This window comes from Dicentrarchus labrax, unplaced genomic scaffold, assembly GCF_905237075.1.
Source record: "Dicentrarchus labrax unplaced genomic scaffold, dlabrax2021, whole genome shotgun sequence".
Taxonomy (NCBI): domain Eukaryota; kingdom Metazoa; phylum Chordata; class Actinopteri; family Moronidae; genus Dicentrarchus; species Dicentrarchus labrax.
The window spans coordinates 10829523-10889140 of NW_026136719.1; the positions used below are offsets into that span (position 1 = coordinate 10829523).

A 59618-nucleotide genomic window follows, 5' to 3' on the forward strand; every position below is an offset into this window, starting at 1 on the left:
CTTAAACACCAATTGAGTGATTACAGCACTGTTATACGCATCATAAAGGCTTTTAAAAAAAATGTTATGTGACCTTATTAGACTTGAATACGAAGAAGGGGAAAAAAAGATCCCAACCCCACATAATAAAACACTACAGCTTTATAAATTCTATACAGTCCTATATGATTGCTCTCTGCTGCATTTAAATGTCTACACTGATAAAATTACTACCCCATCAGTTACCCTCAGACCCTCACATTTATGATCAATGAACTCAAATCATCTACAGAGGGCTGCTCTCACCACATAGAAAAGCAGTACTAGAGCAGCTGTGCATCACCCCAGAAATAAGCTCGGTGAAACATTAAAAAACACTTTCGAGTCATTTCAAAACAACAGATACAACAACTGTACTTTTTTTTTTTTCTTTCTTTCATTCAGGAATAAACCTTAAAAGACTACACTGAATAAAATCCAGGAGTTGTTATCCCCCCCCCTTACCCAGTCTGGATTACACATATCTATGGCCATTCAGTCGTGCCTCGACAACGTCGTGAACGCGCATGTCAGGTTCGCTGCAGAGATCCCGCTGCCTCGGCTCTCACGATTAATCGTAGGGGATGGTGTTGACAGCGAGAGGCGACGAGGACGGCCAGTTTGACATGTTTAAATAGATGACAGGGTCAGGTGAGATTACATTTTGTACGGGTCGAAGGCAGATTCCCCGCAGCCATACAGTCTGTGGCGGAAGACGACAGCACCGGGCCGAGGACAGCGACAACGTTACTGATGGAATTCCCAGTCGTTGCTAGATGGAGAAACCGAGAGGGTGGACTCGTTATTAATAATTAAAAAAAAAAAAAAAAAAAAACCCACCCATCTGCTGCTTTTAAAAATATAAAGGAAAATGCATCTGCATCAGGTGCTGACGGGGGCTGTAAATCCTGGAGATTGCTGCTATTCGGTGGGCAGCGTGAACGACATTCCTTTCACGGTGAGGTTTTATTTTGATATTTGCTCAAGATGACACCCATCGAGGCTAACGACTCACAGGCTAGCTGGATAGTTAGCCGGCTAGCGTTCACACTGGCTTCAAACCGGGCTGGCTAAGCAAGCTAAAGCGCTGGCTAGCCGGGTAAGTGTGCTAGCCAGTCTGCCGCACCGACAGAGACAAACACTCGAGTCGAGACTACTCGAGGAGGGGGCACCCTTTTTATCACAAGCTCCTCTTTTCATGTACCTTGACAGTCACACAGTTGCCGAGCTAATAACATCCTCTAGTAGACGCTCAGCGCTTAATGTCTGCAGTCATTCCCCCTTTTTTTTTTAGCCCTAACGTTATGTTATTTATCGCTCCGGGACGCTAGCCACTCAAATGACCTTTAGCTGCGTCTTGTTACGTTAGATCTACTGCAAGGGAATCCCTTTGCGCAGCCATAACATTATCGGCAAACATATTTGCACTGGGACATGCTCCGAGGAGATTTTGCAGCGCACACCACAGGTGACTACGCATGGGTGGGATTTGGGGGGGGGGGGGGGGTTGGTAAAATTGCGCACAGCCACAAGGGTGGGAAATAAAAGCGAGTGTGTGTGTGTGTGTTTTTTTGTTGTTGCCTGGTTGCAGGACGAGCTAAGCTACCATTTGGCGTTAAATCCTCCTCACGGATCATTAGCTCGCTGTCATCCTAGCATCAGCTGCGCTAGTCATGACGTAGAGAGCCTTATATGGATACATGAGCTAGAGGGCTGAATGACAGTGTGTTCAATAACTATATATATATATATGTGTGTCATTGGTTTGAGTTTTTAAAAAAAAGAAAAAGTGAAATAGAGTTCAGTTGCATTCGTATTATTATGTGTTTTTGCCCCTGTATCAGCTCATGTGGGGGAGCTTGATATCGGTCATTAAGACTTTGTGTGTGTTTGTACCTGATCAAACACTATGCATTGAACTAAATCATGTGTCTGTTGTTTATTGACCTCTTTGGCAACTTCCCAACATTTGTCTTTGTGCTTCAAGTTGACAGGATCCGAGAAGCCCAGTCAATATTCCATTTACTCCAGTGAGACACGCGAAGAACGTATAATATTACAGCCTCTGCTTTGATGGAAAATAGGGAACAAATTAGTTCATAACCCCAATAAATGTTGTGACACTTTTAGTGGAGAGTAAAATGTAGTAGGAAGCTAAAACGTCAAGTCAGCTCTTGTGTTTAGAACAGAAGATGAATGGTGATGAATTTATTGATTGCTAGATGATCTTTCATATGATCCCATAAGGCACACCCATCAAAAGCTTTTGCTATTGCTATTACTATGTTGTCTTTTAACTGATTGATTTAACACGGAGTTGTCATCTTGACAAGTTTTTGGATTTTAGGGGTTTTGATTCGTTTACCAAAAGCTGTTTATATCAAAAGCATTTTTTTAATGTTTTATGCAATTTATTATTATCTAAAATGACAGACATACATTCTCTAGAAGAGTATTTACATGAAGTTCAGGGTTTGTTGTCGACACAGATTGAAAGGTGAGATAATATGTTACTACTTTGTCATTACAGCAGAAGGGATACCGTTTGATTTTAAGATGGTCAAAGATAGAAACAGTTATGTGGTTATTTTTTCCTTGTAGCTACCATGTCCGTCACCAGGACCAGATTCATGTACTCCTTATGACCATTCACACCAAAAGCAGCATGACTGCATCAGTTAAATTCTGACAATGTGGGCTCACAGTAAATTCTTGAGCAGCTATGTTGCACGCCACCATTCCCTCATGCTGAGAACACAGTGAGCTTGTCTAATGGCTGCCAAATCTGGATATGGTCTGTTCCTGCTGCCTGTTACTGAGGTGGTGCTTTGTTGTTGTTTTTATTTTTTATTCTTTTCAGGAACACAGACACTCTCTCCTCTGCTCCCTCCGTTCTGATTTCCTCAGTCATTTACAGTATAATACACAAATTCAATGTCATGTTCATTTCTGTTAAACTATAAAGAGGAGTTGTCACCCTCTCCCCTTACACTGACCCCAGATCAGGGATGTTTGAGCATAAACAGGCGGGTTTGTACCTAGGGTCATATCTGCTCAACTACATAGGACAGAGCTTGTTAGGAGGCTAAAGCCTTGCACAGTGCCACAGGCTCCCAGTTTCTGTGCCTGGTGTTTTCTTTCTGTGTCTGTGAGGATATTTGAAGAACACTAGACATCATGTCCAATGCAGTTACACTCACGCTGACCCCTCAGGCTCCTAGGCCAGACCCTGACACAAACACACACACACACACACACACACACACACACACACACACACACACACCTAACCTACAGCAGCTACGAGTGCACTAGTTCAGATGAGCAAGCATGAGGCTCAAGCTTCATTGGATATGATAGGATCATTCCATCTACATGATGTTTGCTTTTGTGCTCCAGCGTGGCTTCTACAATAACGCCTGCTCGACTTTGTGCATTGGCACATTAACAGAGATTGAAAGTTATATGGAGTACCCTGTCTTTGCAAGTCCCAAACAATGGATGGTGGATATAGTTTTGCGTTAACTACACAACTATCAGTAGGAATGTGAGGGATGGCAATAAGTACAAATAGGTCTGTTCAGCACCAAAATAAAAGGGTTAGGGTTAGTTGCTAATGTTATATATTAATTACCATTGCATACATTTCTATTTTGAATGTTTGACTATTCAAAATGGTTAGTCTCTTGTCAGTTTAAATGATAAATCTGACAGATTTGTTTTTTCAGCTGTTTAGTTTAATTTGTCTGTTGATTACATTGGGAAAGACCATAAAAATGTCCTCTTGAGAAGTTGTTAAAATCATGATTAGAAAGACAATTTCAAGTGCTTTATGACCTGTGGTTGTAAATGTACATACAAACAGCCTAGTGGGTTTAATATGCAGATCGGCAGACTTGTGATCCACTAAAAATAGAATACACACGTGTAAACTACAAAGCACAGAGAGAGAGAGAGAGAGAGAGAGAGAGCGTGTGCATACCCCCTGCATATTCCTCCCAATTTTCTTATTTTATTCAGCATCTGAGTCTTGATCTATATCTGAATACAGATATAAAAATGTAATGTCAGACAGTAATGCTGACTGGCGGAAGGTGGACATGATTTTCTGAGATTACTTAAATCCTCTTTGGAAATATTCATGTTTCTGTGTATTGTACCAAATGTTGTTGGACTGCTATTAGTAGATGTTGCACGTGCCTTCTGAATTTGGTTGCTATTGCATAATGCATTCAGGTATGGAGTTATGGCAGTTAATGTAAAATGGGCCGTGCGTACAAAATGTTACAAACCTTTTACAGAACAATGGTAACTAAACACAAATGACAAACCATTTCTTTGTTCCTCAATTATGTACCAAAATTCAAAATAAAAGAAAATCTGTCAGAAATGGGTGTGGCCTATACCACACCAGTGAGTTAGGGCTAAAGTAAAAACTACTACTCTGTGTCTTACAGTTCAAGGATTACAAGCCAACAAACAACATTCTTGATACATGATGATATTATAGAGTTGTTTCCAGATCCAAGCCAAAAAACTGGTCTTTCTACTTGTTGTTGTTTTGTTTTCGTTTTGGATATCCTGCTTACTATATATAGACAAACAGGACATCATCACCTTTGTCTGTGTTTTGAGATCAATTAAGTTGCTGCAGTTGCAGCCAGTCTAACTGGACACATTTATTAAGTTGGATATGTTAGGACCAGCAGACTGGATGTGCCCACCGCTTCCCTACAGTCATTCTGTAGTGAATAACAAGGCTATATGATATGACTATAGACAGGGGGATCAAAGTACAGGTCTGTGCTAAAGGCTTCACAAGGGATAATGTCTAAATACACATTGACAGATAGACCAGGTTACTATAGGCCAGAATTGATTAATTCATGTTTTTAAATATTTGAAACTAAGGCTTTTGACTTCAGCTCAATGCCAGCTAGCACAGACATGAAAAAGATTCACATGGTAGCAGCTGTGGTTGTGGAGCATGCTCGCATGATTGCGTTAGGCAATGGGAATGAGTGGTATTAGATGGAAAGGCAGAAGTGATCTCTTACACTCTTCCTCTTATCTACTTTCATTAGCACAGCACATGACTGCATTCACAGCTTTCTTTTAAAACACATTTATCCTGAAAAGCAGCTAAATCCCTGCGTCATGGTGTTTGCCATTATTCAAATAATAGTTGCTTTTAACTAATAAAATGGGAATCGATTTCTGTAGACCAGCTCTCATCAGTAATATCAATGTGCTCTGTGAATCACCATGCTGTCTTTTATTAGGCTAGAAATAGAGTTTGCTGACTGAGCGTTTTAAAGCATGACACAGGGGTTTCCCAGAGTTGGGCTAAGGAAACCAGCCCAGGTGATTCAGAGACTTAAACTATTTTTCTTTTTTTTTAACATCAGACAGAACATATCTGATATATTAATATCCTTTTTGTCACATACTGAATCTCTGGCTGACTCAGGATTACTGAAATAATAGTGTGCTTCAAACAGCAGGCCAGCTAGAAACAGTAGCCGAATAAATATAGTTCACTTTCTGCAAAACAGTATAATTACATTTCACTTGTTTCTCTGCTCATCTTAGATGCAACTGCTTTGTCAATGTTAATGTGTTACAGAGAGGTAATATTTGTCCAAAGGCAGCAACATTCTTGATGACTGACAGAAAGGACACTTTGCTGCTTCAGGGTTGCACCAATTAAATCAGCAGATTTATAAGCCACAGATACTTGAGTGTAGATCCTTGTTCATTCATAGACAGGATTAGTGGCTTCCTAATGCTGTCTATTGCTGAATCAAATAAATATCCTGAGGAGGTGGATGATATGACCAAAATCTATCACTGTATATGTAATTTTATATCTCAGTAACAGTATATATCACAATATAGTAATTCTGTAAATTAAATTAAGGAATTGTTTAATATAGTACCATATTTCATCATTTTTTTTTCTTCTTTTATTTAGAAACTTTCAAACAGACAGAAACAACTCCTGCTCTGCATTTACAGTTTCACTCTTCCATGTTTTCTTGTCACTCTCTTCTTCGGTCCTGGCTGCTGCCCAAATCACTTTAACTTGCGAGGTTGCTGGATTTGCAAGATCACGCGAGCATTGCGAGATCATGTGAGAATCCAACCTGATTTGCTACATTGCTTGCCCAGAATATATAGCAGAGACACTAATGGATAGCTCCTGTGGTTGAAATGGTATTGCCAAATCTCTACTGGTGGACACATTTCTACCATTGCACGGCATATACTGGCAGAACGCCCATCCCTATATCCTGGAGAGCTAACTAAACATTGAATTGATTAGAACGGGCATCCAGCAGATGTTAATGTCTTTATTTTATTTGTTTGAAGGCCAGCCTGTGATTGAAAGTTACTTACTTGAAAGTTACTGCTTAAAAATGTTCACACTGTCTCTCCAGTATTATTGCTCCTCAATAGAAGAAACCAGTCAGATCTCCTAAAATCTATTGCTTATTAAAGACCAAAGTGTACCATTCTTATGGACATTATTGAGATGCAAGAGATGGGATATGTAAATTTCTCTTAATGACTGTTGAATATCTCATTCCCTATTCAAGGACCCAAAAAAACAACTGGTCTGTAATATAACACGGTTATATCTGTCAGTATCTTGTTGTTCTCTGTGTGTGTACGTGTAGATTTGTAGATGATGAAAGAAATACAGGACACACATAAGCCCAAACTAAAAAGACAAAACAATGATGATAGGTCATCCTCGGCAGTTACACGCATGCTTACCAGCCCTGGCTCAAGGTCCTACCAGGTCTCAAGACTCACACATTCTCGTGTGTGTGTGTGTGTGTGTGTGAGAGAGTGTGTGTGTGAGAGAAAGAGAGAGAGAGAGAGAGAGAGGACCTAGACAGTGCGTGACGGTGACCGCTTTTAATTCCAGCTGTAATGTGCAGGAGCAAATCCCGCAGTAATAGTAAAGCACAGACTGCGCCTCTCCCAATCTTCACTATAACTTCATCCCTGGCTGTCACTTTATATTATACCACTGGCTGTAATGTTGTCCTGTTGTGTGACCCAGTGGTTCCCAGCCTCTCCTCCTGTTCTCCTGAATAATGAAACACACAAGCCGTCATCCTGACTGTACTGCTGCTTCGAGGCCAGCTTGCCTGTCTCCCAGGTGCTGCTGCCGTTGCTGCCATTCTACACACGGCTCCTAACTGCCAGCAACCACCATTGTGTCAGCTTACTTGCTGAACCATAATCCAAATATTAACACAGGTCTGCCCATTGAGTGTGAGCAATAAGTATGCTCTGTGTGTCTACTTATTGCGCATGAGTAAGTGGGTGTTCATGTGTTTATAAAATGGACTCTAAAACTAACATAAGATGCTTTTTTTATGTTAGTTTTACTGTGTTGTCATGTGGTTTCTTTGCTTGCTTTACCACCACAACCTGCCAGTGCTATTGTGGTTTAAGGTAACTCCTGTTGTAATATCTCACCCTGCTAATGCAATATTCATATTAGTGGCACTGAGTGCTATGATGGTCTGCTTTTAGTTATTTATAGGACATTGTATTGTTAATCAAATTTAAATGCATTCATGTGGACATTCAAAGGAGTAAGAAACATACTGAATAGAGCTGGAAAGCAGCACACTGTATGAAGTATTATGTTTATTAATAAATGGGACTTAGTGTTTTCCAGACCTAAAAAAATTATGTATTTTAAAGTGATATTTACCATTTGAGTTTCAGTGCTTTGGTTTCATTTGTTTATTGTGTCTCGGTCTGATTTGCTTCCTCCTCCTGTGTCCACTTCTTTTTCAGGCCTATGGCTCAGGCTGTGATGTAGTGATCTTGGCTAGTGACTTTGAGTGTGTGCAGATTATCCCAGGAGCTCAGAATGGAAACATACAGGTGGGCTGTGTGGAGTGCTCCCACCAGCTTGGCAGGGTAAGTGTTGACTGCACACTCAGACAAACTCCCACACACAGTTTTCGTTTTTCCGTTTAGCCAGAAGACATTATCAGTTTTGCTGAGCATAAAGAAGTACGTTTAGCCCTGGGTTTGCTGCTATCTTGTCCTGCCCATGCTTTCTTCTCCTTGCTATCCTGCACCACTCCCCACCTACCCCTCTCCTGTGGGAATGGTTGTGCAGAATCACTGATGGGGTGAGTAATGTTGTGATGATGAACACAGCTCTTTATTTTTAGATCGCTGCATCCTACGGAAATACAGTCTGCATCTTTGAACCTCTTTCTACCAACCCAAACAAACGCCACAAGGTGAGCATGACTGTCAGTATTTAAGACATATATTGTGGTTTAAATTAGCATCTGGTGAGTTTAATTGCACTTGTGTGCCAATAACATTGCACGGTGTGTGTCGCTCTCCTACCACTAACAGCAACTTAACTATCAGTGGCAAAAGACAGGACAGTTCTTCCTTGATGCCATCACCTACAACCTGGCCTGGGACCCACAAGGTACGCCAATGCTGTCTTTGTTAAACTGATTCACCGACCCTCTGAGTAAATTAATCCACACTACGCACAGCTCATATTAGTACCCCCTGCGGTTTGTCTGGAACAACATGTGCATTATGTAAGAGTCACAGTGTGCATGTGGCTCTGTGTACTGTAGTCATAAGAGTGGGATGAGAGGTGTGTAACATAGTGCTTTTGTGTCCTCAGGGAACCGTATCCTAGCAGCAACTGAGCGGCTCCAGCTGTGGGCTCCACCACTGACAGATGCCCTGATAGAGGAGGAGGATGGCCAGATGACTGAGGACAAGCCCCACCCTGTCCTCAATGACTGGAACTGTGTCTGGCAGTGCAAGTAAGCTTTTGCTTATGCTGTAAAAACACCCATACATAATTGACATGGAGAAAAAAAACCCTTGCTGCTTTAAGGTTAAGTACACTATATCAACAGCAGAATCACAATCCAAAGATAATTTAGTATAAAACCAAGTACAGTTAAACAGAGAAACGGCTGCTTTTGAAGTAAATGGCCTCTTGTTGCTGGTATTGCTTGCTATTGGTGAAGCAAATACATACATTTCTTGACAGTTAGCAAACCAGTAAATTGATTAACTTTGACTGTCAAGTAAGCCCATGTATCTTCATTTTCTCTCAGTTCTTGTTCTGTTGTATTATGTCAACACATCATCTGACAGAAAGAGAAAGAAGTATTTTGGTGCTGTTTCATTTTCAGTGGGCAAAAATGAAAACAATCAATGCTCCAGGGAACAAAATTCACTTAAATTTTTAATCATAAACTGACAGTAAATTTGTCATGCTGTAAAGAGTTAGTCTCTGCCCCATGCAGACAAAATATTAACTTTAATTCTTCCTCTTAAAGGTTGTGGAATTACAACATTTTTACTAATAAAACCTTTATAGGCAGTTACTGATTATCCAAACTCATCTGCACACTATCTCACATGAAAGGTTTGCATGCACTGTACATCAGCCTCTTTCGAGTCTGTGGCCTGTGCTTAAAGCTGTGCAAACAGATATAGACATATAACACCATAATAGTAATTGTCATCTGATGACACATGGGCATACCCAAGAAAGCCACTAGAACAGGGAAGTGCAACTGAAATGACCAACGATAACTCAAAAGCATAGTAAGCATATATACACATTAACGGCTGACAGCAGAACCACTTGAGAGTTTACTATGGAGAAGTGAATATAGCTGATATTATTGTTTATGCTTGTGTTTCTCTCAGGACTGCCGCATCTGTACACGTTGCCAAGTGGTCTCCTGATGGGGAGTACTTTGCAACAGTTGGGAAGGTATACAATTTGTGTAAACATGTTCAAAAACAACAAATTGTTTTAAGGTCTGTGGTGATTTTCATATGTGATGTATGTTCATGCATGTGTTTGCATACGCAGGATGACTGTTTACTTAAGGTGTGGTATCCCACTACTGGCTGGCGTTCTGCAGTGGTGGTCCATGACCCCTCCGATAAAAAGCCTCCTCCTGTTCACTTCTCCTTTGTTTACCTGGCCCATCCTCGCTCTGTCACTGGTATGTCCTGGAGGAAGACCAGCAAGTTCATGCCCAAGTAAGAAAGAGCACACAATATCAGACAGTCATTGTGGCAGTGACATGTTTGATTTGACACTGTCTGAATATTGACTACATTATATACAACATTTATATATTTGCTGGGGTAAATTTGAAGGGTTCTAAGCAGTACAGAAAATTTGAAAAAAACTGATAGGTATTCATGTACCTAGCATGTTATACTTTGTTGGCAAGTTTACAGTTATTTCTCCTGATGCGTACCTGCAGGAACGTATTTTGAATAGGGGGTGCGGCAGTCACCTGTTTGGCTAGTAGAGCTAACACCAGGACTCTGTCAGACATGGAGGGTTGAGTTGTTGAGTGAAAAGAAGTTTGTGAGGAAAGACAAGCGGCCACAAGATTCTTCCCTCTGCTCTGTGGACTTACGCTTGTATTATTATGAAAAACAGCAATGTAAAAAGAAAGCAGACAGGCTGCCATCTTTTAAAACTCCCAGTGTTGTACCTGTGTGTATCCAAACCACCTCAGAGTGGCTGGCAGGGCCAGGGGGTACAAAAGGGGTGGAATCAGCAACAATACAAACAGGCCACAGTGTCCCACTGGTTACTGCGTACCTTCGAGAACCTCTGAGTGAGGGCCCGTCTCTGCTCTGCAGATGCACCTACAGACTGGTCTGAGTCTGGCATGAAAATAATGTATACTTCAGGCCCTTGGGGATGAGGACCCCTTGAGGTGGGCTGCTGCACCCCCAGCACCCCTACTATGTGCTGATTTCGAATCATATTTTCTCAAATGCAACACTGAAAAATAGATCTTCCCTGTATATCACTCAACATCCTTGCTAGTTGTTATGTATTAGGCCAGTTTGCACGCATCACACTTTTTCTGTGGTGGAAGCGGTCAGTGAAAGGGAATTCTCTGTTTGGTGAACTAACTCACGTTTACAACAGTTGTGAGCAGAACCATTGTGATCTGATGTGTTGGTTCCGTAGATAAACCTGCTATTTTTTGGTTCCAGCTAGGAACCAACTTTTTTGGTTCTGAACCAATTTATTTTTCTGAACGGTTTAAACCCGGAATGGTGCCGGTTCCCTGTTGGTGGAAAAGCATCTTGTCTGTGATTTCATCAATTTAATGCAGTTCTTTCTTATATCTCACTTTTGCCTTTCTTTCTTCCTTAAGAAAAATATCACAGGTTAATCAAAGAAAAGTTTACAGTGTCAGTTGTCAGTGTCAGTTTTATCAGACATATTCTCAGTTTGCATGCAGAGCATCCAACAAGACCATTTAAACAGTTTTGCTTGTGAATCTGTAGTGTTTCATTAGATTTACCACCACAGGACCGCTGTGGTTATTTCCTTTCATGCAGTGATAATCTAGAGACGTCAATTTCTATTCCTCCCACTTGCACTCCTAGCACTTTATCCAATTACTGATATTGTAAGACAGTTACATTCTCCTGTCCTTGTGTTCTAGGGGTTCGGTGTGCAATGTGTTGCTGACATCCTGCGAGGATGGTGTGTGTAGGTTGTGGTCAGAAACCCTTCTGCCAGAAGACAGCTTGCTTGGGGGACAGATCTCTGAGAACACACACTCCTTCAGCTCCAGCCTGCCAGGCTTGGCAGGCAATAAAGACAAGATCCAGCATGCTTTGGAGGTACACTTATTTATTCAGTCAGATCTGACCAGAAATAATTCATAAAAGTAAATATAAAATATGTACTATTTCTGATAAAGGAAAAACATAACCCTTTATTCTTGTGCTTTGCTTGATTAGTCAATCCACCACCTGAAGCATCTGCGCCGGGGCCGGCGACGGTCCTCTGCTCTGGTGGCACACAGTGAGCTTCTGCCCTCTCAGCTTGGCACACAGGATGCACACACTCACCGCCACATCGCTCATCATGCCAATGCCCTGTGTCACTTTCATATCTCAGCCAGTATTAACCCCAACACAGGTAGGTCTTTGTTGGAACTAGCTCAGTTGTGATTCTATATTTCTGATCCAGCAGAAATGACTTCTGTGACTGGAAATAAATGGAATCTACTCACTACTTTCATCCACATATCTCTTCTTCCTCCTGCCCCCCTCTTCCCTTTGTCAGATATCCCATCAGTACTGGCTGACTCTGCAGTGTTTAACCCTGACGATGGCACTGGTGGTGGAGGCTTTGTGGTTCACTGGCTCAACAATAAGGACCTCAGCTTCACTTCCTCCATGGACCTCTTCATGCTGCAACTCCGTAAGTTCTCTGAACAGCAGCTGGACCAGACTACAGAGGACCCCCTGGACCCCGAAGGCTCCCCTATGAAGTTTGACTTTGGTATGACCCACAACGAAATCCAACACACATTCTTTAAAACACATTCTTTACAACATCATGTTGTAAAACTACATTGTTTTCTGTCTTTCTAGACCTGGACGAGATGTCTGACAAAGCCTCCTCAGAGCACGGTGAAGAAGGTGAGCCAGGGGAGCAGGGAAGCACCAAGGCATCCTCCCCGGGATCAAGCTCCAGCATGCCTTTGCCCTCCATGTTGCTGGAGAGGAGGATGGAGACTCTGATCACAGAGTGGAACAAGAGCCCAGACATGCTATTCACCATCCACCCCACCGATGGATCTTTCCTGGTTTGGCATGTCAAGTACTTGGACGAATTCAACCAGGGCATCTTCAGACAGGTTCAGGTGAGCAGAAATTTAAGCATCCTACTTGTAACATTCTTCCAAATTAGTGACTCTTCTGCTTTAAATTCAGCTGTGAATCAATCACCTGCTCACTCATGCACTCACTCATACATACACAGTGGTAGTAGTGTAGCTGTAGCTAAACTCTGTCTAAAATGTAAGGTGACTCAGCACTCCCTCAGTCTTATGTAATTCTCCTAATATCCCTTTATTTTTTTTTCCGGAGGAGAGACACAGCACTCCTCTGTACATGTGGGCTATTATAACTTTGTCATGTCATGGTTCATAAAACTATTTCCTACAAATCTTGTGATACATATTTGAGTATCAGCAGATACTCAATATTAAATGGGGATTGGGGGCTAAAAAAACATTTTTACCATGGTATGGAATTGGTATTGAGAATCATGGAATTTCACTGCTATTGACTACTACATTTATGGTATCGTGACATCCCTACTGTAGAAAGTGGTAGTGTACAGTATGTGTGTAATATGCAATAAGCTGTGTATGTTCATGGTACAGTCGTGTGCATGGACAAGCAAGCCAAATAGCTCATTGTTAAGGTTGTTACCACTGATGAGTTAGAGGTGAATTGCTAAGTGGGTCTCTATAGGGCTGAAGAACTTGTGCTTGTGTTCCTAATATTTCCTTCAACTCTCCTACCAGGTGTCCTTCTCCTCCCGTATTCCAGTGGCATTTCCTACCGGTGATGCCAACTCACTAAGTAAAAACATCCTGATGTACGCCTGCACTTTAACTGAGGGCGAGAGTGCCGGGGCAGGGGAACAGGACAGGATGGTACAAAGTGTCTCCCACTCCGCTTCAGCCTCAGCCGGACTGGGTTCACCCGCTCTGGCCCCCTCTCCCAAGCCTCACCTCGGCATCAGTCCTGCTGTCATGATGGTCTCCAAGCATGTTGATGGATCTCTCAACCAGGTAAAAGATTGTTAGGAACAAATCTGAGTGCTTGGGATGCATGTTTCAGTCAACACATGCATGTTTCTATAAATGACGACTGCTGACCAAGTTGTTTCCAAAAGCTTATCTCACTCACTGCAACCCTTTCTATGATGGCATAACCAAATGAATGAATTGTATTGTATTTGTATGCTGTGTGTAATCAGCCTTCCCAGCCCTCACTTCATTGTTTTGCTTCCCTCTGTCTGCAGTGGGCAGTGACATTTGCGGAGCGCTCTGCCTTCTCCAACGTTTTGACTGTATCTCACAAGTTCCGGTACTGCGGCCACCGCTTCCATTTGAACGACCAAGCCTGCCACACAGTGCTGCCACTGCTGCTGACCTCCTCTCACCATAATGCTCTGCTCACTCCTCCCTCGGCCCCCGGCAGCCTGGAAGGAGAGCAGCCTCCTACCTTTCCCCTACCAAAGGGACTTCCCAGGTAAATAATGATAGGGAATGCAGAGAAAGAAAAGGGAGTAAACAAGAAAGAAATGTGGAGAATAAAGAATATGCAAGAAGCAAGCTAATGTGTTGTTGATGAGTTACTATTTCCATTAGCAGAAAGCAGCTTCGTAATGCAGCAACAAGGACCTTCCATGACCCCAATGCCATCTACAGTGAGCTGATCTTATGGAGGGTGGACCACATTGGACCCCTGTCCTGCACTGGAGGGGTCTCTGAACTGGCCCGTATCAACTCTCTGCACACCTCTGCCTTCAGCAATGTTGCTTGGCTACCTACACTAGTACCCAGCTCTGTACTTGGTAAACACACCATGTTTTTTTTAATGTGGTGGAAATTTTAACCTCAGTGATAAATGACAGTGCATAAACATTGTTGCATAAACATAATTATCAAGAACTTTTTTGTAAAAGTGGAAGTTTTGCTGTTGCTTAATCATCTAAGCTTCTGCTTTTACTTATAGTTCAAAATGATAGTATCACTGTTTGTCAGGACAAAACTGTGCTAGATGTATGCACAGTATACTCATACCATGATTTTCTTTCAGTGCAGTTTTGTATTTCAGATTTGCACTAAAAAGTGTATTATTTCATCCATGCCTCATTATTGCCTACCAAGATATAAGCATATTTTTGTGACAGTGCTTTGAAAGCAATATATATCCAATTAAGATCCAACCTGGATACTGTTCCCATCTCTCTGCTGCCTGAAGAAAGAACTTAAAACTTTCAAATTATTATTTTTAAGATGTGAGATATCAATTTATCATCCAACTTTTTATTACAACTACCAAATATTTTACAGATTTCTTTGGATCAATATGTGTTGTAGGTTAAATAGTAATGAATACATTCTTTGGCACTGCAGGGCTTTCCTACGAACTTTGTGTTTTGTCCCTCAGGAACTTACTGTAACAGTGCCAGCGCCTGCTTCGTGGCATCAGATGGTAAAAACCTGCGTCTCTATCAAGCTGTGGTGGATGCCAGAAAACTACTGGATGAGCTGTCAGATCCTGAAACGTCTGTGAGTGAACACTCGTAACTGCATATGAAAAAAAAATGTTATTGCTCATTCGGCTGTTATTATCTCTTTTTAGAGTGTCTGTTTCATGAATTTTATGTATTTGGGTCTATAGTGGGTCTTGGGACTGGGACTTTTTGTCACAAAGAACCAGCAGTCAAGTCCAACAAACATCACAAATCTGATGTAACCATATTGTTCACAGATATAAAGTTTTTGTTATAGGCCAGCTTTTCAACTAGCTTTTTTTATAATTTCCTTTTGATGCTGTCTTTATTCAATCAATGTTACCAAACTACATCTACAACGCATAGATCCCACATTTGTAGGAAACGTGGCAATGTTCCTCATAAACCTAATTCTTCTATTTCTTGTTTCATAACAGCCTACATTACCCTTTATGTCAGATCATAACATGCAATATGATTTCACCACACTATTGGTTTTAAATGCAGTACACTAAATGGATATCTCTGTTTAGAAACTGGTGGGCGAAGTGTTCAACATTGTCAGCCAGCAGTCCACTGCCAGACCCGGATGTATCATAGAGTTGGATGTCATTACAAACCAGGTTAGCAGCTGCTCTGTGTTCTCGACACCAACCTCCAGTCAGTGGTGGACAGAAATTCAGATCAAAATCCTAAAACCTTCCCATCAATAGACATAGTAACCTGTTTCCTGCTGTTTCCATGTGCAACCAGTGTGGCGCCAACACCCAGCTGTTGCATGTCTTCCAAGAGGACTTCATTCTAGGCTATAAGCCCCAGAAAGAACCAGAAGCATACACACCTGCCTTTCCATCTGGTGAAGGTATAGCACACTGTTAAATTAAAACTCTGTGTCAAATCTGATTAACATTAGAAGAAGATGAAAATGTAATTTTACTATATCCAGATTACCAGCCTGCCCCATTCTCAGAGAAGTTCTTCCTGGTGGTGATAGAAAAGGATCTCAACAGGAACTCTGTCCTGCAGATGTGGCACCTGCATCTCAAGTCTGTGCAGGCCTGTGTTGGTAAGTGTGGGGTACACACATCTGAGCAGTTATTGGCATAATTGGAGGTTTTCTGGATGCTTATGTATGAAGGTATAATATTTCATGGAGATTTTTTATCTCCATGAAACTCCCTCGTTTGAGGTGTAGGCCAGTTATGATTTTCCTGTGTCTCTGTTTCCAGATGAGCCAAGTCCAGATTATAGCTTCCAAAGCCAGCTAATGGTTCCCACTCAACTTGTGAATCTCGACTCGTCTCCGGAGACCTCTCCTGTCAGACCCCTGCCACGGTCAGCCTCTACAGCCAACTTACAATCAGCAAGCAAACTCATCCTCAGCTCCAAGCTGGTCTACAGCAAGCGGCTCGACCTACCCCACGGTGTGGAGGTTACCAGGGCCACTCCCTCTGCAGGTTAGGATGGTTGTCACACAAATGACTCACACCATCTTGTTGTTTCCAATTAAAAGGAAATTGTAAAATACCTTTTTTCAAGGTCCCAAATAAGTCTACATTTATTTTTGGGTATGCTTACAATTGGTTTAGAAATTAAATAAAAATTGTCCAAGAAGTACCTGGAAAATCTATTTGTCACATGTTAGAAAGCAAGAAATCTGGTTAATGCAAGAAATCACATAACATGTTGACATGTTTTGCAGTGACCAGCTTGAAATTTTCCAATTTTTCATACTGGGTCCCCTTCCTGCTAGGTCATCTGAGTTCCTCCTCCATCTACCCCGTGTGCCTGGCTCCATACCTGATTGTTACTACCTGCTCTGACTCTCGCGTGCGGTTCTGGCACTGTGCTGTAGAGTGTGATGATGGGTATAGTGAGGATGACCAGGACAACCAGGTGTACCGCTGGGAGCCCTGGGCCCTGATGAATGAAGAGGAAGACAACAACAGTGCTGTATGTGTGTCAGGACGGCCTGTAGCTGTGTCCTGCTCCTACATCGGCAGGCTGGCTGTGGCCTTTAAAAAGCCACGACAAGGACAGGTAGGAAATTGGAATTTGGCTTTGTAATGGTGTTTTCAGTGTATTGGACCAAAAACCTATACCGGTGTGGGAATTCATTTAAATGTGGAAAATTGTAATAAAAATATACATGCAGTGAGTAAACTTAATTTAGCTATAGCATGGGTCCTCCATAAATAGATAACAATTCCATATGAATACATATTTATATTTAAAGCGGATATCTGTGAAGTAAGACCTAGATTAGATAAATACATACATTATGCACATTATACTCTGCAATGCGTTTAAAATCTGTGGTTAAAAGTCATTAGTCATTAGTGGAAAAGGAACTGCTAAAACCTCACTGAGGACCTAATTCCATATGCTGTAGCTATTCTATATTTGAAGTATGTGGAGCTGAATGTCATTGAACTGAAACTGAGTTGAGGTGTATCATCAGTTGTCTGGCTTATGAGTCAGTGTACTTCAGGATGTGATACCGGATAGAGGTCTGTGCGGGCATCAATGAGGTATTTTTATTAGCCCAGCTCACTTTCTAATTCCTGGTTTACAGTATCTACATTATTTTCAGATTTGAAATATTCTACAAAATCGAACATTTTAAGAAAGCACTCCTCTTTTCCTCAGCTGCAGGGCTCTAGAGAGGACTTCTCCATGCATGTGTCCATCTATGAGTGTGAGTCTACTGGTGGCTCAGAGTGGGTTTTAGAGCAAACTCTTCACCTGGATGACTTCACAAGACCCTCATCAACCCTGGATCCAAGAGTCAGTGTGGACTCCAACCTCTTTGTATACAGCAGGTCAGGAGGTCACCTCTTGTGTGTTTGTATCATATTATGTCAGCCACTTTGTGTATGGGTATGGGTGTCTTACAAGTTACTAATTTTCTCTATGCCAGATCTGACCTGTACATGAGCAGAGACCATAGCTCCCCCAACATTAAGCACTACGTCCACCTGGACTGGCTGTCAAAGGAAGATGGATCTCACATCCTCACTGTAGGAGTCGGATCCAACATTCTTATGTACGGCCGAATCTCTGGAATGGTCAACGAGCAGACTAGTAGCAAAGAGGGAGTGGCTGTAATCACCCTTCCTCTCGGTGGCAGTATCAAACAGGGGATCCGCTCCCGCTGGATCCTGCTTCGGTCCGTGGACCTCCTGTCCTCCGTGGATGGCACACCTTCTCTCCCTGTCTCCCTATCCTGGGTCAGGGACGGCATCCTGGTAGTGGGCATGGACTGTGAAATGCATGTGTATGCACAGTGGCATCAGGACAAGAAGCCTGGTGAGGGAGAGGAGGGCAACCTATCGTCCGCAGACATTGCTGGGGGTCAAACCACAGGTCCGTCTTCAGTCTTTGAAGGGAGAGCCAGGTCTAAGAGTGTGTTTGAAGGGAGTGCTGCAGTGGACGAGGCGCTTCGTGCCCCAGCAGGACTTCAGGAAGGGGGACTTTTTGAGGCAGCTCACTCCCTGTCCCCAACTCTACCCCAGTACCATCCCACTCAGCTGCTGGAACTCATGGACCTGGGCAAGGTTCGCCGTGCCAAGGTGAGGCTGTAACAAGCATGCCCCAAAAAATGATTTAATGCAAACATTACATTGCTGTCTATGCTGTATTACTCATTGCTTTTCTATATATCAGGCCATCCTCGCTCACCTGGTGAAGTGTATTGCTGGGGAAGTTGCTGTTGTGAGGGATGTGGAGGCAGGTGAGGGTGGAGCCAGGAGACATCTATCCCGGACTATCAGCGTGACTGGCAGCACAGCAAAAGACACCATTGTGGCTGGCCGCGATGGGGGCAGGGACTACACAGAGATCAACTCCATCCCTCCCTTGCCTCTGTATAGCCTCATGTTGGCTGATCTAGACACCTCGTACAAGGGAGCAGAAGACGCAGCTAAGGGAAATAAGGTGGCTGACGGTGAGGGAGCAAAGAAGTCCACAGAGGACCAGTATTCTGATCTCTTCCAGGTAGGTGGAGTTATGAGAGCTCTGTCTGTGTTGTTAAAGGTGTAGTCCACGGATACCTTCTACTCCTTTCCTCCTGTGTGAACAGGTGCCAACAGTTACCACTGATGACTTTATGAACTTTGCCACCGACAAACCAGAGAAGAAGTCTCGAGTTATCAACCTCTCTCAATATGGACCTACCTACTTTGGACCAGAGCATGCTCAGGTATTGTTTTATATTTCAAAAGGATATCCCATTTAGAAAAAGGGAAATTGCAGTATTAAAGTAGGCTTTTTATGATAAAATAAATATATTTCGATTCCTCAGTTGGATTGGAATTAAGTGGTTAATAAAGAGGTAATAGTTAAGTAGTTAATTTTTGCAAATTCAAAGTAATAATAGGGTCATATTTAACAAAGCAACATCATCAATGCATGTCTTCCATTTCTGAGGCTCTCATTTCTCTTACTCATCACTTTCTTACTTTGTGTGTCCAGGTATTGTCTAGTCACCTCATGCACTCCAGCCTACCAGGACTGACCAGACTAGAGCAGATGTTCTTGGTGGCTTTGGCAGATACTGTTGCAACCACCAGTGCTGAGGTCACCAGCTCCACTGATCAACAGTACACAGGTCAGTATTTATGTTTGTGTATATAGGTTAGTCATTTGACATCTACCATAGATTATATAACATAGAATTAATGTAACCTATTGCATCCAGGTTTATTGGGGATAATGGGGACTTCTGTCTTCTTAAACAAGATTCTTCACCACATTAAAATACAATATTCCACACCACAGTAAACACAATTTTCCTTACTTTGTAACACAGCATTCAAATAAGTTTAACCATCTGCAATATATTTAGGTTACTTCTGATGCTTTATTCTCCTTACAGTTTTTTCTGTATTATACACCATAACAAAATATCATAGTTTGTGGACATCTTCTCCTTTTTATAGAGTCTACAAAACTGGTTGTATTAAAACATTTTAGTTTTTAGCTTTGACATTTTTAAGTGTGGATTTTTGTTTTTACATACATGTGACAGTCAGCTGTTGCAATCCAAGCTCGTATGTTGTAACCCTGATTGAAGTTCTTCCATGTACCCATTGAAGTGTCCTTGAGCAAGAGACTGACCAGCTCTAGGGTTTTTATTCTGTAGCTGTCCTTACGCTGTGATCTGTCCGGGCGAAGGACAACTGACGAGGGAAATTTTCCTTTGGGGATGAATAAAATATTGCTTTATTTTGTATAATGTACTTTGTATGTAAGACACAAGATGCACACATACCTGCAGAATAGGCTTCTTTTATAATTTGGCTTGTTAGCCTACCTCATTGTCTACCAGTCCATTAAGTGTGAGCCTTGGCAAGAAATAATATTTTATTAAAGTTGACCAAAGATTAGAGACATTAAACCTAAGCATACTTTTTCTTGATTGTGTGTTCCTCGATATAGTTAATCTCCAGCCATGATATCTTTATTAACATAAACAAACAATGCTTATACTGCTCTTATTTCACTGTATATAAACAGACACTGCACCTTTTACACTATCTTTGTATTTTTTCTCCAATTTTCTATCCTATTTATTTAGTCTTTTGAGAGGAAGACATTAGCAGGTTGTTCCAGGACTAAGTAAGCACAGAGGGGGTAAGAAGGTTCAAGGACAAGAGACATAGTCCCTGACAGCATGAACATGAACTCAAGTGATACTAGAGTTATAAAGGGCTTTGATATCTGGTTGCCATTTTAATAGAGTGGCCTTGGGCATAACAATGACAAAGCTGACAGATATCTGGTGTTGTGTTTGTGTAGGTGCTGAGGCTCTGGATGAGTGTGGACTGAGATACCTGCTGGCCATGCGTCTTCATACCTGTCTGCTCACCTCTCTGCCCCCACTCTACCGCATGCAGCTGCTTCACCAGGGTAAAACAGTCTGCTCATTATACTGTTGCTGTCACACATTTTTATATTTCACAATTTTTTTTTTAATGATAGTAGTATCACCATATTGTCATTTTGGTTTGGTCATTTTTATTGTGAGATGTAGATTTCTGTTGCCTTTAATCTTGAGAATGAACTTCAGACATCTTGTTCTCTTCCTTTACCTCTATCTATTTCTATGGCAGGCCTATCAACATGCCACTTTGCATGGGCCTTCCACTCAGAGGCAGAAGAAGAGCTGCTGAACATGATCCCAGCTATGCAGAGAGGCGACCCACAATGGTCTGAGCTCAGAGCTGTTGGAGTGGGTTGGTGGATACGCAACATCAACACTCTGCGGAAAATGGTGGAGAAGGTACCGGAACAAATTCAGATTTATATATAAAATTCACAAGATTTTTTTTTTAAATTGCCACCTGCTCCTGCAAGAACAATATGATTTCATTTCCTGTATTTTGTTGATTTATTGACAGTTTTTAACACAAGGACAGTTAAGGGTTAACACTGGCAGTTAACTAGAAAAGGATAAAGTCCGATATATATATATATATATATATATATATATATATATAAATAAAACAAAGTAGCCTAACAAATATATTAAAAATATATATATATATGTCTCGCCTCAGAGCAGCAAATACAACATTTGAACCAGCATGTCTCAACAAAACAAAGACATTATAAGGTTTAAAAATAGAGCAATTAGTTCATTTTTACACTTTCTGTAGTTCAGCGAAAGAGTATTGTATCTGGATACGTACTGTATTCTTTCTGTACTAACCAGCTGAAATGTTTTTCCTACAGGAACATTTATAATGATAAGCAGCTAGGATTATCATAAAGAGCAATTTCAAATCAAACAGTTAATGTATATACAATAGGTCTTTAACAGTAGTTAAATAAGGGGAATATTTGTAACGATTTGCAATGTTTTGATATTTTGATTGCTATGTTGTTTTTGAATTGCTGATTTAGTGACTATAACATGTTTGTGTAATCAGATAGGTAAAGCTGCTTTCCAAAGACACAACGACCCTTTAGATGCTGCTTTGTTCTACTTGGCCATGAAGAAGAAAGCTGTTCTGTGGGGGCTCTTCAGGTAGGACATTGTTTCTGAACATGAAACTAATTTCACTTAAGCTTCTCAAATAGCCTTTGTGGGATATACTGAGCTGTGTGGTTTTCTTCTGTAAGGTCTCAGCATGATGAGAAGATGACTCAGTTCTTCAAGAACAACTTCAGTGAAGACCGCTGGAGAAAGGCAGCTCTGAAAAATGCTTTCTCCTTGCTGGGAAAGCAGCGCTTTGAACAATCAGCTGCCTTCTTCCTACTGGCTGGATCACTCAAAGACGCCATAGAGGTATGAACAACGCACACAAATACACACTTTTTACACTCAACAGCACACAAAATACGCAGACATAGCTCATGGTGTTGAGTCTGCTCCAACACTCATTTTCATTTACGTCACAGTGGAAACTTGCTGTAGCCTTGTTTTATAGAAACAAAATAGAGTGTGAAGGTGTGTCTGTATGAGAGTTAAATCAGTACATCCTTAATAGTGTGGATCTCTGTTGCTGAGAGAGCTTGATATCCTGTAGCCTTTAAGTCACACGATTGAAGTCTAAATTACACTGATAAGATGCATAAAAAGCCTACACAGTTTTCCTTGGCCTGGGTTTTCATATCACACAGTCAAAATATACAGATAGCCAAAAATAGGAAATAGAAGCGCAAGCTTCAGCTCCATGTATTGGTTGCAGTGGAAATTACTACCTCAAAGTTCCCTACATTTCTGCACTTTAATGCTTACATTTTCTTACTTAAACTGCAGTTATAACCTCTCCTCTGGTGTTGTGTAGGTGTTGTTGGAAAAGATGGAGGATCTCCAGTTAGCCATGATTGTAGCAAGGCTGTATGAGGCTGATTTTGAGAATTCATCCACCTGCCAAGGCCTTCTTTATGAGAAGGTCCTGGGCTGTAACAGGGACGGAAGTGGTTACCACTGTTCCAGACTGCACCCTGACCCATTCCTTCGCAGCATAGCCTACTGGATCATGAAGGATTACACCCGAGCCCTGGACACACTGTTGGAGCGAATCCCTAAAGAGGATGATGAGAACCCTGGTGAGTTGGTTGTCAGTATTACACAGCAAGATCCACTAAAACATGCTCTGCTCATTATGTGCATTGTGTGCCATGCTTAAAGGTGTTTTCTCTTTCTTCTGCCTTTTCTTCATTCCTCTGTGTCAGATGTGACGGTGAAATCTTGCAACCCAGTGGTGTTTAGTTTCTATAACTACCTGAGAACACACCCTTTAATCATCCGTCGCCACTTTGCAAATCCAGAGGGCACAGCAACAACTGTGGGCCTCCCTGCTGAGAAGAGCAGCGCAGATGAGATTAACCTTATCGAACGCAAACTGTTCTTCACTACTGCTAATGCACACTTCAAGGTGGGCTCATCAATAATATGACCACTCACTCCAGTCCAATTCCTCTGATACAATTGGGACTTTTCATATACCTGTCTTAGTACAGCTGTTTTATGAGATGTTAATTACGTGTTTAGACATGGTTTTAATAGTATCTAAATCTAATCTAATCTAATCCTCTGTAGGTGGGCTGCCCAGTTCTGGCCCTAGAAGTGCTCTCCAAGATTCCCAAAGTTACCAAGAAAGCTGGCTCCTCATCTCTCAGCAAATCTTCATCCAAGGCCAATTTAAACTCAAGCCAACCCCTGGAAAATGGCACTCAGGGAGGTGTGGACTGGGGCATCCCAGCAGCCCCTACAAATGCCTGGGGAGGAAATGATAGTGCTGGTGGGTTAGATTGGAGCCAGCCTTTGGTCAAGTTGGAGGATGATGGCCTGAATCTGGACTGGGGAAATGACAAGGATGAGGATGAGGATGAGGATGATGATGATGATGGGCTGACAATGAAGAAACCAGAGGCTGAGACCAAAGCAGGTGGAGGCTCAGAGAGTGTTGGCTCCAAACTGCAGAGAGAGAACTCACAGGTAAGAATAAGAAATAATTACAAATACTGGAATGATTTTAGTATAGCACGATTATAAATGCTTGAAACATTAGCGATATCTCTATTTTAAATCTACCTTAAAATAATTTTTAAAAAAGTTAAAAGTTACTATTATATTACATGTTCCTAAACACAGAGAGTCATTTTAATGTCATGTAAGGAGAAATCCTGGCCTGGAACAGTTCCGATACTGAGTTAACTGGGATATAGGGACAATTACAATGATTCACATCCAGAAGTTCTGGATTCAGATTAAACTCATTGGGATTCAACACCTCAAGCAAAAGAAGCTGAACTGGCATGACAATCTTTGCCATGGATATGACCAATTCTGAGGTCCTGATCCTGTAATCCAGCTCAGAATATTTTTCTGAAAGGTTTTAAAGAGTAATGCCTCACTGTTAAATTAAAAAAATATATATCATAAATATAAGTTCAACAAGCCTGCAAAGTGTGGGCCTTTTTTCTTTAACTAACTCTCTCATATTTTTCAGGGTGAATCAGAGGTGGACGTGATAGCAGAGCAGCTGAAGTTCCGTGCTTGTCTGAAGATCCTGATGACAGAGCTGCGTACGCTGGCCACAGGCTTTGAGGTGGATGGAGGGAAGCTCCGCTTTCAGCTCTACAGTTGGCTGGAGAAGGAGATAGCAGCCATGCATAAGATCTGCAACTACAAGGTACGTTGATACAATTTTCTGTAGTGTATACAAACTTATAGTCACTTGTACAGCACTTGTGCCTTAATAAGTGTTTTTTTCCTGGTTGACCATGGTTATTCTGTTAACACAAAGGTGGAGGGGAAGGAGGAAGATTCAGAGGTTGAACGTTGGGGAGAACGTACAGCATCAGTGGACATATCAGAAGATGCCCTAGAGCATACAGAGGCCGGGGCCTACGAGCGACACCAGATGGAGCGCCGTCGTCTTCAGGCCAAGCAGCAGCACTCTGAGAGGCGCAAGGCGTGGCTGAGGAAGAACCAGGCCTTGCTGAGGGTGTTTTTGTCCTACTGTAGTCTTCATGGAGCCAAGGGAGGAGGAGTCACTTCTGTTCGCATGGAGCTTCTATTCCTTCTGCAGGAGAGCCAGCAGGTACACATTCACACTCATACACACATGTTGTATGTACGTCTACTGGATTAATGCATAATCTAATAAATTCAAATCTAAATCTTCTTGTCTCACTCTGTAGGAACTCACAGTTAAGCAGCTGCAGTCTCCTCTGCCTCTGCCAACCACACTGCCCCTACTTTCAGCTTGCATTGCCCCAACTAAGACAGTCATAGCTAATCCAGTTCTCCACCTCAGCAACCACATCCACGACATCCTCCACACCATAACCTTCATGGAGGCCCCGCCACATCCTGACTTCATGGATGATCGGGTCAGAACTCAAATAAGAATCTAACTTTATATAGACTAAATATAGTGTCAGTCACCTGAAGTTGTTTTGATGCTGAATAAGTAAAAATGTATCTCTCTTTTTAGGTGAATGCTCTGCACACACTAGCAGCATCTCTGTCTGCTTGCATCTATCAAGCACTGTGTGACAGCCATAGCTACAGGTAACTGTGCCCCTATAGTGCAATGCCACAGGTCCAACAGTCTCTGCAAGATTTTGTTTGCCTTCCTGAAAACAAAAATGTATCACAACACAAAACATGAATATGTTTTTGTGTGAACATGATATTGATAATTATCTTTGAATATGCATGTTTTGTATGGTTGTGACACATGGTTTTCCTTTATGTTGTTGGCTTTGCAGCAGCCAGACAGAGGCCAACCAATTTACAGGGATGGTGTACCAGGGCCTATTGCTCAGTGAGAGGAAACGACTGCGCACAGAAAGCATTGAAGAACACATAACTCCCAACTCCGCTCCTGCACAGTGGCCAGGTAACAACACCCATGCTTTTCCAACCACTGGCATTTTTGGGGCTTATCAGGGTCTTGCTATTCATTAACATCTTTGTTGTAATGCTCTTTGAGATTGAAGCTAAATTAGATAATATTCCAGAATCCTCACAGAATGCAAATGGATGTGAGCCTCAAATACATGATTGAGAGAGAATATGAAAAGGAGAGGAAGAGAAGAGCAAAGCAGGCAGTCTGTGTTTATGCAGAGAGGCAGATGGTGTTCTATAATAGGAGCTTCATGGCCTCTGGGAAGGAAACGGAAAGACAGAGACTGATCACGCCATCATGCAAATGTTTCATAAATGTGTTCTGTATTGTGCAGAGATAGTGTTTTTTTGCTGTGGAAGTTTTTTTTTTTTTTCTAAATTACAGTTTTACCTTTTATGAATATACCATGTTGTGTATATGTGTGTCCTCTCTCTTGCAGGTGTGTCATCCCTGATTTCTCTGTTGACGTCTGCCAGAGAGGAGGACCAGCCGAAGCTGAACGTGCTGCTGTGTGAAGCAGTCGTGTCTGTTTATCTTTCGCTGCTCATCCATGGCCTGGGCACCCACAGCAGCAATGAACTCTTCCGCCTGGCAGCACATCCCCTCAACAACCGCGTGTGGGCTGCCGTCTTTGGGGGAGGGGCCAAAGTCATTATTAAGCCAAAGAGGCCCGAGGCACCACCAGGTAGAATTATTCTTTTGTAGTTAATTACTTATACCTTTGTTTCCATCATCATCGTCATTGTTGTCTTTCTCCCTGGTCTTCATAATCTGTCCCTGTCTCTATACTCTTTTCTTACCGTTGTCCTCTTGTGCTCCGTCTGTTGACTTTCTACATCTTGACTTAAGTCTTACTTGAGGCAAGTCTCCATCCCTCAGGCTTGTCTACATAGTTACACAGACATACACCTAGTCCTGTCCTATTGATTCTCCCAAGATGCAGCTGCTGCTGCTGTGTAGTGTCTTGTGTGAGTGTGCCCTTTGCCCTGTGTCCCAGTGCCAGCTGATTTTGAGGCAGCCAGGCCAGAGGATTCTCAAGAGACAGGAAGACCTGAGCAGAGCAGCCTCACCCCAAACCCCACTCCCATCCCCACTGAAACCCAGCGCCCCAAACGACCCCCTCCTCTCGTTTCAAGGGGAGAGGGGTTGGGCACTGTGGCACCAGCTACTAAGGCCAGCCGTGAGTAACTGGGCTGGTGAATTGCAGTGCTGGTTTGCAGGATTGCAGTGCATGGTAATTGTACAGGTGTGCATTGTTGTAGTTGCTTGACTTACCACTCTCTCTCGTGCAGCTACTACTGAATGCCCATTACAAACAACAAAGCTCACAAGTGCTATGAAGACATAGTCATCTGTGTTTAATGTTATGATAAGTCATCAGCTGTGTGTGTGTGTGTGTGTGTGTGTGTGTGTGTGTGTGTGTTCTGCATTGCATGTACATGTTGTAACGTCCTCTATGCTCATCTCATTGTCTCATTCCTATTGTGCCACTGAATCAACAGCTGGGCCTAGCAATGAGTGTTCAGAGTCCAAGGCTGAGCAGCCCTCTCAAACTAAATCTGAGACAAAACCAGGTACACCTTAAGAAGTTATTAGGATATTGATATCCTACTGTAGAGCTGGAACTGCTTAACTAGTTCTGTTTTGTCCATTTTGTAGCATTAAATGTTTAAAAATGAACCAGATTTACTGTATAGTAGTTTGTAATAGAGGTAATGACTATCATAGACTGATAGTAGCTCTTGTATAGCTTTTTCTCTGCACCAGATGTTTATATTTGTTCCCTGAGTAGCTGTGCTGTATAAGTCTAAGTGTGTTGACTGAACTAGACACTCTTTATTTGTATTCATTAGTCCAAAGTAATCAGTGCTCATATTGTATTTGTGAGGGAGAAGATACGGGCTGGCATTTCGACTCTATCACTGTAGAGTCTGAGATAGCTCTCAGCAAAGCCAAAAGCCTTTTGAAGAGCTGCTTAGGGGGATCTTAAATGCCAGATGTTGATAGGAATTTGCCAAATGTTAAAACTGCCCTTTTGAGCGCCTCCGCAAACTTACATGCATGTCACAAACACACAGGCATTCGCAAATGTTACATATTGATGCCTCCCTATCATGTTCCTATTAACATTCATTTTTAAACTAGTTAAACATGTTTCACTCACCAATCTCATCATGTTTGCCTCCCTCAAGTGCTGTGGATACAAAAAAAATGCTTAGCACATGACTGCTCAACAAATTTGCCATCGTTGTTTGATGTGTTTTCTGTGTGTATTTTGTGCTACCCAACTATGTCAAGTATTTACTGATTGATTGATCTGTGTAGTGTCTGTGTGTCTAACTGCGCTGTCTACTCTGGTTTGTGTCCTGCCTTGTTTTGTCTGGTGCGATGCCAGAGATAGTCACCCAGGATAATGGTGCAGGTTTGTGCACAACCTAGTGTGTCTTGCCCTGTGCCTCCATCCTCAACGTTTGTATTTGTGCATTTGTTTCCCTCTTTTCCAAGTGTATCAGTTGTCTTTTGTGTGCTATGAAAAGTCATAGTCTTAGACTGGAATCACATTTTAGACATTTTAGATAGGATGAAAGAGTTCAAAATGTATAATTCAGCTCTATCGTGGTTACTGTGCTTTGTATGTAGATGTGTGGATGCAGTTCACTTCCCCCTGATAGATGTATTTGGCTTTAAAATAATGCAGAATACTGCAGTCTGCTACAGTCAATAATTGACCTCATCAGAGTTCACTGTGTTTAAAAAGATACCATCTCTTTGTTTTTCTCCTCCCCCAGTGGCTCCCCCCTCAGCCCCCAGCGGAGGATGTGGATCGATACAGACGTAGGTTCAACATGAGGATGCTTGTTCCTGGACGCCCTGTGAAGGAGACGCCAGCCGCCCCACCACCTGTGCCCACAGAGAGACCCGCATACAGGGAGAAGTTCATTCCCCCAGAGCTGAGCATGTGGGATTACTTTGTGGCCAAGGTAAGGCATTGAATTCTACATATGTGGAATCGACTAATGAGATCAATGATTCATGGTCCTTAGGTTATTAAAAACATGTTTCTTGTTCTCTCTCTTTATCTGCCTTTTCATTTTCTTTTTTTCTTCCATCATTATTTCCTCCCTCTCAGCCCTTCCTGCCGCTCTCAGATAGCAATGCTCTGTGTGACTCAGACGAAAGCGGCGCAGAGGATGATGAAGATGATGACGACGCTTTCCTTTCTGATACGCAGATGACGGAGCACTCTGACCCCAACTCCTACAGGTAGGTCTCACCCTCTTTTGTTTTTCTGCCAACTAATTTGAATCCTTTGCTTCAGTTTTAAAACATATTGCATATCTTTCTGTGTTGTACACAGCTGGGCTCTGATCCGGCTGGTAATGGTGAAACTGGCTCATCACAATGTCAAGAACTTCCTCCCTCTCACAGGCCTTGACTTCACAGGTACACACTCACATCATCATTGAACAGCTCCTTAAAACTAAATATACAGTAAGATTTGTTTTTTATAAAGATGCACTGAAATATTTTAGTGTAATTTGAGAATTTGTATAAATATACGTAAATAAACTATCCATTGGTGTTGCTGCTGCCTGCATACAGTATGTGTTTGTGTCACAGACCTTCCAGTCACCTCCCCTCTCAGCAACGCTGTGCTGAAGACTTTAGAGAATTGGGAGCAGCTCATGCTGGAGCGAATGAACAAATTTGACGGCCCACCTCCCAACTACATCAACACGTATCCTACTGACCTCAGCGCGGGAGGTGGCCCTGCCATACTCCGACACAAGGCCATGCTGGAGCCAGACAACACACCCTTCAAGTGAGCATTAAATCATATACAGTATACAAAAATGTAGGCACACTCTCACACACTAGTGCTGGGTAATTAAAAGCCCTGCAAAGATTGAATTAGATAGATACACAGTATTGCCTTGAGCAAGATACTGAACCCCAAATTGCTCCCGATGCTGTGCATCGGTGTGTGAATGTGTATGAATGCATTAGTTTCTGTTCGATGAGCTTTGCCATCACTGAGTGAATGTGTGTGAAAGGGTGAATGTGGCACATAGTGTAAAAGCGCTTTGAGTGGTCGGAAGACTAGAAAGGCACTATACAAGTACAGGTCCATTTACCATTGCCATTTACAGTACACATTAACAAAACAAGAGGTACTAATCAAACAGACAATACATATAAAATATTACCTTAGAAAAATATGTCAGATATGTGCACAGATCACAGAAAACATGCAAATATCTTTAAGAACACTACTTCTAAAATATGTCACCTTAGAAATAACTTTCACTTTGAGAGTGCTCTCTTTATCAAACTACATTTCTGAGTAGAAACACCAAATCTTAAGATATACTTTGAATAAAAAAACCTTTTTGAAATTTTTGAATACTTAAGCTGCACAACTGAGAACAACAAAACAGCCAGCAGCCATTGGTTAGATGTGATGGTACTATGTATATTGTGTGTTCAGATTATACCACAAGTTCAATTCTCTTGAGCAGGTGGTTTAATTGCATATAGGTTTACTGACATATAAGTACACTACATGTACACAAAGGTCCAACTGGTAGAATAATTGGGATAATACAGAAGAAAATATTTTTTTATTTTAACAATTTGCTTATATACTTTTCACAAAACACAGAACTAATTTGTTACTAAATTTCAGTCATGGATGCAGTGTTAGATTGTATCGTATTCCATGGTATTGAAAATACTGTTTTTTCTTTCAGGACAAAGAACCACCAGTCCTTTCCAGCCCGACGTCTTTGGCATTTCCTGGTCAAACAGGAAGTTCTTCAGGAGACTTTGATCCGTTACATCTTTACTAAGAAAAGGAAGCAGAGTGAGGTGAGCAGCCCACATACATAAGACAATTTCTGCTTGTTTTTTATGAGTTCAGTGTTCATTAGCTATTATAATTAAACCCACCATTGACCAACAAGTCATATTGGTTCATATTTATGCCAGAATGTTTGCATTTTTTATTTTGTATGTTTTGTTCACTTCCCCCTTTCACCAGTACTGTATTGGCCCATATAAGACTACGTTCTGTTGGAAATAAAATTTTAAAAAGTTGGTTTGCCTCACATTTAACTACTAGAGTCATCTGTAAGACAAAATGACTCTTTTTACTGGCTCGAGTTGCTGCCACTGAACTGTCTTGCCAGGATTGACAGATGAAGACACACTGTGGCTGTGTCGAAAAAAGTGGCATAAAGTAGCACCAGAATATCATGTTAGAAGACAGAAAATAAAGGTAATTTATTTATGGAAATGCCTAAACAAGAATGTTATTTTATAGTGTTTTCATTTGAATGTGACAGGTGTAATTTTTTTAGTCAAGGACAATGTGTATGGGCCAATTCAGTAGGTATTGTAATTTCACTTCAGTTGTTTTTGCACCGCATGTCAGCAGTAGGTTACCCATAAGAATGGAAAACAGAATCTACAGATATTATCCACATAGTCTTTTTCATTGCACTTAAGCTTAGAGAGGATGACTTTCTAAATGTACATGTATGTAGGGCACCCATGTATCTAAATCTATCTCCTCATTGTAACACACAGAGTGGTGCTCACTGAGCACTTATCTCTGTCATTCTCATATTTATGTTATTGTCATTGCATCACTGCTTTGACTCCTTAGACATCGTTAACTAAAGTACAGGGTAGTCCACTCCCTTCTGGTATATCTGGAACTACTCATTATTATGTAATCACTTTCATGATACTGCTACTGTAGCTGCCAGTCCAAAATTAGACAAAAGTCCTAGGGATTATGTTCACAGATGCTTAGTTTTGTTTATTATTTCAACATTAATTTCAGTCTGTGCTGACTGGAGTTACTTTAAATTCAAATCTAGCCAATAGTTCATATCTCCATTCATCCTGCTACATGACTGTAGCTCCATACTAATAAGATGGACTGAATTTTATCACCAAGTATACATCAAAGATCCTTGTCAACTTTTACATTCTCTTTTCATTTCATGTTTTATTTTTCTGTGTTTGTGCACGTGTTTTGTGTCGTGCCGTGTTGGTGTGTTCTGTGTCTATATTGCCTCTGTGTGTGTTGTGTAGTCTGTAGAGAACCATATGGATCGTTTAAGCCCAAACTGCATAGCAGGAGCTAGCAGTCCCTATAAGGTAGTATCATTTACTGTACCAGCCCAGGCCCTGGCTCTGTCTGTCCGTCTGTCTGTCTGGGAGAGTCACTGCAAAGCCAAGCTTGAAGGAGCAAGTGTGTTAAACTTTTTTTTAAAAATGATTGTGCACCACTTGCACTGGTTTTACAGGTTATGGTTAGAGGTAGCACCAAACTGGGTGAAGCTCTGTATGTCTCCTCCCCAGCTTGGCCTGAAAGTGACTGCTCTGGCAATTTTTCTGGCATAAAATCTACTCAAGGCTCTAAGGCTTAGATGTAACGTCTAATCTTTCCCTCTCACTGGGACACCTATGACATCCACTCACATAACCTCACATCCGATCCCTACCAATAACACATCTCCCTGTGTTTCTCACTCCTTTCTCCTCTCTAGCTGGACTGATTCTGCTGGACCAAAATGCAAAAAAGGGCTCCCCTTAAGAGAATTTGCACATACAGTAGACCTACTAACTTGCATGCTCACTGTCAGGGCTGCGTGGGGCTTGCTAATTGTGCAGGGTGTTGTTACCGGGGGAAACCCAGATCAGTTGTTAAAATTGTATTATTTAATTGTTACATGTGATATGATTACTCCTCTGTGTCCTAATGTGGCCGTACTTTGCGCTACCTTAATCAGAATCAGAATCAGAAATACTTTAATAATCCCCGTGGGGAAATGACTTAATGTGAAATGGGAATATTTTTGGAGCAACTTCATGGCCCAAAGCAAGTGTTTTGGAAGTAAATATTTTTCTGCCCTACTTGTGATAGATATTACCATAAATAGAATAGGCTTTTAATCATATATTTTTTCCAAATTTTCACTCAGTGGCTCCGGAGCTACTGTAGCTTTAATGTGTCTTGGCCGCAGACTGTATAAATTACAAGATCTTGACGCCTGATGTGTCGTGTTTTCTTGGATTTTCCAGGTGGAGGCAGATCTGGGCTATCCAGGAGGCAAAGCTAAAATCATTCATAAGGAGTCTGATATAATCATGGCATTTGCTATCAATAAGGTAAGGAGTGCATATGTTTGTGTGTGAAAGAGAGAGAGAGAAAAACAATAACTGGGAAACACTTAATTCTAGTCTATAATTTTTACAATTATTTCCTTGGAAATAATTGTTTTTCTGGAAAAAGATTATGTAATTTGGTACCAAGTAAAGAGTAATGACATCCCTTTCTTGGAAACCGCCTCTAAATTAAATTAATACATATCAATTTCCTTTCTAGGAAATTAGAGGAAACTGTTGCCAAATCCCCCGTTGATTGTGTCTTTTCTTCCCTCCTTGTCCCTGCTCCCTCGCTTTCCAGGCTAACTCCAATGAGATAGTGTTGGCCTCCACTCATGATGTCCAGGAGGTGGACGTGTCTAGTCTGGTGGCAGTCCAGCCCTTCACCTGGATAGGGGAGGAATTTGATAAGGAGTCCCGCAGGTGAGTTTCTGGTAATTGGTCTGTCCTCAGAGAAACAGTTTCAGTTCTCCCTGCTCCTGCACACGCATAATTAAGTTAGTTTGTTTTTATTCTCCAAATATTTGATGCACCTCCATATGGGCTTACAAAACATTGTTTTATCAAACCTCAAGGATTTAAGATTATTTTATTGTAATTTACAACTCAGTGTTGTAGAAGGAAATTTAGATATAGTTCCCTTTGTTCTACTTTTAAAAACAAAATAAAAATTGACTAATAAGTCACACATTTACAAAAAAAAAAAAAATTTAATTGCTGAGGAAGAAGCATGTTCTGGTTACACGCATACACACCAAAATAAAAACACCAGTCATAACTAGGGATGTTCCAAGCTGATAAATATAATAAAATAATTTAATATACCAATACATAATTCAAAACTTCATCATCCCTACTGGTTTTCCATCATACTGTCATATTTTGGCCGATGTGATCTTAAAAAGTCTTGGTGAACCCTGTAGAAACCCTTAAAGAAACTGGCTGACCTAAATGTTTTGTGTGTGAATGAGTCTTTTTGCAACATCCATGTATTAAACATCTTCATGATGGCTTATGGTGTTTTGTTTTACAGCTCTGATGACATAGACCATCGTTCTTCTCATACCAACATTGCCCAGGCTAGCTCTGCCCCCTTTGCACCACCACAGATGCAGGTCTCTGCATCCATGCCATGGCTCGGCAGTGGGCAGACCAGCATGGGAGCCAGTGTGGTACGAGTTTATGCACTACAAACACAGCCAAACCAGGCAGTAATGGGCACGTAGTTCTCAGTAATAGCCTGTAGGGGGAAACTAACCTCTGTTTTGGAGCCTTTAAACAGTGTAGAATATGTGCTATCACTCTGCAGTCTTGTTTCATAGCGATGATGCTTTGGTAAAGTTTATTTAAGTTAACATGGCAGTTAACTACTAGGATTTAATCATGCAGTCTGTTCGGCCCTGCACATTTTCAGGAGAAGTTTATATTTTTACTTCTTATCAATGTCGTGCCAAACTGAGCCATACCGACTAAACAGCTGGCCTGCTGAGTCTATGGAGGCCGATACAGAAAGGTTTGCATGGCAGAGATGGACGCATATAAACACAGATAGCAGCAGCTCTCACAGCCGGCAACCCAAGGTACAGATTTGCGTCACACTTACACGCATGTCCCAGCCATGTTGATAAATGCTGAGTGTGATACACTGAGCAAGACAGGACATTGTCCACCAGTCCTGATAAATTGTCCAACACGTGAATCGAAGTGTAACAAGACATTACTGTTTATAAATACTGTAGGACTGATGAGTCATAACAGAAACATTGATAAAATAGAAAAAAAAGAAACTTAATTAGCTTGTTTATGCTGAAATATGCAGGCATAAACACTAAACAAGTTAAACAGTCAACTTCACATGTGAAGTATGTGGGAGGTTTAGTTCAAACGATGTTAAAGCAGATGAAATCAGTTGAATTTGTTCAATGTGTAAGAGTGTAATTCAGCTGTATTCAAATTCTTATGGTGATTAAATATTCAGTGTACAGAAGAGAACAGTTATTTATATTAAAATAAGACAAACCTCCAACATATTTGCTTGTCAATTTAAAGCTCCAGTGTTTAACATTTAGGAGGATCTATTGGCACAAATAGGATGCAGTGTTATACATAATTATGTTTCCATTAGTGTATAAACACCTGAAACTAAGAATAGTTTTGTTTTTAGAATGAGACATTTTTATCTGCAGAGGGGCCATGTTTAACTGCAATGTTTGTTAATGATAAGCCTCATTTTTCATTATCATGCATTATGAGATAAATTGATGTTTTTGTTGATGTTTTTCAGATTATGAAGAGGAATCTAAATAACGTGAAGAGAATGACATCCCACCCTATTTATCAGTATTGTAAGTGACTACATTGTAGCCTGTGTATAGTTATCAGCTGTATACATTTTAATTATCAAAACTTTTTGGCTAATTTCTCCTTATCTGCTCTCTCTCTCTCTCTCTCTCTCTCTCTCTCTCTCTCTCTCTCTCTCTCTCTCTCTCTCTCTCTCTGTCTGTCTGTCTGTCTGTCTGTCTGTCTGTCTGTTTTTGTCCCTATTTCTCTCTTTTGTGTGTGTGTGTGTGTGTGTGTGTGTGTGTGTGTGTGTGTGTGTGTGTTTGTGTGTGTCAGACATGACGGGGGCTCAGGACGGTAGTGTGAGAATGTTTGAATGGAACAGACCTCAACAGCTCATTTGCTTCAGACAAGCAGGCAACGCCAGAGTCACCCGGCTCTATTTCAACTCCCAGGGCAATAAGGTACACACACACACACACACACACACACACACACACACATTCCGCAACACCTATGTTTTGGCTACTTGGTGTGATTGTTCTTATTGCTCTGTACTCTTCTTGCAGTGTGGTGTTGCTGACGGAGAGGGCTTCCTCAGTCTCTGGCAGGTCAACCAGACATCTTCCAACCCCAAACCATACCTGGTGAGGACACCTCCCACCTTCCTCGTGTCCTTAAGCACACACATATGCATCTGTAGACAAAAAAGAAAATGTGTGTCATTAAAATGAATATGTGTGTTTGTTTTTATTTCTGTTCTCAACAGAGTTGGCAGTGCCACACTAAGACCTGCGGTGATTTTGCCTTCATCACATCCTCCAGCCTCATCGCCACGGCCGGACAGTCCAATGATAACAGGTTGGTATCTGCACTCAGGACGAGCACTACTAAACCAACACTAATCTTTCTCCGTTGGTACAGACTGATTAATATAATCACCGGTTTACTTTTCCCACAGAAATGTTTGCCTGTGGGATACTCTGATTTCACCTAGCAATACCATGGTCCATGGTAAGATATCCCAAGTGTTTCAAACAAACCTATTTAATGATTTTTCCCTGTGTATCAAGATGTTTTGTGATCTGATTCCACATTTCTTCCCACCCACCCCTTCAGCGTTCCCCTGTCATGAGAACGGGGCCACTGTGCTGCAGTATGCTCCTAAGCAGCAGTTGCTGATCACTGGAGGCAGAAAGGGCTTTGTGTGCGTGTTTGACATCCGCCAGAGGCAGCTGCTCCACACTTTCCAGGCCCATGACTCAGCCATCAAGGCCCTCGCACTGGATGCCTTCGAGGACTTCTTTGTTACTGGCTCTGCAGAGGGCAACATGAAGGTGATTTGTGCTCCATCACTCAATCACAGACCTGCAAAAACATTATTTTTTACAGTCTTACTGTTCATTCTATGTACGGACCGACTCCTATCTCATACCGACATATAATCTAGCAGTTCGATTCTCATCTCTTTGGAGTCACACGTGACTTCAAGTTTAATGTCAATGAGATAGAGACCATGTAGCCCTAATGGATCATCATGCTACATATCACAGTCCTGAGCAGGCAGAGGTATATGAGCTGTGCAGCTGTGGACAAAAGGTAATGTACAGATCACTCTGACTCAGACTGATTTAACAATGGTTCTGCTTTAACCACATTAAAGGTTATTTCTGGTGCAGATTTATTCACTATTTTCTAATCTATTTTTGACAGCGCCAAATAAAAATTTCCCTTTTAAGCATTATTCCATTATTTTTTTCGCTTTGGCTGCAAGTTTTTATTTTTCTCTTGCTGATAAAATCACTTAAGTGGAAGCAGAGTGACATTGTGCCAGAAACAGATTCTGAGACGTGTATTCTCAGTGCAACATTTTCCACCAAAATACCACAACCATTTTGGGATGGCTTATCATCTTTGTAGCGCCTCCTATGATGACTTCTGCTCACGATACCATGCTGGTTATGGTGAGACATTTCTCAGCTTGACATCACTTGTTATTAATTGGATGCTGTTTGATAAAAAACCATCAATCAATCAAACTTTATTTGTGTAGCACCTTTCATACAGTTTAGTGCAGTTCGAAGTGCTTCACAGATGATTGACAAGACAATAATTTAAAAAATATTTTATATAAATGATAAAAAATGACAATGAACAAATACAATTGATTTTACATGACTTTGAAGTGCACGACAACTGACAAGCAACCAACCAACTTAAAAACAAGCGTAATGGGTTCTCTCCTTCAGGTGTTATGTGTTGTCTCACGCAGACTTGTTTTATACAAAATAATTTTTACACCACTTTGTAAAAGTGTCACAGCAAATTGAATTTGGCCCTTGACAATTGCAGTGGCAGACTCTGCATGATGATAATAAATAGGCTGGTGTGAAAAAGGAAGAAACATTTTTCATAACACATGTTCCATCCTCTCTCCCTCCGTTTTCTCTATTTCCAGGTGTGGAAGTTAGCCGGTCACGGGCTCATGCACTCCTTTAGCACCGAGCATGCCAAGCAGTCCATCTTCCGCAACATCGGTGCCGGTGTCATGCAGGTGGAGACGCGGCCCGGTAACCGCATCTTCACCTGTGGAGCAGACGGCACCCTCAAGATGAGGGTCCTCCCTGACCGCTACAATATCCCCAGCAGCTTGGTCGACATCCTGTAACTTCTACTTCCACTTCTGAGTGTCCAAAGAGGAAAGAGACAGCAAGAAAAAACAGAAAAAGCTTATGTAACACTTGCTAGGCATTAATAGTGTAATTGATGGGGAAGAGTTAGTCAAAAGATTATCATACTTTTGGCATCTTTCAGAGTGTGCAGTGTTCATGGGTTTACACTTGATGTAAATCATATCCAGAATGAGAAACAGAGCTGCAAATATTTTTTTTCCCCAAAGGCTGAAAGCAAAGTTACAAGCAAAAGGTATCATACTTGATTTTAAAGCTAGATTTATTGTAATTTTATTGAAGAATCTCTACTCTTAGAGTGTGTCCATAGGGAAGCTATGCATGTCCTGTTCTCGTAACGCGGTGCAATCACAGGTCTATTGATAGTGCTCTGTAAAAGTGCTCAAGCAAAAATTTTAAAAGTGTGTAACTGTTGTCATTTTGTGCCCACAGCTGAAATCTCTTAGCATCTACTGTAACCAGCACTGTGGTTTGTTATTAAGTCAGTGGTTTCCAGTGTGAATCGAGTTGTTGGAATCTGCATTTTGTTTCAATAGTTTTGCCCCCCCTGCCTATTTGCCCGGCTTTTCTCAGCCCTTATGGAAGAGTTGATGGTGCATTGCTCCTATAGTGACACCCCCACCCTCACTCCCCTTTTCACTGGCTGTCCATCACTCACCCTGGCCTCTCCTGGTTTGGGCTCGACCCAGCCCAGATTGGTCCTCGAGTGTGTTTTCACTCTGCTGTGTTTGCCCTCTGTACGCCTGCCCGCCCACCTGCCCTCAAATGCCTGTTTGTGTGGCAGACTCACTGCTAGAACATTCCTGTTTGGAAGATGATGTGTTTTATTCCTGTGATTTCAATGTTTCCATCTGTCTGGTCCAAACTTGAACGCCCACCCACCCAGAGCAGAAACACAAAGGTTCACTTCTGGTTTTGCACAAGATATTCTTGAATTTGTTTTTGGTTTTTTTAAATTAATTTAAATTATTTATATGTTTGTGTTTGTTTGGTTGACCATTCCTTTGTAAAACTATTTAACTTATTGCCTTTTATTTTAGGAATGTAAGGGGTTTTACTGTATCTGACTGGGAGATGTGCAACACAGTCTACTGTATGTAAGTGTGTGTTACCTCGCTAGTTGTTTTTACTGTTTCATCAATAAGGAATAGGTATTTGCACTCAAATTCTGGAGACACTAAAAGTTTATTTCAAATGAATAGGTTATTGAAGAAGAAACTGTTATATACAAATGAATGTCTGGCTTTATTTGGCCTAGTAGTAAAACGTTTGAAATAGTTTTAATATATAAATGATATAAATATAAATATATATATAAATATATATAAATATAAATATATTTATATATAAATATATTTATATATGAATATATTTATATATAAATATTTATATATAAATATATTTATATATGAAATACCACAACAGCTTGTACAAACATGAAAGCATTTCTTTATTTTTGGTTTGTATCATACCAGCTGGATTAGTTGTAACTTTTGTTAAGTGTATGTATGGTATTTATTAAAGAGATTTGTGTTTCTCTCCCTCTTTCTGCCCAATATGTGTACTGTATGTATCTTAACTGTTTTACCGATGGTCCTACTGGTGTCTGGTGTGTATGTGTGTGTGCATGTAATAATTCAAAAGAAGCCAATATCATGGGTAGACGCTTTCTAGGGCACTGGAGTCCGGAGGTGTGTGAGAGAACAGGTCATGGTCAGAGTTTTACCTTTGTAAAGTGAATAAATTCTTTTTATTTCATCAGGGTGATTTGGCGCTGTTTTTTTTTTTTTGTTTTGGTTTTTTTTTTTTGGTTTTCTGTCGAGAGGAATAAGCAACCAGGCACCATGCTGCTTCATCAGAAAGGCAGGTGGACTGACTGTGTACAGAATATCGGGGGGGTGGATAACATGTACATCTATATAAAAATACACAAACGATAATTGTCATGCAAATACACTAAATAATGTAACAACTTACAACACAAACGGCCACAGAGTTATACGTTCAAGTTGTACAAATTGTCAACTGATCGAAAATGCAAAAAAGTTTTCACGCCATTAGTAATTTCAAATTCTCACATGTACATTGCAAATAGGATATAAACACAGCAGTATATGTTTTTGACGATATCAATAATTATTGACCAAAACTGATTTCCTTCAGTAAAACGTGACTTTTAACAACCAATTACACCTTCATCTGACAGGAATGTTCTACAAGTTGAGACTGTGATGTATAGATCTCTCTTTATAGTCTAAATATGATTTCCAAAGATAGGGTGAATAGTTGGTAGTCGTCATGAGGCCCTCTGTCCCGACTATGCAACAGTCAGCATGTCATATTCAAACATTATGTTTGTCACTCATCAGAGATGAAGTGCACCACATAGAGCCTGACATAGCTGTGGTCCCACACATACAGATGTCTGTCATTCGGGCTGTAGGAGAGCATTGCCAGCACTCCACCTGGAGACCTCAGGTCGAAGGTCACATTAACCGGCTTTCCCTTCAGCAGGTCAAAAGCAAAGGTGACTCTGGTGTCTTTGGTGTCGGTGACATACAGGACACCACAGGCAATGAAGGCATTGCCAGCCTTGGTGCGGGGGTAGGTGGTGTTTATGTAGGACGTGATGGAGAAGGTCTTCTGATCCAGCTGGGCCACCATGATGCTCTCATCTACACTGGAGGCAAAGATCAGCCACAAGCTGTTCTCATCTGCTGCCAGTTTGAAGTAGGTCTTTGAGTTGTGGAGCAGGTAGGCAAAGTTGTGGTACAAAGCGTTGTCTATGTTGAGAGTGTGAAGCCTCTTGGTTTGAAAGTGAAATCTGTGAACAAACAAGCAAGTTGTTAACCAGAGGGAATTGGAACAAATGCAAACAAAAGTATCTAATTCTGCATCACTTTGTCTGTTAGCTTACTTGGCAATGCTGGAAGTACCAGCGATGTGATAATAGAAAGAACCATTGTGAACAGTGTGGCCGCAGCCCTGGTAGAACTTTCTAACATCCACACTGTCACTGCTGCTGTTCTGGTAGGAAGCAATGCTTTTATACTCCTTAACCACACGACCTGGGGGAGAACAAGCAAATGTTCACAAAAAGTAAAAAAGTTAGTCTAACATGCCTGTATTGCTTTGACACACAGAGCCTTGACATTGGTTTCAGATTCAAATCTTTTCTGTCAGTGTCCATGCTGATGGTACTCTGTAACAAACCTACCAGAAAAGTGTTCTGCCACCCATATGCGCTCATCGTCCAACTGAGCTGTGTCTTTCATCCACGTTCCAAATGTGCTTTCCATCTTTGTCACATTCCTGGGGTTGATCAGAGACTTGATCAGGCATTCTGAGGGGGAACAAAACAACAGAGATCTTAGATGCTTACATATTTACCACACAGCACATATTGTGCATGTAGACAGACTTCTTTGAAAACTCACCGTTCTTCTTCACAGGCTTCCCATGTAGTTTTGCAGCCTCCTTTACCAATGAGGTTTCATCATTTGGAATTGCATGTAACAGCCCTGGAAACAATTTCAACTTATGTTGTGTGTGTAATAGACAAAACAATCTCACTACAAGGTCCATGTAGTAGCTGTTCTGGAGCTTTCAATCCCAATTTTTATGGAATTGTAGCTAGATGTTCAAACTTTCTGAACCCTTTAAGGACTGCTCAGAACAATGGAAATGTGAACATCTACTTTTCTATGACAACAGGGAAAACTCTCATCTCATCTCCTGAGGAAGATCATGTGATATGATCGAAAGCTCCAGACGGCAATACATAAATGGTTGAGGCTGTTTACAAGGTCAAAAATCTTCTCAGCTGCAGAGTTTGATATAGGCCTCTTACCCAGGGTATGAGCAGACTGCAGGTTGGCTCTGTGGTGTCTTGTTCTGGGAGGCCCTTGAGGGCCAGGAGGTCCAGGAGGGCCCATGAGTCCAGGAGGTCCAGGGGGACCAGGAGGACCAGGAGGACCTGTCCAAAAGAGAGAGAACGACATTCAAAAAAAAAAAATGCCTAAGATCTGAGCATTTTAAAAGAAGCATTTGCTATATTTTATATTTTTTATCTCTAGTTTAATTTTAATTTTAAACCTAGAGCTAAGTTCTGCTTGCCCTCAATAATGACATCATTGGATGGTTGTCCCTTCTCTCCGGGCTGACCAGGCTCTCCTCGCTCTCCTTTTTCCCCCGGGTCTCCTTTGTCACCTGGTGGCCCTGTGGAGGACATTATGCAAAATAGCTAATCAGAGATTGCATTCATAAACTCAATATACTTTGCCCTATTGTCAAAACCATGAATTATTCCATTGAGTTGCTCGGGTGAATCATCCCATCCACTGTGGAGGAGAAAAGAGTGAAGTGGGAGAATATTTCCGGTCCATTTTAGCTGATGCCCAAAACCACAGAAATGAATAATATTATCGGAGAATGTGAGAGAAAGACAGCTGTTTCAACCTCTTCAGTCATTTATGAATAACAAGTAGAATCCATTGTGAATAAGATCTGACGTCATGATGATACATATATAGATCCGGAAACTGTGTGTTGGTATGTTCTGACTTTGTGTCTATGTGTGTTCTTTGTGTGTGTGTGTGTGTTGTGTGTGCATTATTTTATGTGACTATGTGTGCTTTGTGTTGTATTTTTAACCCCAGGTTAGACTCTCAACCCTTTGACTGTTACATTGTACCAGTAGTTCTTCACTAAAATGGCCAGCATTGCCCGGGGTATTAATAAAAATGGATGATGAGTAAAAACAGAATAGAGCCACATTATTTCCTTACCTTTTTTTCCTCTTTTCCCATCAGCCCCGGGCAGTCCATTCACTCCTGGGATGCCATCAGTCCCATTGTGGCCAGGCATACCGTCAGCACCAGGCAAACCTACAGTAGCACAAAAAATCTTCACCATGGGCTGAGTGGAAAACACATTTGAGCAAGGATATGGGTCACTAAACCACAAAGGAGACATACAGTATGGCTAGATTTTAAATTAAGGGGATTATGGGTTCACTTACCAGGCGGTCCTGGGGGTCCTGCAACAGAAGGTTTGAGGATGTTAAAGAATGACAAATAATATTTTGGACATGAGTAGGTAGTTTTAAGTATATGTTTAAGACGTACCGGCTATGCAGACTCCCTTGGTGCTGTTGCAAATGTCAATCAACAATTTGATCTGAAGAAAAAATATCAAAGTTTAGCAACATGACTAAATGAGCAAAAATAGACTGTGGGGTAAAACTTAAAATGCAAGTAAAAGTATAAAAGTATTACCAGCAAAATATACTCAAAAGTATCAAAAGTAAAGGTACTCTGCAGCAAAATGTGTTTTAATATACATAATTTTATAGGATTATTATTACTCATGCTAAACATGTAAGAAATTAGCTGGTCAATGTATCATATTAACATTAACACAATAACTATAGCTACTGATTAAATGTGAAAGTGAAATGTATTATATTTTCCTCTGAAATGTAGTGGAGTAGAAGCAAAAAAGTAGCCCAGAATGGAAATATTCAAGTACATCTACAAGGTACAAGGTGTCTAAAAAATTTACTTAAGGGCCTAGAGATGATCTAATAATGCAGGAAGACCCCTATTTTATTATTTCGGTTTGCACTGCTAGTGGACACAAACTGGACCTGGAACCTTCAGGCCCCCTGATGGTCACAGGCCCTAAGACCATACCCAATTTTAACCAGTTGGTGATCCAGCATTAGTCAACAATAACAAAATAATACAAGATAATATAGTGTGTACAGTATTTATAAATCTGCACGCCCTCACTCTTTCTCCCTCATATACAGTCAGATACACCAGTATAGGTCTCTCATCTCACCGGGACCATGGAGTAAGTCATCATCATCATCATGTCATCCTGCACATGTGCCTTGTGGTAACTCTGACTGTGTCGGTGCTTGTGCTTCATTTCATGCTTCATCTTCTTCTCTGTCTCCTCTCCCACCTCCTGGCTGACCTCCTGCTCATGGACCTCCTGTCCCTCCTCCTGGTGAGGCTCATGGAGCAGCTCCTTCTCCAGCTCTTCACTTCTCTTATTCCTGGAGTTCTGGTATTGGTACTGGTATTGCGGAAGTTCCCCCACAGTCGCCTGTATCCCCGCCGCTTGTCTTGGAACCTCCTGGAAAAACTCCACCACCGAGCTCTGCTGCACCTCTGTTAGTTTTGCCTCTGTCTGCTCTAGCAAGGAACGTTGATGATTCTGCTGGACCAAGAGGACCAGAAGGCCCACAGAGTTCATCAACGCCACAACACACGTCCCATACAGCACCATCCGCTGAAGGAGAGTCATGCTGGGAGTCGGGATCCACATGGTTACCACTTCTGCTCCTCTTTTCTGAGAGTCACCCACCAGCCTCGGCATTCACAGGGGAAAATACAATACCAGTACAGCAGTGAATATAAAAGGATAAAAGTCAAACAGACAAGTCTTATGACCTTGTAGCTGAAGATGCCGCCACCAAAAATCAAATCAAACCTCCCAAAGCCAAACTAATCCAACGGGAAGGAAGTCCTCTGTTGAAATTCAAGGTCCTGTCCAGATTATTTCAAGGCTCCAAATAGAGTTCAGTCAGCTTCAGCATCAGTGCTCCACCCGGGTGGTCTATCTGAAGGCAAACTGGTAAATACAGTGCTTGTTGTGTTGTTCGCCAAGTGGAGAAGGGGTTGTGTGTGTGTGTGTGTGTGTGTGTGTGTGTGTGTGTGTGTGTGTGTGTGTGTGTGTGTGTGTGTGTGTGTGTGTGTGTGTGTGTGCGCCCATACAAACCAGTAATGTAGGAGTGGGCATTACACAATATTCTGGGCTTGTCTGGGAAGAAACCCCCGCCTGTTCAGTCACCTGATTTATATTCAGCACAACCCATTCTACTGCACCGCCGTGGGCAGACTGACATCACACACACACACACACACACACACACACACACAAGAGAGAGAGAGGCATGCACATATGTATGATGTACGCACGAAAGCACTCACATACATAACAAATGAAGGCATGCATTACACCAGACAAACTGACTGGTCATTTATTTTTACATATACATTATTATTATTATTCCAGAACCAGTATTGAGAATGAGAAGAAAATACATGACATCAAAATGCATTAACATCATTATAGTTTGAGTTGGTTGGTTGGTTAGCCCCCTCTTTCCCAACTCCTGTATCCTCCCTTCATTTCTCCCCCTCGGCGCTGGTCCATGTCACATTCTTGCAGCTTCCATCCACCAACTGCAACGGTGACCCATTTCTTTTGCTTTGATTTTGGCCAGAAAAGTGACATTTTACTGGGAAAAATGACAGTCCAGCCAAAGACACATCAGCTCCAGGGACTGGAAGCATTCTTCACTGTTACAGGGATATTGTATACTGCTTCTTTTGACTTACTGTAGGTGTAGCTGGCCTATTTTCTGTAATCACACAAGTAATTACATCAATAAAAATATAGTGTGTTTCCATAAGTCAGTAAACTGACCTCTCTGGTGATTCATGTAGCTGACCTACTGTTCATGCTTTTGCAGCCATGTTAGGGCCCATATAACTGTGGCACACACACACAAACAGGAAGAGGTAGAAAGAGAGAGAAACTAGACATACAACATTACTGTTTGATTCAGGTCCTGAGATCTGTTATGTTGGCTCCTGCCTGAGGCTGTAGGTCACTGACAGCCAGTCTTTGGATAACTTGAATTGCTCCAGCAGATGCATCGAGGTCGTTCCTTTGTTGTCTCTCATTCACCGCTCTTTGTCCTTTAATATGAACCATGTGGTTTAAATATGTTGACCTGCCCACAAACTCTTTTCCACCTCTCTGGTTCTGTGTCCTCCTTCCTGAGGTGCAGCTGCTACAGCAGCCTTATCTCTCTTCTTACCTCAGGGCTGAGACATCCATGTCTGTCTAACTGCTCCAGGCCAAGGACAGCCAGATGACCTGACGTATCTTTTTACGAACTTTATCCTCCCACCCATCTCTTTTCTCTGTTTCCAAGAAACATTCTTCCTTGAAGTTTCACAAGTTTACAATATGTATTATTAATTCATTGAGAGAAAAAAATAAAAAACAGAAAATAAAATCTGAAAATTGCACACAAAAGAAAATCAAACAAAGCCAATATATAAAATAATTTACAAAGTGAAAAAAATAGATTTATTAAACATCTAAAACAGCCTGAATTTAAATTAAACGTGAGAGAAAGTGAGAGACAGACATTGTTGAGGAAAGTGTCAGTAAGTAAATATGGTGTAGTTATGGAACAGACACTAAAGCTATACTCTCTATGGCTTGTTCTCTGTCTTGGGAGGTGGTTGGGGAGTGAGTTTATCTTCCAGCTGTGTTCATATCTCTTTGCCAACTCAGCCATCTTTAAATCTGAATTGTGAGATCAATTTCTCAAGGTTGTTCAGGTTGGTCGCAAAACATAAAGCGCACGGTCTGAATCCACTCACTTTTCCTCTAGTCATACCCCTCTGTGTCATTATCATTCTTTCTGTTTTACTACATACTCTCTTCCCACTGCTGTGAGAATGCATGTGGAAAAAAAGCAAAAAGGATATTAGCAATGTAATGATGTAAAAGTGAAAGGTAAAAGAGGAGTTAATACATTCTGTTCAGATATCATGCACAAGCTGACATTTAACTCAGTTTATTCAGATTTCTATTAATCTTGTTTGTTGACTTGTGAACAACTCCCTACATACTGTATGTGGTGGAGACAAAGATATGGTTGACCACAAAACAGAGCCCAGAGAAAAGGTTACATTAATTTCTGTTTTCGGGAGAGACGGTGGGTTGTCTCGGCTTAATCATGCAGAACAATCTAGGGCTAAGCCATCATACAGGGCATCGTTATCAAGGCAAGCGCCTCAGCACACAGTCAGCCATTTGAACAATTCACATTCTTGGACTCGAATGTGGGCGGTAAGTGAATTCAAAGTCTTCTATACAGAATGAGCAAATGGAGCGATGGCAGAGATTGAGTCAAACAGCACTGGCTTTGTCACAAATTGCAAAATAAAATAAAATGAGTCAACTTGGACATAGAATAAGCAGAGGTAGGAACACAGTTCACAGAGTTCATAGATCATAGAAAGCAATATGCAATAGAGGATAAAAGGCTGGCTTAAACTAAGTTTAACAAACAGTAAAAATGAGTTAATAAAAAATGAATTAAAAAAATATATATTTTTTTTTACACACAGTAGTTTGGAATGAAATATTAGTTAGTTAATAAAAGTTAGTGCATGTTGACATTACGCACTTAGGCAGATGTGTCCGTCACAAACAAGTTACATAAATACAGTAAAAACGTCTGTTAACAAATAAAAGGTTATAAAACCAGTAAATTAATCAAAAAATTAATATCAAAATTCCCCAACTTCTGTTGAGGAAAACTGCTGCATTAGTGTACACTACATATTCATTTATGTATGTCTTCTTTTGCTTGGCCTGAAATAGTCAGATTTAATTGTCTTGGGTCTAGAAAATATGATAACTATTCAAAAACTCTGTTATGCAGAATAATCACAATTTTCCCCAAAAAATTCAGATGGCACAACATCTTTAACTGTAGCTACAGCCCTGGGTGAGTAAGGTGCTACAGAACTTGTTTTCTGATCACAGTCATCTCATAAGAGTCATTGTATATGATGCAGTCACAGTTAATCTAAAGATCTGGTTTAATGCCTACAGCTCTGCTTCTCCATCTACTGGTAGTCCAATGGAGGAATCTGGGAGGAATCACAAATACTATAAATTCTAAATGATCCTATTATTCCAGCTTTCCGTTGTCTGTCTTCCTTTATAGATACAAAAGTAAATAAAACTTGTGTGGATTTTTCTAGAAAAAAACTTCAATTCAATTTTGCAAGACAGATAAAGCTTTAACAATAATAATAACAATAACAGACTTTCCCATATTCTCAGAGGCCAGATGTTCTTTTGTAGGGTTTCCAATCAGATTATTTTGATGTTCAAAGGAGGAGCAAAACTTGCTTTTCATCACTAAAATGTCAAATAACCCAACTCCAACTCCAACATGTACTCACTGAGCTAAGTCCTGTACTCTCAAGAGCACAGGCACTAATACAACCCTTCAAGGTTACAAGTGTATTGTTTACCATTTTTCTCCTCTGTTGTGGCTTTTACTTTGCCCTGACGTGGCTCGTAACCAGCTCAGACCGCATATAAAGAGAAAGCCCCGATTGTTGAGGCAGCTCACACGGAGCAGTTGCTTTTGGTTATTTTAAATGGATCTGATCTCTGCATGTGAACGGGCAATGACTCCTGTAGGTTTGGACACCATAGTGGCAGACCTGGTCTCCACGTCCCCAAATGCTACTGCAGTGGGATCACCAGGCATCTCAGTGGCAACCATAACCCTAATACTGCTTGTCTGTCTGCTGCTGGTTGCCTGGAGCCACACAGACAAGAATACTGTACCAGGTAGGTTGCTGTTTCTGTCTTTGTGCTGGTGTCGGTTCTCATACTATTTTAACCTCATCACTGAATTTGCACTGAAATACTTTTTGATTTACCACAACAGGTCCTTCTTTCTGTCTGGGATTGGGGCCACTTCTGTCATACCTGAGATTCATCTGGACTGGTATAGGCACAGCCAGCAACTACTACAACAACAAGTATGGAGACATTGTCAGAGTATGGATCAATGGAGAGGAGACCCTCATACTCAGCAGGTTGGTTATGTCTTTTAATCCTGATGAATAAAGTTACCAAACAGTCAATCCAAATGTAAATGCATCATTTGCAGTTTCATCTTTTTTTACCAAAAGGGCCTCAGTTGTGCACCATGTACTGAAGAATGGACATTATACTTCACGTTTTGGGAGCAAGCAGGGACTCAGCTGCATGGGCATGTATGAGAGAGGCATCATATTTAACAACAATGTAACTCTGTGGAAACAGATACGCAACTATTTCTCCAAAGGTAACATTTTAACCTGATTCATCACGTCATCCAGTTGATTTCAGATGCTTAATATTTGACAGTCACAAACATTTTTATATTCTGTTTCAGCCCTGACAGGTCCGGGCTTGCAGCAGACAGTGGAGGTTTGTGTCTCCTCCACACAGACTCACCTGGACGACCTGGACAAGTTGGATAATGTGGATGTCCTCAGTTTGCTGCGCTGCACAGTGGTCGACATCTCCAACAGACTCTTCCTGGGTGTACCTGTCAATGGTGAGTAGGCATGCATTAATCTCTCACTTAATTTTTTTGTTTTATTTATAAACATGTGCATGAGTCAGTTAAGAGACAGAAAATGTATCTTACTACTGTGTTGTGTTAACCATGTGTCCAGAGAAAGAGCTGCTGCTGAAGATTCAGAAGTATTTTGACACATGGCAGACTGTGCTGATCAAACCAGACATTTACTTCAAGTTTGACTGGATTCACCAGAGGCATAAGACAGCAGCGTGAGTCACCCACTTTATCATTCATATCATCAGGCTTCTTCATTCATATACCCACCTTTAGGCTTTTTGGCTGAGTTTTTTTAATAATCAAGTATTACATATCTGTTATCTCACAGCCAGGAGTTGCAAGATGCCATAGAGAGTCTTGTAGAACAGAAGAGGAGAGATATGGAGCAGGCAGATAAACTGGACATCAACTTCACTGCAGACCTCATATTTGCACAGGTTTGTCTGAGAACTGAATCTCCTCCATTTCTTTCTCAGATTTCAAAGAAAAGCTGCCAAGTAGAGCCATTCAACTTATTCACATTTATGTGTTTTCAGAACCGTGGCGAACTGACTGCTGAGAATGTGAGGCAATGTGTGTTGGAGATGGTGATTGCAGCACCAGACACTCTGTCTGTCAGCCTCTTCTTTATGCTGCTGCTCCTCAAACAGAATCCAGACGTGGAGCTGCAGCTGCTGCAGGAGATAGACACTGTTGTAGGTAAGTGGCAGGGAGAATCAAAACCTAAAGACACTGTCATTTTTAAATATAGCAGAGATTATGCACTATCAAACAAGATTTATAAACGCTAGTTTTAAACATTTTAGAAGTTGTCATGTGCACAGCAAAAAAATGCATTTTAACACACACACACAGTATGTCCTAAACCAAACACTTTGCATATAAGCAAAATGCTCTACATTGCCAATTTATTAGGTACAGTACACCTAGGTAAAACTAATGCAGTCTAATACAACAGTCCTGCAATATGAATTTTACAATGTTCTGTTTTTTATTGAAACGGTTTTTTATTGTCTCATAGGTGAAAGACAGCTTCAGAACGGGGACCTTCAGAGGTTGCAGGTGCTGGAGAGCTTCGTCAACGAATGCTTGCGCTTCCACCCTGTGGTGGATTTCACCATGCGTCGAGCCCTGTCTGACGACATCATAGATGGCTACAGGGTACCGAAGGGCACAAATATAATTCTGAACACCGGCCACATGCACCGGACAGAGTTTTTCCTCAAACCCAATGAATTTAATCTGGACAACTTTAAAAAAAATGTAAGTAGATGTATTTTTTTCATTTTTTTTTTTGCCAACTAAATAGTGAATAAATCTACTTTTAAAGACCCCGAAAGGCTGTTTTCTCATTCAGCTTCTTACTATAAGCAGTGAGAACCTCAAAACACTAAATTTTTTGCCAAAGTTAGAACATTTTTGGATATTTCACCTCAGAGATTCCTGCATATCTTTTCTTACTGGTTTGAAGTGATAATTTGATGCCACTGTCAATAAAATCTGATCAAACCACACCAACACAGTCCTAATGAAGCAGATTAGATTTCTGAGTGTCAACCCTTTAATAAAAAATACCTAAGCAAGTTTTTTTTCTTTAAGTCGTGAATATTTATAGACAAACTCTTTCCAGGGGCTTTAACTACCTCACTCCTCTGCCCTTCTCCTCCTTCAGCCTCCTCGCCGCTACTTCCAGCCATTCGGTTCAGGCCCTCGCGCCTGTGTTGGTAAGCACATCGCCATGGTGATGATGAAGTCCATCCTGGTGACGTTGCTCTCCCAGTACTCTGTTTGCCCCCATAAGGGCTTGACCCTCGACTGCCTCCCACAGACCAACAACCTCTCCCAGCAGCCTGTAGAGCATCAGCAGGAGGCCGAACATCTCAGCATGAGATTCTTATCCAGACAGAGAGGTAGCTGGAAAACACTCTGAGACCTTTGTTTTCTTCATTTGTATCTATACATTTATACAGAATACATACTTACATACTATATGATCTTCATTACTTCATTCATATTATCTTATGACTGTACAAAGCTAGTTTTATATTTTATATGTATTAAAATTGTATTTCTACTTGAGCTATTATGTGAAATGTACGTTTGGACATGCTATTACTGAAGTAAATGTAAATTATTGTGCCAATGTTGTGTGTTGTTGCCTTCTTTTTCTGGGTAGTTTCTCTTTTCTTAGAAACTGACCCTTAGTGTTAAAATCTCTGTCCTCATTTTAAAAAAAAATACCCTACACCAACACACTTCCTAAATCCAACTTATCATTTTATTTTAAGTCAAGTGTTGATTATTTTAGTTTTACTTTTAATTTAAGAAACACGTTATTGCACTTTTAACTGCTTTTCATGTACGGAAGGTGCTATATAAATAAAGTGTATTTAAATTATTAAAACACAGAATGTTATGAAAAGTGCATTTCAAATTGTGTAAATTAAGAGTAAAACCTCCAGCCATATACATGAACAGGAGTAATGTATCCATATTCGATAGAATGGAAAAAAACATATTGCTCACCTTTTCTTCTTTTTGTATGTGCAAAGATTGGTCAGAAGAGGGCACTGCAGCACATAACACACTGATGCAATCCTCAGAACCGCCAAATATAGCAGCCAGTCTGTTCATTATGTTCAATTGCTCTGCCTCTGGGCAAACGTGGCAATACATTTCACACACAGATGTTTCAGTTTGAATTGCTTCCACTCTCTAAACACCAGGACCACTCAGAGGATTATGCTGAAAGACCACGGGAGCTCTACTCACAAACATGTTTGTCTGATTGTGGGTTTGAAAGGAACAGAGTTGGAGGTATTGAGGAAGAGACTAAGAGAAAATACACATGTAGATAAGGTTCGAAGCTGTGCGGTGCAGTAGATCGAAAGATGTCAACCATCAGCTGTTTATCAGGGATGCAAGAGTGAAACATCTAAAATAAGAGTCTCAATCTCAATTTCACTGACATACAACCACCTAGGAGCTGCTTGTGCTGATTACAGAGAGATAAGGAGAGTCAGGAAAAACACAACAACACACAAGTGCTTGATAGGCTAATCAATATCTGCAACCGTTTCACCGCCTAAGCAACAAGTGCACTGGCTGTATGTGTAACTCTGTTTGTGTGTTTGTCATGTTTATGTGTTTTTTTCTCTCAAATGTTCTTTTTTAAGTGCTATCTGTGGGCTCTGGTATGTGCATGAATATAGCACTGTGTGTGTGTGTGTGTGTGTGTGTGTGTGTGTGTGTGTGGTGTGTGTGTGTGTGTGTGTGTGTGTGTTTTCTTGTTTGTGTGTGTGTGTTCCTTGCAGGTGTCGTGGGACATAGCGAATGAATCACTATATTCTCATTAACCTCATTTCTGTCCTCCATCAGAATGGAAATCATGCCCATACACCACAGTTGCACGGACTGAAATTTTTTAGATATATCTTTAAAGCTATAATATGTAATGTTTCCTCATTAAAATGCCTATAAACACTAAATGTTGTATATTTTGTTAAGTTGTGTTCGTACATTGTCCCAAATGTTTCAAACAACATTCAAATCAAGAAAAATCTGGAATTTTATTCAGGTAACGGTGCATTTCACCAGTTGCCTGCCAATGGCGTCATATCCCCTTTGCACATGTGTTGTGGTTGTCTGCCAGAAGCTGCCATAAACTGATTTTAATCAAGTTTTAAGCCACGTTTTTATGATACACTCTTTAAATCTTGGTTGTTTTTAACTATATATTTAAAAGGATTGTAGTCATTGGATGTCTGGATCTTAAGTTATCAGAGAAAAAAGCTGAGCTAATGTTAGCAGCAGCTTGGCTGGTAGGCCCTCCGCAACATCCTTTGTGCACTGAACAGCACCAAAGAATCACAGATTTTTTAGGCTGAAATGGCTCTACTCAGCGTTTTACCGGTTTTAAACAGCAAAGCCGTTTATTTTGGAGAGGAGGAGACCTCTGCTGATAAGATTGAAGGAAACCAGGAGAAAAGTTGACTGCAATGACAACAACGGTGGTGAAGACAACAACTCCCATGTGTTAGTGTGAGATCTACTTCACGATGTCACCGAACGTCAACTTTTGTTATTGTTTTGATGTGAGAGACCCTATAGTGACATTTACCAGGAAAATAAACAATAAAAAAAAAGTTAAACTTAATGACTGCTATAAAAATATAACTAAAAGCAGTCAAAACAGTCATTGTTAATCCTGACAACAATCATGGTGATATAAATTTTTAAAATAAAACATAACACATGTATTATCTGTATCAGTTTAAAGTGCTTCCTCTAACAACATCCGTCATATTTGTTAGCACTTACTACAGTGTAAAGTGGCTTCAGGGTGAAAAGATGCCTTAATTATCACTTTCTCACATACAGGCCTAATACTGTTGTTTTTAATCACCATCAGTATCCATCCATCTGTCTGTCCAGGGATGGAAAGATTACTAGATACTACAGTCACACCTGCTGGAATTGTCTAAAACAAGAAAGAAGTCGTGCAAGGTTAATATTTAGTAAGCATAACAATAAAGTTAAAAGCATCTACCATGAGCATTTTAGCTAGACCCAGCATGCACCTGTTGACCTAAAATCATGGGTGTGTTTGATTTGGCCCAGTTGTGACCTCTCCTCTCGCAACCCCTGACATTTAGAGAACATGTATCAGTTTTTAAGTGTCAGCTCCCTGGAGCTCTGCCCTCCTGCGGTTGCAGACACACCCGCAGCTTCTTCTCTGCTGCAGAGAAGAGAAGAGATGCACACAGTTTATGGCTTTTTCAAGTGCCTTTTTTTCTGTTACTTTGTTACTTCCACCCCTGTATGTATCTCTACATTTACATTTTGATGTAATGTACAGATAGCCATGGCAGCTCTCTCATGGCTGCACTTAAGCACAGCAGTGCTTTGAGCTAACATACATGCTAATATTCTCACAATGACATGCTGATCTTTAGGAGGTATAATGTTTACAATGGTCACCATCTTAGTTTAGCATGTTTGCGTGCTAACATTTGCTAATTCACAAGGTACTGGACAAATTAAAGGTTTTCTCTGACGATGGCACTAGATGAAAAGTCCACCAAAGTTATTACAATTCATCCATGTCAGTAGCAAATTACAAGGCAATCCATCCAATACTTAGAGATATTTTGAGATATTTTAATGCGGACCGATCAACCTACAGACCAACATCCCTAGAGCCATGCCACTATCATGGCAAATAATCAATACTTTCTTTATTAAAAGGTTCCTGTGTGTCTTAACAGTAAATAATTGTATTTTTTTCCTGTACAAATTCAGCCAGTTTCTGCGGTGTAGTGTAGCTCCAGTATAAAGAGTACATACTAAGCTAATGTGATTCCTCTGCCTCCAAACTGTGGGATATCAGGCATCTGCTAAATAGATCTGTGGTAACCTTCACTTCAAGTCTACGACTGAGGACTGTGCTGTGTGTGTGTGTGTGTGTGTGTGTGTGTGTGTGTGTGTGTGTGTCAGGAAATATTTTTAAAGAGGAATTTAATTGAACTTGTGGTTTCAAACTTTGTGGTGTCAACTTTGCCTGTTTTTGGCAGAAAGGTCGCCCGTGGGTCTGTCACAGTTATATCACGCCAGTGTCTTTCAAAGTAAGAGTTTTACACTTCAAAACCCTTTTTTTAAGACTTTTTTTAATTTACTATTCTAGGGTAGGGCACCTCAAATAACATAACCATATTGTAAATCTAGTACACTGCATTTTACTTGCACCAGAACGGAACATTGCTGCAAGGTTTTAAGGTAACAGCTTGCCTTGCAGAATCTGATGCACTTCTTTGAAATATTTGGTCTGTTCTTTCCCTTAGAAAAGGCCATGGTTCTTCATTTGTGGTTTTTGTTAGTCACATGATGTATATTTTCCGTCTCGTTCCATTTATTTCTATTGCTGCATGACAGATTTATAGAGGCAGCATGCCAGACAGCTTTTAAAATAACTCAGACGTAAGAGCCTTGCAGCAAAAAGTTTAGACTGTCCTGCCTCGTGCTATTGCCTGATTGACAATCTGATTGATTACATGCTGTTTACCACCCACAAACACACACTCACACACACATAGGTACACAAGCACACACATGTACACACATTAGGCTGTGCTAAAATTCTCAAATGCCAATGGCCATATTGTCTCTCTGTTTCAGTCCCCTGCTGGATTACTGCTTCATTAAAAGGGAGCCTTGGTTGCCATGGAAACATCTACAAGAAAGGGTCAACTGGCAATATACTCATCTCTCTACATTGTCGGTACATTGTCAATGCGAACTGTACCTCCCACAGTCCCACAATGACTCTGTTTTCCATGATGCTGTCAGACATTTGTTTGTTTGTTTAATATTTTGAAAATCACAAGAAAAGTGTGTGTGTGTATATATATATATATATATATATATATATAGCCCGACCCCCCCTTGAAACAGAAGTGAATCTCTTTCATCAGGCCAGTCTGTCTGAAGAGGGCCGGACTGGAACGGCTCTCTGCCAGTAAAGGCACTGGATCACAGGCAAACTCTCACTTCATGGCCTTTTCATGTGGCCCGCTTTGCAAACTCAGCTCATTTGTTTCTTATTGAACATCAGAGGAGAGTGGTGGCACTCATCATTACAGGATGCTCTTCTGCTTCTTCTTCTTCTTTTCCATTAGTCTTCCTTTTCTGTCTACTTTCAAAATGAGCCAGTTTGGAGGTTTTAGGTTGCGGCTGAAAAGTTTGGTGCAGCAGTTAGTCTATACATCTGACTGTCCATTTGTCTGTTAGCACCAGTTTGGGTTTGTAGTTCTTTTACATTAAGTTAATTTACTTATGTACAATTTAAAGACACTAGTGCCTTACCAGTATTTACATGTCACTATACTTCAATACTTAATACTTCTACTCAACTATACTTGATGGGAATGTGCTAAAATCTGACGGTGGCAGGCCTTAACCTGTTAAGCCCTAGTCATATTTTCAGAAAAAAACGCCTAAAAAGACATACCCAAAGTAAATGAAGAATTGCCTCACAATTATAAGGTTCATATGCATTTCACATTTTGACGATAAAATGCTAAATTTTGCTGTGTCTTTGCTACGGGGCTGACATGAGCTGGTCAGGTCGGATTATGTTTTGCTTGGTATCAGCAGAAAGATGAGCTTCTCTAGTTTAATTTGACACCTAACATGACTGAGTTGAGCGAAGCGGATATATGTGTACTGCTGCGTTTCATTTCGACTGTCCCTTATATTCACAGAGCTGTTATTTTTTTTTGTTGATTGTTTAAATTATTGCCAAACAAACTGTGTTTGAAAAAAATACACTTGGACTGTTGTTTTGGTAGACCCGTCTAACAGGTTAAGAATAACTACAAAGAAATCAGTCTTCTCACTGATGGTCTGGTGATGTGCTTCTGTAGGACATATGGCATCAGTATTAAACTGAGACTGTTTCATAAACAGTTAAACCAGTACAACTCCTTGTAGTAGGTTTAAGAAAATGTAGTAAGTATTACAATCAAAATATATTTAAATTACCTAAAGTAAAAGTACTCATTGTGCAGAATGGCCCTTTTTAGAATAATTTATATAATAGCCTATTATCAGATTATAATTAGTGATGCATCATATCATTTTTTAGTTGATTTATATTAAATGTACATAGTTATTTTCCACCACTGCTTCCCACAGTCCAAAAACATGCTGGTTAGATAAACATGGTGCCTCTAAATGGCCTGTAGGTGTGATATCATGTGACAGACTGGTTGTCTGTCAAGAGTGTACCCCGCCACCAGCACAATGTGAACTGGGATAATCTCCTGCCCCTTGTGACCCTACAAAGGATACATTCTGGATGGATGGATAACATTTTATATAGTGTACTTTAAATTTGCTTCACCTCAACCAGCTACTGTGAAACATGAAAATACTGCTTACCAATGAAAGAATCAGTAATAGTAACCCTATAATATAATGTATATTATAACTCTGCATATTGACTACTTTTTGATATTGAAGTATTTTGCTGATAATACTTAAGGATTTAAAGATTTCAAATGCAGGACTTTCGTGTGTAATGGAGTATTTTTATACAGTGGTACTTGATTTGAATTCTTCTTTCACCAATGGTCATTATCTCCCAGCAAAGTTTGGTTGGTTTGTCCTACAACCCAGAGGCAAAGTAGATTTGACAGTAGCTTGTAGTTATACAAGAAAAAGAACGTACAAACGAAATGGCCCCACATTACTGAGGGCACATTTATAGAGATGCAGATGATGGTGATTATGTCAGAAACTGAATTTCTAAGGCCAGAAACTCAAGAGCTCCTATGCAAAGCCAGAGGGACTGAATTGTGCTCAGTAATAAAATTCTGTTTCAATATTTGGGTTCTGGAAACTTTTAATAAAAAAAAGTTGAAGTACCATTCCAAGCAGACCGTAGACTCACTTTTATGCTTCTGTGTCTCACTGTTTCTATTCATGCTCATACAGCCTACATGTCACATCAGGTTATAGAAATACCCGGCTTCATTGCTCGGATCAAAGTACCTCGGCTTGTTGTGAGTAGTGGCATATCTCTTTTGTCACTGCAATATTGTACACATGCACATGCACGCAAATGCACACAGTGTCGAAGATAAGTCAGCCTCGGGCAGTGGGCAGGCAGGCTAATGCCATCTGGTGCCCAGTGTTCATGCTGAGCAACAGTCAGCTCCACACCTGGGAGATGGTATCGCCTGCAACTGTTGTCGGACCACCAACTGCACGCCCACCTGCCCCCACGCTTCTGAATCTGAGCTCTGTGTTGCCTCACAGACTGCAGACAAAAGGTAATTCAAGTTGATTAAAAGAGAAGCCCACCCTAAGATGGTTTAACACATTTTATACATCACCAGTCTGTGATGTTCAGTGTCGTTATTTTGTGATGAAGTGTTATTCATTTGGTGACTGCCTTCATATGTTATTTCCCAGAATGCCTCTCTTTGTTTCTTGTTCTCAGCTATGGGGAAGAGAGTAAAATATTTTTTTGTAGTGAGAGTTTTAGTGAAAGTCACAACCTATACGCAAAACACAAGGTCTTGCTGCTTTAAGTGGGTGGAGAAAGTGTTATACTTCTTCTACAATGAAGTTCTCTTTGCACGATTGTTCAATGTGTAAAATGGTCGGCAAAGAATCTGTTGTTGTTTGATTCTGACACTAAAACCTGAAACAGATTGCTTAAAATCTAATGCAGCTGTGCTGAAAACACCTAAAGACATTGCCTGCACTTTGCCAAGTTATCCATGAGCAAATATTATAAATAGCTGCATTTAAAGCTGATTCTTTTGGTTGTTTGGGGCTAAAAACACTGACATATTATAAAATTGTTGTAGTGAACTTGTAGCAAACAGTTGCCTATCTACACATCTAGCCCTGCAACATAATGTAGTTTGTTCATTTTTGTTTGTTTTATTTTAGTTTTGTTTGTTTTTCATACTGTAATTTCCATGATGTTCACAAGCTGTCATTATCCTTGTCTGCCATTTAGCATGCAGTTAGCATACATTGGCTTTATCTGGGTTCTTTATCTGAAAACAGCTGCCAGCAGCCGGAAACCAAGTTGATGAGAGCAGTGAGAGTGAACCAAAACAGTAAAGTTGTCGGCTGTAAAACCAAAAACAATGAGCTCAAAGACTCTGTGAGGGGAAATGCAGTCAGGTAATACTGTAATTCTCTGTGGGTTTAGTGCAGAATTAAAGAATACAATATTATTGGGAATACGTTACAATGGAAAAAATAAGTTTCATATAATTCTTCAAGTTATATATTTGTTGAAAATGTTAAAGCAGGGAATGTTCTGAAAACTCAAGGATACACTGATATCTGAACTGGCATTAAAGACAAATAAGGACTCCATAACCTGTTTGTTGACTGTCTATGAAATATTACATGCAGGAGAATCCTTAAATGCGGAAACAGATAAATTCCTGTAAGAAAGAATGTAAATGTGTAGTATGCTTTGGACCAGTGATGGAAAGCACACAAGAACTGTACAGCTCAACTTGGTGGATTTCTCTTGAATCGTCATTTAATACAACTCAAAAACTACTTTCCTATCACCTTCAAATGACCCACACCATTTCAGATCCAGTCAATGATTACCGTAGATAATAAAACAATAACCTGGCCTAACTTCATGTGACTACCATAGATAGTGTCTGATTTTATAACAG

The 59618-nt window shown here is 40.8% G+C and overlaps 3 protein-coding genes across 7 annotated transcripts; 2 read left to right on the top strand and 1 right to left on the bottom strand.

Moving 5' to 3' along the window:
• The first annotated feature begins 561 nt into the window (after positions 1 to 561).
• Positions 562 to 39914, top strand: dmxl2 (Dmx-like 2). Of its 3 annotated transcripts, XM_051380229.1 has the most exons (54): positions 562 to 976; positions 7840 to 7965; positions 8226 to 8297; positions 8419 to 8497; positions 8705 to 8849; positions 9751 to 9817; positions 9920 to 10092; positions 11532 to 11712; positions 11833 to 12013; positions 12161 to 12379; positions 12472 to 12743; positions 13413 to 13682; positions 13916 to 14145; positions 14268 to 14470; positions 15070 to 15191; positions 15670 to 15759; positions 15890 to 15998; positions 16083 to 16202; positions 16366 to 16593; positions 16890 to 17176; positions 17786 to 17958; positions 18057 to 18708; positions 18803 to 19132; positions 19218 to 19337; positions 19610 to 19745; positions 20936 to 21046; positions 21250 to 21419; positions 22069 to 22166; positions 22262 to 22427; positions 22930 to 23194; positions 23321 to 23523; positions 23688 to 24086; positions 24601 to 24783; positions 24898 to 25194; positions 25295 to 25486; positions 25591 to 25667; positions 25868 to 25998; positions 26447 to 26696; positions 28802 to 28988; positions 29138 to 29271; positions 29366 to 29451; positions 29629 to 29830; positions 30759 to 30876; positions 32110 to 32175; positions 33103 to 33189; positions 33488 to 33609; positions 34220 to 34358; positions 35471 to 35531; positions 35803 to 35930; positions 36036 to 36113; positions 36236 to 36327; positions 36428 to 36480; positions 36586 to 36803; positions 37925 to 39914. In XM_051380229.1, the coding sequence occupies exons 1-54, from the start codon at positions 890 to 892 to the stop codon at positions 38132 to 38134; spliced, it is 9195 nt and encodes a 3064-aa protein (XP_051236189.1). In that variant the 5' UTR covers positions 562 to 889; the 3' UTR covers positions 38135 to 39914. The 3 variants fall into 3 exon arrangements, with proteins under 3 accessions (XP_051236189.1, XP_051236187.1, XP_051236188.1); XM_051380227.1 differs by lacking the exons at positions 28802 to 28988; positions 29138 to 29271; positions 29366 to 29451; ... (11 more) ...; positions 36586 to 36803; positions 37925 to 39914 and adding exons at positions 27005 to 27187; positions 28403 to 28759 and having other exon boundaries at positions 14265 to 14470; positions 26447 to 26692; XM_051380228.1 differs by lacking the exons at positions 28802 to 28988; positions 29138 to 29271; positions 29366 to 29451; ... (11 more) ...; positions 36586 to 36803; positions 37925 to 39914 and adding exons at positions 27005 to 27187; positions 28403 to 28758 and having other exon boundaries at positions 26447 to 26692.
• On the bottom strand, positions 39903 to 45100 carry gldn (gliomedin). 2 transcript variants are annotated; one of them, XM_051380238.1, is made up of 10 exons: positions 44001 to 45100; positions 43283 to 43334; positions 43177 to 43194; positions 42944 to 43042; positions 42273 to 42374; positions 42007 to 42132; positions 41594 to 41677; positions 41374 to 41499; positions 41074 to 41224; positions 39903 to 40980 (listed from the first exon to the last, which is right to left on the bottom strand). In XM_051380238.1, the coding sequence occupies exons 1-10, from the start codon at positions 44541 to 44543 to the stop codon at positions 40515 to 40517; spliced, it is 1767 nt and encodes a 588-aa protein (XP_051236198.1). In that variant the 5' UTR covers positions 44544 to 45100; the 3' UTR covers positions 39903 to 40514. The 2 variants fall into 2 exon arrangements, with proteins under 2 accessions (XP_051236198.1, XP_051236196.1); XM_051380236.1 differs by having other exon boundaries at positions 42252 to 42374.
• Positions 45101 to 48396: 3296 nt separating this feature from the next.
• On the top strand, positions 48397 to 51547 carry LOC127352094 (aromatase). 2 transcript variants are annotated; one of them, XM_051380240.1, is made up of 9 exons: positions 48397 to 48623; positions 48724 to 48874; positions 48971 to 49125; positions 49216 to 49380; positions 49502 to 49616; positions 49733 to 49841; positions 49941 to 50103; positions 50426 to 50667; positions 51077 to 51547. In XM_051380240.1, exons 1-9 carry the CDS (start codon positions 48428 to 48430, stop codon positions 51332 to 51334), a joined length of 1554 nt encoding a protein of 517 aa, XP_051236200.1. In that variant the 5' UTR covers positions 48397 to 48427; the 3' UTR covers positions 51335 to 51547. The 2 variants fall into 2 exon arrangements, with proteins under 2 accessions (XP_051236200.1, XP_051236199.1); XM_051380239.1 differs by having other exon boundaries at positions 49733 to 50103.
• The last annotated feature ends 8071 nt before the right edge of the window (positions 51548 to 59618 follow it).

What these genes read in the sequence shown, in the direction of transcription:
- dmxl2 (XM_051380229.1), top strand. Translation starts at nt 890, where the DNA reads ATGCATCTGCATCAGGTGCTGACGGGGGCTGTAAATCCTGGAGATTGC. An exon ending in AACTGTGTCTGGCAGTGCAA is followed by an intron (nt 8,850 to 9,750) that starts GTAAGCTTTTGC and finishes TGTTTCTCTCAG; the next exon opens with GACTGCCGCATCTGTACACG. An exon ending in CACAGGCCTTGACTTCACAG is followed by an intron (nt 29,452 to 29,628) that starts GTACACACTCAC and finishes TTTGTGTCACAG; the next exon opens with ACCTTCCAGTCACCTCCCCT.
- gldn (XM_051380236.1), bottom strand. Translation starts at nt 44,543, where the DNA reads ATGCCGAGGCTGGTGGGTGACTCTCAGAAAAGAGGAGCAGAAGTGGTA. An exon ending in TGGGAAAAGAGGAAAAAAAG is followed by an intron (nt 42,375 to 42,943) that starts GTAAGGAAATAA and finishes TGTCCTCCACAG; the next exon opens with GGCCACCAGGTGACAAAGGA. An exon ending in GAAGCCTGTGAAGAAGAACG is followed by an intron (nt 41,500 to 41,593) that starts GTGAGTTTTCAA and finishes GTTCCCCCTCAG; the next exon opens with AATGCCTGATCAAGTCTCTG.
- LOC127352094 (XM_051380239.1), top strand. Translation starts at nt 48,428, where the DNA reads ATGGATCTGATCTCTGCATGTGAACGGGCAATGACTCCTGTAGGTTTG. An exon ending in AGACAAGAATACTGTACCAG is followed by an intron (nt 48,624 to 48,723) that starts GTAGGTTGCTGT and finishes TTACCACAACAG; the next exon opens with GTCCTTCTTTCTGTCTGGGA. An exon ending in CAGAGGCATAAGACAGCAGC is followed by an intron (nt 49,617 to 49,732) that starts GTGAGTCACCCA and finishes GTTATCTCACAG; the next exon opens with CCAGGAGTTGCAAGATGCCA.